Below are 72,089 nucleotides of genomic sequence, written 5' to 3'. Positions count from 1 at the left end.
TATTAAATTTAATTATTTTACATAAGAACATTTATATAATAAATAAATAATAATATATTATTAATTAGTAATGAAGAAAAACTTATTTATTCTATCGCTAATACAAAATCGTGCTTACTGCATCCGAGAAATATCTATAATGTCGGTAAGTAAGAGTAACAAGGAATTATCAAATTCTAACCTTTTTTCATGTGAATAAATTTTTTGAACAAAATTATTCTTTTTTTCTTAAAACTTCATTTCCCTTATGAATTTAGCTTTGTTTTAGATGAGATAATTCATTTCTATTATCTACATTTACTTTAAAATAGTGTTACATTAATAAAAATGCTTTAAAAGTCACCTCGTATACAAGCATCTATACACTTCTCATTACGGAAAAGGCTCGTATGAGAGATTTCTCATATTTCTCATACGAGCTACCGAGCTCGTATACGAACTCCGCGGTCCGTGTATCGAATTTTTTTTACTGGGTAAAACATAGAATTTGAAGTTTGAAAATGATTCAAACATACAGTACGGTCCGAAATTGTTAGTCCACCCATTTTCAAAGGAATGACAAAAATTTTTTAACATAAAATTCATGAAAAGTAAAATTTTTTTTGGTTTATATTTTGAAAGACGATAAAATTTTGAAAAGAATAAGACCTTACAGAAGTCATTTGGCCAAAATTTGTAGAAGATATTCTTAAAAATCGTCATTTTCAATGTTTTACAAAAATTTGAATAACTTCTAAAATAATGAACGCTTTTTAATAATCTTAGGCTTATTTTAAAGACCATTTTCTACAAAATAAGAATTACTTATAGGCATTAACCTGTAATTTTTAACTTGGAATAAGCATGACGTCAAAGTTGGACAAAAAAATTCAAAAAATTTGAAATAATATTATTAAAAGAAAAATAATTTTTGAAACTCAAACATATATTTTTATTAAATTTTCTTGAAAAATCTACACCATATCATGTTTTATGTATGTTCTAGAATAGTTTTTAGTACAAAAAATTGATTTCAAATTTTTCCAATTTTTTTGTCTTATTTTGACGTCATGCTTATTCCAAGTTAAAAATGACAGGTTAATGCCTATAAGTAATTCTTATTCCGTAGAAAAAGACCTTTAAAATAAGCCTAAGATTATTAAAAAGCGTTCATTATTTTAGAAGTTATTTAAATTTTTGTAAAACATTGAAAATGACGATTTTTAGGAATATCTTCTACAAATTTTGGCCAAATGACTTCTGTAAGGTCTTATTCTTTTCAAAATTTTATCGTCTTTCAAAATATAAACCAAAAAAAATTTTAGTTTTCATGAATTTTATGTTAAAAAATTTTTGTCATTCCTTTAAAAATGGGTGGACTGACAATTGCGGACGGTACTGTATATTTTAATAGTATTCATACAATACTATTAAAATACATTTCCAACATTCATTAAGAACACTCGTCAAACACTTTTCTGACATACATAATAGAGGGTTCATACAATGTTTTGAGAACATTAAGTTCACAGACAAATGAAATAAGTGTTTATGAATCACGGAAACGTTCCAATATACACGCATCAAACACATTTATTGTGTTTTAAAATACGCAATTCACATATAATGAACATTTTATAAAACACACTATTTAAACGCCTTTGTTCCAATTTTTTTTTAACCCTTTAACGCCCAGTGGTACATACGCTGTACCACAAATGCATTAAAGTCATCATAACTTTGAAACTAATACATATTACTAAAAATTTTAAATTCTTAGCTCTAGTAAAACTCTTCCAGCAGATAATTAAAAAAAACAAAAGTAAAAAAATAATAATAAATAAATAAAATAATAATAAATAAAAAAAGTGTCCAGATACATTTTCTCCTATGACGGACGAAAAAATTAAAAAAAAATTAATCAGATTCGCTTAAAACTTGTTACTCGGGGGTTTTTGGGGTCGCTGATTACGAATATGAAGTCAAAATTGCAAAATTCAAAATGGCGGATCCAATATGGCGGACGAAAAAATAAAAAATAATTGGATTTATATGAAACTAGTCACTCGGGGGTTCTTGGGGTCGCTGATTACGAATATGAAGTTTAAATTGCAAAATTCAAAATGGCGGATCCAATATGGCGGACGAAAAAATAAAAAATAATGGGATTTATATGAAACTTGTCACTCAGGGGTTCTTGGGGTCGCTGATTACGAATATGAAGTCAAAATTGCAAAATTCAAAATGGCGGATCCAATATGGCGGACGAAAAAATAAAAAATAATTGGATTTATATGAAACTAGTCACTCGGGGGTTCTTGGGGTCGCTGATTACGAATATGAAGTCAAAATTGCAAAATTTAAAATGGCGGATAAAATATGGCGGACGAAAAAATAAAAAAAAATGGTATTTATATGAAACTTGTCACTCAGGGGTTCTTGGGGTCGCTGATTACGAATATGAAGTTTAAATTGCAAAATTCAAAATGGCGAATCCAATATGGCGGACGAAAAAATAAAAAATAATGGGATTTATATGAAACATGTCACTCGGGGGTTTTTGGGGTCGCTGATTACGAATATGAAGTTAAAATTGCAAAATTCAAAATGGCGAATCCAATATGGCGGACGAAAAAATAAAAATTAATGGGATTTATATGAAACTTGTCACTCGGGGGTTCTTGGGGTCGCTGATTACGAATATGAAGTTAAAATTGTAAAATTCAAAATGGCGGATCCAATATGGCGGACGAAAAAATAAAAATTGATGGGATTTATAGAAACTTGTCACTCGGGGGTTCTTGGGGTCGCTGATTACGAATATGAAGTTAAAATTGCAAAATTCAAAATAGCGGATCCAATCTGGCGGACGAAAAAATAAAAAATAATGGGATTTATATGAAACTTGTCACTCGGTGGTTTTTGGGGTCGCTGATTACGATTATGAAGTCAAAATTGCAAAATTTAAAATGGCGGATCCAATATGGAGGACAAAAAAATAAAAAATAATGGAATTTATATGAAACTTGTGACTTAGGTGTTTTTGGGGTCGCTGATTACGAATATGAAGTCAAAATTGCAAAATTCAAAATGGCGGATCCAATATGGAGAACAAAAAAATAAAAAATAATGGGAGATATATGAAACTTGTCACTCGGGGGTTTTTGGGGTCGCTGATTACGAATGTGAAGTCAAAATTGCAAAATTCAAAATGGCGGATACAATATGAAAGACAAAAAAATAACAAATTAATGGGATTGACATTAAATTTTATGCTTTGGGTTTTTGGGGTTTCTGAGGTTAAAATGTTAAGAATCATAATGGTGGATCTAATAGGGCGAATTATGTTTAATAAAAGTAAGAAATTTAATCCATTTGTGAAAGGAAACCTGTAACGCTTGACTCGAACGAAAAAGAACAAATGAAAATCAGCTGGCCAATCAATAAAAACAATTGACAACCCTGGAGCGCATGACTTGAATAAAAAAGAACAAATGATAGTCAGCTGGTAACAATATTCAAGTAAATCCTATTTAATTTTTAATTCTCGTCCGCCATATTGGATCCGTCATTTTGAATTTTGCAATTTTGACTTCATATTCGCAATCAGAGACCCCAAAAACCCTCGAGTAACAAGTTTCATATAAATCCCATTATTTTTTGTTTTTTTTATCCGCCGTATTGGATCCGCCATTTTAAATTTTGCAATTTTGACTTCATATTCGTAATCAGTGACCCCAAAAACCCCCGAGTGACAAGTTTCATATAAATCCCATTATTTTTTATTTTTTCGTCCGCCATATTGGATCCGCCATTTTGAATTTTGCAATTTTGACTTCAGATTCGTAATCAGCGACCCCAAAAACCATTATATACTAAGTGTGGCTGAAATCGAATCGGTGGAAATAATTCGGGCTTTAAAGGGTTAAAAGGGGTCAAATAATGAATTTTCTCGTAAATGTGCCAAAATGTTACTATTATTAGTAAAAGTGTAAATACGAATTATTATTGAATTTGATCAAATATTTTGTTTCAAAATTTTGACTTTTTTGAAAAAAATCTTTTTTTAGATTTAATATAAAATTAATTAACTCGACAACAGAAAATTCGACTCGGGGATAATTCGATTTGAACTAGTCAATTCGAAAATCGGCGTTTCGAATTTCGAATTGCACAACACGACTCGATTTTCGAATCAAGTCGGTAAATTCGAAAATCGAAGTTAGACTTTCAAACTGCTATGTAATGTGCTATGTTGTGTATGCAGTAAGTTTTGTGCAATTCGAAAGTCGGAACTTCGAATTGGCCGATTCGAATTGAAAGTTAACCGAGTCGAGTTGTGCAATTCGCAATTCGAATCGAAAGTAGACCGAGTCGAGTTGTGCAATTCGAAAATCGAAACGCCGATTTTCGAATTGGCCGATTCGAATCGAAAGTAGATCGAATCGAGTTGTACAATTCGAAACTTCGGTTTTCGAATTGGCAAGTTGGAATCGAATTTTCTCTCGATTCGAATTTTGCACACCTCTAATATATTGATAAGTAAAATTAATCAAATTAAACATGTGAATAGTGAATAGTGATGAAAAAATTGGTTTCTTTATCAATTTGACCTTGAAATTGTAGGTCAAATTCCTAATTTCAATGTATCTCAAAATCGGTTTTTTATTTTAGGTTAGAAAAAAAATAAAAAACCGATTTTGAGATATATTGAAATTAAGAAGTTGACCTTGAATTTCAAAGTCAAATTGAAAGAAAACAATTTTTTTTCATCACCAGCTTGTAGGTCCTAAAAAACCCTTAAAAAATCAATATTCACATGTTTAATTTGATTAATTTTACTTATCAATATATTAAATCTAAAAAAAGATTTAAAAAAAAAAAATTTGAAACTCCATAACTTATAAAATATTTGATCAAATTCAATAATAATTCGTATTTACACTTCTACTAATAATAGTAACATTTTGGCAAAGTTTCGAAAAAATTCATTTTTTGACCTGAACAGTCGAGGAATTTTGCCCCATATATCTTATGAGAACCGTTATAAATAAATATAACTTTATTTATTTACCAAAATTTAATCCTTTAAATATTATTAACTATTTTTTTATGCCCAATGTCAATTTTTAAATGAATATAGAATAGCATAATTTGATTAATTTGTTTATCGTTAAACACACACCCACGAGACTGAGCTACAAATTTATGACGCCACAACTCTTCTGCTACGCATGTGCACCCGTACGCGTTACAAGTCAGTCATGTAAAATTTGATGGCCCCACCTTGACTTAATACAGGTATAAGAATTTGGAGGTCAAGTGCGGAACAGCGTATATGACAAGTTACAGGACGTACTATGATTAAAGCATACCTATTTACGAATATATCAAAAATGCTCTGATAGCTCATTGCAAAAATGGCCATTTCGTCTTAGAAGTACAGGAGATTTTTGGTATAATCCCAGTTATAATTTTCTCCGTGCAGATGTAGGTGAAAATTGAAAAGAAGAGAATCCAGAATATTGTACACGGAAAAACTTTTTTCAAGAATTATTCCGAAACTTATTAAAGAACTCAAGATATGGAAAAAAACAAGAAATATTATTGAATGCTGTTTGAAATATTATTTTAAGTTGTTCAGGGAGAACTGTAGTTCATTTCTGGACAGCTTATTGAATTTTCTTGAAAAAGTCCTGAACTGGTTTAAGAATAGAAAAATTTGAAATTAAGAAAAAAATTTGCCTGCGTGAGTAGTCGAACTCAAGTTTCAGAAATTATTCTCTCCGCCTTATGCCACTCGGCTGCAGGACGCGTTACGGTATTAGGGCATTGAATCATATTTAAAGCCAACAGGCGCTGTATTTCTATAGGTTGCGCTACGTCTTCCTTCTTAAATAGTTCAAGACTTTTTCAAGCGCAGTGACTGAAATATTCAGTCGCAGCGTCAAGAACAATTACATAGCTCAACAAAAAAACGAAAAATTTTTGCGTCTGGGTTTATATAATGATTTTTCTATTTATTATTCACTAAAATAAAGGAAAAACATACATATTCTTTTTAAAGTTTGCTTTTGTAGTAGCTTTTGTTGCAGACATGTTAAGGGGGGACATCACGAAAATTAGGCATATTTTAGGAATTTTTTTTGGCTCAATGAAATGGTCAATTAAAAATCTGTAAAGTACGTTTTATTCCATGTGTATTGATATGCAAAATATATTTTTTTCAAAAAAATGTCATTACAAAATGGCTGCTGTGCACCATTTTATTGGAAGGCGTCTGTTTTTTAGGGTTCCATCGAGGGTTCCAGCCATGCTGGACAACTAACGTCCTCAATTTTTGATTTGGAAAAAAACCAAAATGTTGTCATTTTCTATACATCAACAGCTATCGGCACACGTAGAATTTTTTCCATATTTTGATTTTTTGCGAAATAGTGCGTGATTGAACAAAAAAGTGACAATTTTCAAAAAAAAAAAATTCACAAAATTGTTGATAAAAATAAAAGTAGGGGAGAGTTGTTAGAGTTGGGCATAGTTTTGACTTTTCTTCATAACTTCCCCTGTAAAATGAATGATGCCATTTCGCGCATATTTTTGGAAAGATCAACTCAAATGCAATGTTTTTGCTGAACATTGTAAAAAAATTTGACCAAAAGATTCAAAGTTATAAGGAATTTAAAAAAAAATTTTGCCAGAGTTGATCATGGTCGCCAGAGTTGGACCAGTGTAGAAAATCAATGAAATATTTAGGTAAATGATTAAAAATGACCTTTAAATGATAGAATGACACTTGGAAATAAGGAAAGGAACCATGAAATTAAAAGAAAATCCCATATTATGCATTTTCATATAACTTTAGATAATTTATTCCTCATGAACGAAATCCAAAATTGAAAAAATTTAAAAACGTTATCAAAAAATTTTTTTTCTCTCTCTTTCCAATGGAAATGAAGTTTTTAACACCTCTTTCTGTTGCAAGTGCGCTTTGTAATTGCAAAATTTCCCTCATGGCCGAACTCTGACTCACGTGTCGTTTTGCGTCATAAGCGCACAGAACACAAATGCGTGACACAAACACCAAATTACTTTACACATTTTCACATATCATTTTAATGAACAATTTCTGTAAACTTATTTTGGCTTTGGCACATTTCTTCTACATTTAGTTCTCTTTTTTTGACACCACAAAAAAGTTTTTGCTGAGCCTATATCACAAAGTGGTACGCTGGTCAAGTATAGGTTCGTATACTTATCTGCGACTTATTTGAAAAGATGACTAAAACTTAGTAGCAAGAATTTACGTACAAATATAGATGGCAAATATATAGATACAAATATAGATGTGATAAAATGAAATAAACGCGGTGGCCCATCCCTAAACCCTGTCCAACTCTGACAACTCTCCCCTAAGTAATATAAAAAATCCTACGTGTGTCAATAGCTGTTGATGTATAGAAAATAACAACATTTTCGTTTTTTCTTGATCAAAAATTAAGAACGTTAGTTGTCTGGCCATGGAATCCTGAAACGAGACGCTTTTCAATGAAATGCTGCTCAGCCACCATTTTTTAATAAAATTTAAAAAATATATTTATTTTGCACATCCATATGCAATACTCATGAAATGGTCAATTAAAAATCTGTAAAGTATGTTTTATTACGTACTTTACAGATTTTTGATTGACCATTTCATTCAGAAAATCATAAATTTTCAAAAATATGGTAAAAACGTTCTTCTATCTACAAAAGCAAACTTTTTGATAAAATATAATTATTTCCTCATATCTGTCGATAAATCTATCATAAAAAATATCTTAAATGTCAGGCGCAAATTTCATGTTGACTAGTGTTATTTTCAAGCCATTAGAAAAACACCTAAAAATTCTTTAATGAATATTGAACTTTTCTAAAAAAAAGTTCCAAATTTTTTCTATATCCTGAGTTCTTAAATAAGTTTCGTAATGATTTTTCAACAAAGTTTTTCCGTGTAGTGTTATTCTTCTATTTAGCAAAAAGGATTGGAGTAAATGCAAAAGTTTATCTGGTAAACCAAGAGTTACCAATTTTGAGATTTGCATGATCAATACAATCAAACGTTTTAGAAATCCTATCTGTAAATATAACATCCAGCTAATTATGAGTTAAAAGTGATGATTCAATAAATTGAACAAATGATGCCAAGTTTGTAATTGCAGACCTTTGTGGTATAAAACCGTGTTGCGAAGATGTCAAAACTGGTTGTAAATAAGGCCAGATAATTTTACAAATATTTTTTTCAAAAACTTTAGAGAAATTACATAGTATGGAAATAGGTTAATAATTAACAACAAATGATTTGTATCATTTTTTTAAATACTGGGCTTATTTTTGATTGTTTCTATAAATCTGGAAATGTACCCGAAAAAAAAGAGATGTTTAAAATAATAGTTAATAATTCAACAAGTTTATTATAACAATTTTTGACAAAAGCACTGGGAATCTTGTCGTAACCAGCAGTAAAGTTACCATTTAAATTACGCTTTTTAGAGGAAACATTGGATCTATCAATTGATAAACCATCCCCAAGTAACGCATGCAATTTGGAATAAGAAGCTTTGTATACTGAAAAAAAAAAAGTATTGAACCAAGAAAATTTTTCTTGGTTGAAGCAAATCGTGGGATTGAATACGGCCAAGACTATTAAAGTATTGATTCAAGAAAACGATTTTCTTGACATAGGATATTTGGGAGAAGAACATATATTCTTGATCTAAGAAAATATGGAATTCGACCAAGAAGTTAGTCTTCTTATACGAAGTATGAAATGTATTAAATGAATAAAATATTTTCTTGTTCTAAGAATATATATAGATAATTGAATTATTTTATTTGATTCATTCAATTTTTTGTAACATTCGTTCAAGTAATTCAAGATTTAAATGAAGAAAACATTTATTTTGTGAGAAGAACAGATATTCTTGATCCAAGAAAATATGGAATTCGACCAAGAAGTTAATCGACTTGTACGAAATATAAAATGTATTAAATGAATAAAATATTTTCTTGTTCTAAGAATATATATAGATAATTGAATTATTTTATTTGATTCATTCAATTTTTTGTAACATTCGTTCAAGTAATTCAAGATTTAAATGAAGAAAACATTTATTTTGTGAGAGAATGCAGATATTCTTGATCCAAGAAAATATGGAATTCGATCAAGAAATTAAGTAGCATGTAAGAAATGCAGAATATATTAATTCAAAATCATTTATGTATCAAATCAAGAAAGTATGTTCTCTGTCCAAGAAAATATTTTCTTGATTTGAGAAAATTTATAGATTTCAATCAAAAAAATACTTTCTCAATACAAGTAAATTATTTACTTAAATTACCCCCCCCCTTACCCCCATCCCATCTTTTCTAATACTTAGGTCAAACATTTTTATTATTTAATTAATTAACATTTATATTTTTTATTTAAATAATTAAATAATTGTTATTTTACATATATATTTACATTTAATTATTACTTAACACAAATACAACAAATATACCTTGAAAGAAAATTTTCCACGGTCGGAGGAATTGAACTCGGGTTGCACGCACCAGAAGCCGTCACGCTACCACTATGCCATCCTAGCCTCAATGGACAGTTTTCAAAAACTGATATTTAAGTTGCATATACATTTGAAGAAAAATATTTTCTTGGATCAAGAACACCGGCATTGTGTTAAGTAAAAAAAAGTTTCAAAGCAAATAAATAAAATGATTCGATTCAAGAAACATGAATTCTCCACACAATACTTTATTATTTCGCTTAAGAACATGATATTCTAGATTCAATACTTTTTGGTACTTCGGAAAAGTAAAATATTTGGTTGAAATAATTACATATTGAGTTCTGACAAATACTAAATTGTTAATTCAAGAATTCTGTTCAATGCTAATAATTACTTGACACAAGAAAATGAATTTCTTTCTTCAAATAAATATGGGATTAATTGAATATAATTTTTAATCAACTTGAAACAAATATTTACTTATATTAACCTTCGCATTTTCTTGAATCAGGATTATATGAGCGTTGAATTAAGTAAAAACTTTTTTAAAGGAAACAAAAGAATGATTTAATTCAAGATCTTACACTTAATTGAATTGAATAAATAAAATATTTCATTCCAGAAAATATAATATTCTCGCAAGAAATTAATGATTTTGAAACATGAGAATATAGAAATGCTTCAAGTAAAAGAAATGCTTAGATTAATTAATATTTCTTTGAAACAAAATAATTTTTAATTGAGTTGAAACAATTATTAACTTGTATTAATCTTCCCATTTTCTTGGCTCAAGACTATGGGTGTTGGATGAAATAAATAGTTGCTTTAAGGTTATGTTATTCAGGGGTCACGTGACTCATAGTAAAGTATATGGGGCACGTGACCACTGAATAACATGCCCTTAAAGGAAATAAAAAAATTATTTGACTCAAGATACCAAATGACTCAAGGTAAATTACTTGACGTGAGAACATGATATTCTTGATTCAATACTTTTTCGAGACTTGGCGCATGTAAAACAGTTCGTTTGAAACAGTAAGATATTTACTTATGTCAAACCCATATTTTCTTATTTCAATAACTTTGATCAATGCTCAAAATTACTTGACACAAGAAAATAAATTTCTTCCAATAAGAAAATATGGGTTTGTTTCAAATAAATCAGGTCAAGAAAATGCATTTACTTGATTCAATGAACTTTTTTTTTCAGTGTACAATATGCGTATATGAATCGCATTAATTTAAGGAATGGATTCCAAATAGCTTCACGAAAAATTACCTTTGTTTTTTACACACTTATTATGTATTCACTAATTTATTATTACACATTATTGCTTGTATAATTAAATAAAATTTCATCTTATCTTTTTCCAAATAATCATTTTTCTGTTAAAAAAAGAAATTGCGGCGAAAAGAAATTATTAGGAATGCGGGAGGATTATCTTTGATAAATAAATTAGGCTTGTTATAGAGATTTATATCAAGCACACGAAAAATGGTTAAAAGAAAGGCCAAGCCCAGTTGTCATTTGTATAAGTGCATGTGCTTGTGTTCACACATACACATATGTACATTTATATCTGTATGTATATCCGTTTAAAGTTGGGCAATGTAATTTTTTAACATGCTCGAAATCAGAGGGCAGCATCTGAGAATCTTTTGAGATTGCAGTGCGACAGGTGCGTATATACGCGCAAAAGACCGCACTGCCCTTCAATTATAAATATTACCTTTCTATATACCTCCCTGCTTTTTTTCTCTTCTTCTTCCTCCTTCTCTTATTTTTCTTCTTCCCTTGCATTCGATGTCCTGAGAATTTATGCAATTAATGCAATTAACATGCAGATGTCACGTTCTTAAACGTGCGCTTCCGTACCAAATACGAAATGACGAAACATGCATCATTGCCGCTTGCAAGCTGTAAAAAACCTCTCTTGCGCGCGATGAAATATGAATAAATGCTCGCAGTGCATAAATCTTTTTTATACACGCATCACTCTGTAATAATGTCCTCTGAACGAAAAAGATCGAGAGGAATTTCTTTTTTGAAAAAAATTATTAATTTATTCAAATTTAATAATTGATTCAAAAAATTTGTAATATAACAAATTACAAGAAAACATATTACTTTGGCCTGCGACTAACCGACATCAATAAATTTATGTCTCTCAAGCTATCGAACAACACTTAGAGTCGATACTATATCTTGGAAATTGATATTTCACTGTTTACAAAACTATTAAAGATTAGGACTCTTTGTTCAACTAAGTTCCGTAGCATAGTGGTTAGGGCGTAAGTCTGGTAGTCCGTAGGTCATAGGTTCAATTCCCGCGTGCGTTAGGTTATTTTATTTATTTATTCCGATTTTTCTGCATTGTATAGGTGTAAGTGTACAATTTAATGATTATATACACCGTTAAATAATTTAATCAACAAATATTTAATTTTTTTATTTATGTGGGTGATTTTTCTAAAAGTGCTACTTATGAACTTAAATTTTTCAATTTTTTTTTTTTTGAAATTATATGTGGACGTCAACATAAAAATGGCCCACTTTATGGCACTATTGGAATTATCTATAAGTAGGCGTATTCCTGGGAAAATTTGGAGTGGTCTTCGAACTTTTTTGGTTAAAAATTCGCTGAGTTACGGAATTTCAAAGTACAGAACTACTGCATATTTTTAAAGTACAGCTATCAGGAATGGGACCATTCAAGTATTACGTAAGCATTTAAGGGGGAGGGGGGGTCTAGCTATTGCTTATTTCTATTAGAAAAAATGGCGCTAATGCATATAAAAAATCTTACATGGGGGAGGGGGGGTCTAAAAACCTGAAAAATATGCTTACGTAATACTTGAATGGCCCCAATACGGTTTTTATACCTTAGACGATATGTAGATACCGATATAACAATGAAAATTGCAATAAAAAAAAATTTTATCCAAAAATCTTGCATTTTTTGGAAAATTTCATTAAAAGAGGGGGTTAATTTCATTTTTTTGAAATTTTGACAACGCTATTCAAAAGAGCGACCCCAAAAATAGTAGGAAATGGTACTTTTAAAATTTTTTTAGCTTAAAAAAATTTTTTTTCAATTTTTTCAATTTTTTAGTTAAAATTCAAGTCAAAACAGCACATTTGGGCGTCAATGGGTTAAAAATTAATTTTTAAATAAAAGTAGGGGGTTGGCGCGCAAAGCGCGCAGGGGGGCGGAGACCCCCTAGTATATATATATTATGTATTATGTATTATAAGGTGTATCAGTGAAATAGTGGTAAAGTTAATGTAAAATGTTAAGGTAATGCAGAAATTTGTGTTATAAATGCACAGAAAAAAACCCGAATCACTTTTGTTGCAACGCATTTAAAAGTCGGTCTCGAAATGAGTAATCGGCAACTTCAAGTGACTCAAAATGAAAAAAATGTCAGGTTCTAGTTTTTGTGTGTGTGTTATGTTGGCAACAACTATAGAAAATGTCTGCTGCGCGTTCCGCCGTTACTTTTTTGTGTTTCGTATGTTTCGTGTTACATGGTTGCCATCCCTGTCAGTCAATTCACAAATGTCTAACCTAAAAATTCGTTTTTCATTTCTCATAAATGCGATAAATCGACTTCAAGTATTAATGTTTTGACAAGTGCAAAGTGTTTTTTCATTATTAACAATTATTTTAATTCATATTTTTATGAATTATTCCCAGTTATTCCAATGTTATTGTAATTTTATCATAAAACCAAAATTATACCGCTTTTTACTCATTTTGAGTCTTTTCCCCAGAAACTCAGAATGAGTCGAAGTGGTATTATTTTTGTTGCACTTCAAAATGAGTATCATATGATACTCATTTTGAGTATAGTTTTTTTCTGTGTGAAAATCAACCATGAATAAATAATTTATTTTCCTTTATAAAATGTACATAATACAGGAATTAATCCTAGAATTAACCGTCGGTCGATAAGTAAGAATGATAATTTTTCATATTTTACCAATAGCTTGTTCACATTTTCCTCAACTCTTGTCTAAAATTTAAGCTTTGCTTATTGAAATTCTATGAAGTTTATTTTAAATTTCTAGAAAACTAAAAGTTTTAAGGGGAAATTCCAGTTCAAAACAGGCAAAAAGAAGCCTTTTTTAGTATATATTATTAAAATAACTATGACATTTATTTAAAATATTTCTTTTACATGTAATAAATAATTTATTTTAGAATTTGTAAAAAAAAAATTTTTCATTTTTATTTCAAAATGGCAGCGATATACGCCATTTTCGAAAATCCCCATTTTCGGTGGTAAGATCGATTCCAAACTTTCTAAAACAGATAAAACCAAAACCCAGGTGCGAAAAGTTGGTCGGGCCATGGTCGCGCCGACCAAGTGGATAGTCGTGCCGACCTTGGCAACCAAAGGTCGGCCGAACGAGCGAATTGTAACACCCGCCGTCCAGTGGCTGACATGGTCGGGCCGACTATGGCTGCCAAAGTCGGACCGACCAGGGGTGCCAAAGTTTTGCCAACCATGTGAAAGAATGTCGGCTTGACTTTGGCAACCATGGTCGTGCCGACCTTGGCAGCCAAAGGTCGGCCGAACTAGCGAATTGTAACACCCGCCGTCCAGTGGCTGACATGGTCGTGCCGACTATGGTTGCCAAAGTCGGGCCGACCAGGGGTGCCAAAGCTTTGCCGACCATGAGAAAGAAGGTCGGATTCACTTTGGCAACCTTGGTCGTGCCGACCTTGGCAGCCAAAAGTCGGCCGACCGATTGCAAAAAATTATTAATTATTTATTATTATTATTAATTATTATTATTCATTATTTATTTGTTTATTGTATACATCTTAACACTAAACGCAATCTTACACATAAATACAAATTAAAATTTCTAACGCTCGCAGGAATCGAACTCGCAACCTAACGCACCGAAGTCTAACACGCTAACCATTACGCTACGCTTACATGAAAGCCTAAGAACAAAAATGATTTTATAAGCTGCAACTTCAAACTGACCATCGGCCCGACTCTGGCCAAAGTCGGCCCGACCAAGTGAAATTAGGTTTTTTGCACTCTGGCTGCCATAGTTTTACCGACCGTCGGCCCGACTCAGGCCAGAGTCGGCCCGACCAAGTGAAATTAGGTTTTTTGCACTCTGGCTGCCATAGTTTTACCGACCGTCGGCCCGACTCAGGCCAGAGTCGGCCCGACCAATTGAAATTAGGTTTTTTAAACTCTGGCTGCCATAGTTTAACCCACCATCGGCCCGACTCAGGCCAGAGTCGGCCCGACCAACTAAAATTAGGTTCTCTAAACTCTGGCTGCCATAGTTTTACCGACCGTCGGCCCGACTCAGGCCAGAGTCGGCCCGACCAAGTGAAATTAGGTTTTTTGCACTCTGGCTGCCATAGTTTTACCGACCGTCGGCCCGACTCAGGCCAGAGTCGGCCCGACCAAGTGAAATTAGGTTTTTTGCACTCTGGCTGCCATAGTTTTACCGACCGTCGGCCCGACTCAGGCCAGAGTCGGCCCGACCAATTGAAATTAGGTTTTTTAAACTCTGGCTGCCATAGTTTAACCCACCATCGGCCCGACTCAGGCCAAAGTCGGCCCGACCAACAGAAATTAACCTTTTTAAACTCTGGCTGCCATAGTTTTACCGACCGTCGGCCCGACTCAGGCCAGAGTCGGCCCGACCAATTGAAATTAGGTTTTTTAAACTCTGGCTGCCATAGTTTAACCCACCATCGGCCCGACTCAGGCCAGAGTCGGCCCGACCAACAGAAATTAGGTTTTTTACACTCTGGCTGCCATAGTTTTGCCGACCATCGGCCCGACTCAGGCCAAAGTCGGCCCGACCAACAGAAATTAACCTTTTTAAACTCTGGCTGCCATACTTTAGCCGACCATCGGCCCGACTCAGGCCAGAGTCGGCCCGACCAACTAAAATTAGGTTCTCTAAACTCTGGCTGCCATAGTTTTACCGACCATCGGCCCGACTCAGGCCAGAGTCGGCCCGACCAACTAAAATTAGGTTCTCTAAACTCTGGTTGCCATAGTTTTACCGACCATCGGCCCGACTCAGGCCAAAGTCGGCCCGACCAACAGAAATTAACCTTTTTAAACTCTGGCTGCCATACTTTAGCCGACCATCGGCCCGACTCAGGCCAGAGTCGGCCCGACCAACTAAAATTAGGTTCTCTAAACTCTGGCTGCCATAGTTTTACCGACCATCGGCCCGACTGAGGCCAGAGTCGGCCCGACCAACTAAAATTAGGTTCTCTAAACTTTGGCACCCATAGTCGGCCCAAACTTGGGTGGAAACAGTAACCAAAGTCGGCCCGACTTTGGCTGCCGACCTATTGGCAGCCATAGATGGGCCGACCTGCGCCCGACCTTCCAACTCTGGCGGCCGACCAAAATTCGCACCTGGGAAACGAAGTGACATTCTCTTCGTTAGATATTTCTTTAGGCATGGAACCTCAAAAAAGTGGAATTCCCCCCCCCCCCTTTTTAGAGTACTTTTTCCCCAAAATATGCAAAAAAAAGGTGTTTTTATTCAGAATTTCTCTTATAAAAAAAGGGAGTTGGAAATTTTCCAGTTTTTGAGGTTCCACTTATAAGCATGATGACGCTGAATCAAAAGCCGTTTAATTTTTTAAAATCGCTTCAGAAGAACTCGAGATATCACTCTACCCAGATGAAAAAAAGACATTTTGAGAAAAACGCATTTAAAGTTTTTGTTCATAAGTTTCGAAATTTTTTTAAAAAAATCATCGGATTTGCTTGAAAATCATTACTCGGAGGTTTTTGAGGTCGCTAATTACGAATATGGAATCAGATTTTCAAAATTCAAAATGGCGGATCCAATATGGCGGACATTTTTTTCAAAATCATTGGATTTGCTTGAAAATCGTTACGTGGGGGTTTTTGGGGTCGCTGATTACGAACATGACATCATTTTTTCAAAATTAAAAATGGCAGATGCAATATGGTAGACGAAAAAAAAATTAAACAAAAAAATTAAAATAAAAAATTTTCTTTTCCGACATATTGGATCCGCCATTTTGAATTTTTAAAATTTTATATCTAATTTGTGATCAGCAACACCAAATACATTTTTGTTTGTCTTCTTTAAAAAATGCAAATTAGAAATCATTTAAATCATTCGATTGCTTATCCGCATACAAAAACATCTTTGACATGGCGAAGAATGAGGATGTATAACTTTTGTTTTACTTCGAATTTTGCAATAATATTTTAGGAGAGTATTTGTGACACTAAGAAATCAGAAAATAAAAACAAAAAAAATCGATTTTTTTGACATTTTGAACTGGAATAGTGATTTCTGTTTGTTTGACCGTATTAAATATTCATTTGTAAGATAATGAAAAGGCCTATTTTACGGTTTGTTTAGATAACATTTATTTTGAAATCCCAACTAGTTTCGAACCATACATGGTTCCTCATCAGGGGATGAATAATTTTCACAAATACATTATCCAAAATTAAGACAAAGCACAAAAGATTTCAAAAAGGATTAAATTATAAAATGATCTGAAAAAGAAAAATTAAAAAATTGTTTCTTACCCTTTAGAAAAAAATATAAGCATATAATAAAAAAATTTTCAAAAAATTTTTAATAATCCATATTGATTTTTTTAATATATAATTAATAAATTTTAAAAATTTTGTAGAAGCACATTTTTTTAGAAATGTGTTTCTATGATTAAAGAGTTTTGACAGAGCGGTTGGGTTATGTAGTAGGGTCCAGGTATTGTTGGTAAAGAATAAATCTATGTTATTGGACTTTTTAAATTATGTTTTATAAGAAGTAATTAAAAAATTAATTAATTTAATTAATTAATTTAATTTATTTAATTAATTTAATTAATTTAATTAATTTAATTAATTTAATTAATGTAAATTAATTTAATTAATTTAATTTGAACTGGAATGTCCCCTTAAGAGCCAGTTTACTAAATCTATTATAATATTTATGTATCTTTATATTATATTTCTTTCTTTTTGTTTCATTGTACCAACCCCACATAACCTTGGAGTGCGGAATCCAAGGTATCTGTAGGCAGATTTCCCAAAATTTCCTAAGCAAAAAACTAAAATTATTATTTTTACAAAATCTCCAGGTTGTAAAGCATTATACTTATTTGGGTGTTCCTTTTGATAAATAATTTATGCTCGTTTTTCCCGGCGGCAACAGGGGCAATTAGTGCAGCTAACTCCGCTATTGGAAGCATTTTCGGGATTACTAATTCTTTGGGGAATGTACCTTGGAACGTCCACTGCAGACTTTTTCATAGTCTAGCTGTGAGCACATTATTCTATAGTATTCAAGTCTGGGGTTTTAAATATTTAGATTTGATAGAGAGGGTACAATTAAATTTTTTTAAGAGACTACTTTGGTTACCTTTGAACACTTCAAGTTACGCAATTAGATTGGAAACGGGTTCTCTAAGTTTTGAGCATGGTGTCTTGAAGTACATACTTAACTGGATAGTCAGAATTGCCCGTACACGGAAAGAAAAAGTCTAAAGAATATTTTAATATATTATAGAAAAGTTCGACAAGATGGACAATTTATAATATTTATTTGATTTCCTGAAAATTATTTCAAGATGTCTGAGAAACTTTATGTTGCGTATGATAAAACGTTTGAAATGTATTAAAAAAATTATAAATTATAAATATTCTCATATAATAGGAAAAATGTTTTTAACTGTAGTAAAATTATTATTATTATATTTTATGAAACTATCAATATACAGAAGTAAAATTATTTTAATACTTATAAGAAAGATGAGTTCAGATGTGTATTCCAGACAAGTTTAAAAAAATTATTATACTGTATGAAATATTTTGAAGAATCGCGTACACGTCAGTTGCGCAGTACTCTGCTGCGCATATATTTCCACAGTGAGAATGTCCACTATTATCGAAGGACCACCTGCAGCGTGCCTTGCGTAGCTAGTTGGTTGGAGTTGCGTTCTATTAATATTAGGGTTGTGCGTTCGATTCCGGTCGTTAGTAGATTTTCTGTTAGGTAGGCTATCATTAAGTATAAATAAATGTTTAGAGTTTATAGTGTATGAATTCTGGGTGCAACATCAAGATACGTGGTGCTTTAAGAAAGTTTAAAAACTAAAAGGTAAACTATATAAATTTTTTAAAAATAAATTTTCTGTATGACAGAAGTCATTATACATTTCATTGTCAGCTTTAATATTTATATACAGTATAGTAACTTACTTTATATTGATTCAACATATTTACTATATTGTATTAAGAATCTTTCAATGAAAATATAAAGATTAAATATTTCATAGAAAGGCTTTGTATTTTAAGACAGTATTGTAATTTATTTCACATTGATCCAAATTTTATTCATATTTGTCTTTATTTTCTTTAAACTTTATTGTAATTGTTATGAATATTAATTTGAGATACAGTATTGAAACATTTTTAAAAAGTGACTCTTGTCCAACTTTTTAATACAAACATTAAAATATTCTTTAGACTTTTTCTTTCCGTGTATGGAAAATTCTAGATACCCCAGACTGTGCTTCGAAAGGCAAAAGTCTCTGGCGGAGAAGAGCTCTGAGTACAAACTAAACTGGTATGCCCAATAGAGAAATTTTCTTATCTCAAGGGGGGGATTGAATAAAGAGGATGACTTATCTTTGGATACTATTACGCGAAATAAGGATCAGATCCTGAAGCTTCATAAGATTTTCATCGAAATAAGTGATAAAGATCATTATGTGGCTTTAAAAAGTCTTTTAATTTATCCTCATTTGAGTCTGCTTCCAGGTACACAATCGTATCTTTCTTCAAGGTTGCCTTTATTTTTTAAGAGTTTTTGTTCAGATAAGGTTATTAAACAGATGGGTGATTTTCCGCGTAGCGCACAATTTAATGTCCCTCATGTTTTTTAAGAAATCAGTTTCATATATTCATATATTCATATATTCTAATAATACATATAGAATCAAATCGAAAAATTACTTAACATTAATAAAAAGCATTAATAAACTCTCCTAAGTAAATTACTAAAAAATAAATTAATTAAAATTTTTTTTTCTGTTTTATATGTGTTATAAGCATGAAAGTTGCATAGGGAATCACAGAATCGTCATGGTCTAATCATTACATATTTGCAATAAAGAGAATAATTATTTATATTTTACCTCAAAACAAGTTTAGTAGTAAACTACTAAACTACTAGTAAACTTACTTTAGTAAGTGAAAACAAAAGACGTGGAAAAAAAGAATTTTGGAAATCAATAATAACGAAGATTTTAAGTTCAGGTAAATAATGAGTAATCAAATTAATTTCTATAAATTACAGCATAAATTTCTATAAATTACCGCAGAAATGTCTATAAATTACCGCAGAAAGTTCCATATATTTCCACATATTTCCGATATTTTTTTTCTTAATTACTAATTTGGCAACAATTTACTGTTTATTGCCGCACAACTTTCTATAAATTACCATAAATTGCCAAATTCAAAATTTTTAATAATAATTTAAACTTTACATATTTTTATGAATTATCGCGAAAATTTCCATAAATTTCTATAAATTACCATAAATTTCTATAAATTACCAAAATAATAATTTTTAAATGAGATTTACGCTATAATATTGTTTAAATTACCGCAAAATTTTTTTTGACAGAACCTGTCCAAACAGTGAATTTGTTAATTACTATACTTGTTAACAACAAAAATTATAAACAATTTTTCCGGCCCGCTATGGATTATTCTTTCTGGAGCCTTTATCTTCAAAAAAATATATTAATAATAATCATAACGATAAATTTTTTTTTTTAATTTCATAAACCAAATCGCCGTGAGGAAGAGAGTTTTTTCCATATTTTGTTAGAATGTCCTTCTTGTGAACACCTGTGGAATGAATTTTATACTCAGGTCTCCAATACTTTCGATCAGTATGATGTTTGTCTAGCCATTCTGGCTTCCTCTGAATGCTCACGTATTAAAGCTTTTGTTAATCTTTTAATGAAAATTATGAATGATCGTCTAATTTATAAAAATTCAAATATTTATATCAACTAATTTATGTAATGCGGACCTCCGCTTGTACTAGCCGAACTTGGCAAAACAAATAAGCGTAAATAAATACAAATATTCCGTTAAACTTACTTGTATATTCAATTATTTAATACAGTAGAATCTTTCAATAGTGCAGTCGTCGGGAATATTGTGCACTGTTCAAAGCAAGCAAAAAGTAAAACATTCAGGTCCGTGTCAAGAAAATTAAGGGTCCCCCACTACTAAATATCGGGCTCCACTAAATTATACTAAATAATTAAATGAGCGACGCCACTGTATTTGACGTCACAGATTCCCTTTCCCTTTGCCCCCGAAACCTCTTGTCTACTCAACTCACTAATGACTGCACTGTTTAGAACTGCACTATTGAAAGATCCTACTGTAAAAAGCAAGGCTTCGAAGATGAAATTGAATGTTTACTCGGGCCAATATGTAAAATTTGATTATTTATAGAAGCAATATTTTTTCCTCTTTTTTATAAATAATATAAAGGAAAATTAAACATCAGATTCTCAGCTTTATTTTAATGTGCATTAAAATTTTTTTTAGGATATTTTTAACCCCTTGACTGCCGATAGCAAAGATCTTTGCCATTTCGGACTTTGCTCTGACTGCTGGAAGACTGAAAATCTTTGCATGATAAAAATTAAAGTCAAAAAGTCAAAAATGGATGAAAATTAAAAACATAATGGTTTCTAAAAAGTCAAAGCTATGCTGAATGCGACGCACGTTTCCGTTTTTAAATTAAATAGATAATAAAAAAGCTAAAAATTCTTAAAAACAACACTTTTAGCAAATTTTTTAAAAAGTTTGCCTTGGACAATACAATGCATTTTTATTTTTTTAAATGTCTAAAATCGCTTGACATTTGTTACTCGGGGGTTTTTGGGGTCGTTGATTACGAATCAAGGCGTGGAATGCCCTATATATGGTATGACCGGGGGAAATGGCCATATGGGAGAGATGGCCAGTTCAAATATTTTACAGAATTTGTAAGAAATATCACTTATTATGGGTTATTCTTCAACCTTTTGTGACAATTAATAAATGTAAACAACAAATTGTTTGAAAATAATGAAAATGTAAGCGTAATCCTTCTATATTTTTTTCGCATGGGTCCAAAATAATTTCAGAATTTCAGATTTGCTATTGCTATATTTTTATTTTTAAACGAATTTTATAATTTAAAGTTATATTGAGTAGTGCATAACCCACGCTTTGATATACACAAAATATAAATGGAAAAATTATTTTATTTATTTAATATTTTAATGTTTACTTTTGTCATGTATTATTGGGTAAGATGGCCATTAATGACTTTATTTAAAATTTTTTATGTTAATGTTAATTACTTAAGAAATATTAAAAAAACAAATTAAAAATGTCTGAGAACAAAATAATTGTTCTAATTGACACCATAGATGGAGATATATTTGTAGGTTGAGTCGAAAGTTTTAATCAAACGACATTGATTGAAGAATGGATTTGAAATTTTTGGCTACATGAAAACTGCACTGAATCCAATAATAAATGTTCCAAATGTGACCAGAATAAGAGAAAAGTAATTTGAACGATTAAAGATTAAGTTTAAGCTAAAAGTAAAAAGTTATAAGTAATGGCCATCTCTCCCGCATACATGTATGGCCATCTTTTCCGGAGATTCCGGGAGAGATGGGCAAATGCACTTTTTACAAAATGTAAATTTTGAGATTGTTTCTATGAAAATATTTTATTTTTCCTTACTTTAAACTTAAAGTTAAGTGTTCAATGTTTAATTATCAATAAAATTGTAGACATAAATCGCTTTTTTATAATTTTTACAGTACTTTAAAAAAACTATGGCCATCTCCCGCGGACATACCCTATATACACTGAGCAAAAAAATCTTTTGGTCCAATAGCGCCAATGCTACTGAATTAAATTTTGTTGAAAGAATAATTTCTGCATTCAATTAAGAAAATATATGTTAAAATATAATAATTTCTAATTTAGAACTAGAAGTATAATGTTGTCTAATGAAAAATGTAAAATGGTTGAGATGTAGGGTTGATACAATTTTATTTAAAAAATATTAATTAGTTTGAAATAATTGTTGCCATTATTTTAAATAAAATTTTGATAAATTAATAAATAGTATTTACAGTTTGTATAGATGTATATTTTAGACGATGCAATATGCCTTTGAATCAATAGCACGTGCTTTTGTTATTATAAACAATGTATTCAAGTAGGTTCAAAAGCAGATAATTGACAGTGCTATCACAGAAATAAACCCGACTCACTTTTGTTGCAACGCATTTGGAAGTCGGTCTCGAAATGAGTAATCGACAACTTTAAGTAACTCGAAATGAGTAATCGTCAACTTCAAGTGACTCAAAATGAAAAAAATGTCAGATTCTAGTTTTTTGTGTGTTATGTTGGCAACAACTGTATAAAATGTCTACTGCGCGTTGCGCCATTACTTTTTTTGTGTTTCGCATGTTTCGTGTTACATGGTTGCCATCCCTGTCAATCAATTCACAAGTGCCTAACCTAAAAATTTGTTTTTCATTTCTCATAAATGCGGTAAATCGAGTTCAAGTATTAAGGGGACATTCCAATTCAAAATGTCAAAAAAAATCAATTTTTTTTGTTTTTATTTTCGGATTTCTTATAGTGTCAAGAATACTCTCCTAAAATATTATTGCAAAATTCGAAGTAAAACAAAAGTTATACACTCGAATCTCGCTATAACAAGAAGTTCTGGAGTCAAGTCTCCCTCTATTACGAGCGCAAGAGGAGAAATGAAAAATCCCCACTTTTAAGATTCTTCATTCATTTTTTTGTGTTTACAATTTACGTAATGTCAAAATTACAAACGTAACCTAGTTTAATTTGAACTTCAACATACAGAAAATTTATATAAGGGTCATTCTCACAATCGGGACACATGACACGTACATTAGATTTTTAAAAATAAATAATAATAATTTTTCAAAATCTTTACGTCCTAATAATAGCATTCATCATGATTTAATCGGATATATATATAATATATATATATATGGGACGTTCCACGTCAAACGAAACAGAGCTGTAGCCAAAAATTGGCGCAATGAAAAAAATCGGTTAAGGGCTTAAAAAATTCGTACACTCGTCTACTTTCGAAAGCATGTGGGCGATCTTGAAAATCCAATATGAGGCATTATTCCTGAACTGCCCCAAAAATAAAAAAAAGTTCTTGGATTTCCTTTATACTTTGGAAATATGTTACCCTAGTAGGTACAAGTTACTACACCAATTTACAGTTCCAACCCCCCACCCCAATCAAAAGGGTGGGGGGTTGAAATTTCAGCTTCAACTCGAACATGCATTCTTTAAACATTTGTAGTTTCTACTTAAATTATTCAATTAAAAAAAGTAAGTAGTGTTTTAGAAAGGTTTTTTTGTGTACTTTTAAAATATTTTATTTATATAATAAAAAAAAAATTTTTTTTGCAAAAATTTTTTAAAATAAATAGTTTTTTGCAATTTTGTGCAAGTTCGGTAGTTTTTATTTTCTTTTTAATAATCTCAAATGAAAGCTTGGGAATTCCCCTAAAAGAAGATATAAGTCTGAAAATGGGCCGAAACAATTTGCCAAAGATATAGTGTAATAAGTAAAATTTGTCCGTCCGCTCGCGCACTCCAGCGCGATGAACAGTGGGATTTTTTTTCAACTTACTATTGAAAATTGTCTAAAAACTACAAATTTTATCGGATGTTGATGTTCTTGATTTAAAATTACTAAGAGATCCATCAAAGTCGATTTTTGAATTTTTAATTGTTTATTTTTTTCTTGTTACTCAAAAATTTGACAAATTACAATATTTTTAGAAAAAATCATGTTAGTTTTTTTATTTTTCCATTACACATGATCGAAATCAATTTAAATTAGTCTAGTATGACCACCGGACAATTAATAAAGCATAATACAGTTTATTTAAATTGTTGCAAACAATGTTAATTAACAAATAGATTACTTCGGACCTTCTTCATAAAAAAAATTGGTTTTTTTGCAGACAAGTTAAAATTTATGTCTAATTTAGTAAAAAACTATTTTACAGTTAAAAATTATCATTAATATTAACAATTATATAAACAATAATAAACTTCCTTTTGTATTTGTAAACATTTTCGTCATTTTTTAAACTTTAAATATTTATATCATATGTACATTCTTTCAAAAACATAAAAAATTTATTTGCTTAAACAATTACATTTGTTATAAACAAATTTTTCATTTTTTAACAAATAATTAGCTTTTTTCATCAAACAAATTTTTTTCCTTTTTTATATTTACTATCATAAAAAAGAACTCCTTAATGAAATGGGAATACTATAAATTATTCATTTAATTTTAATAAACATTATAAGTTAACAAATATTTAACATTGTTCTTTTTTCACAGAAAAAATATATTTATTTATATGCATTTAAATGTAAACTGTTTTAACTGAATAATGGTTTACTTCATTAAAAATATAAATATTTCTTAACTTATAATGTTCGTTAGAATTAAATGAATAATTTATAGTATTCCCATTTCATTAAGGAGTTCTTTTTTATGATGGTAAATATAAAAAAAAGGAAAAAATTTTGTTTGATGAAAAAAGCTACTTATTTGTTTAAAAATGAAAAGTTTGTTTATAACAAATGTAATTGTTTAAGCAAATAAATTTTTTATGTTTTTGAAAGAATGTACATATGATATAAATATTTAAAGTTTAAAAAATGACGAAAATGTTTACAAATACAAAAGGAAGTTTATTATTGTTTATATAATTGTTAATATTAATAATAATTTTTAACTGTAAAATAGTTTTTTACTAAATTAGACATAAATTTTAACTTGTCTGCAAAAAAACCAATTTTTTTATGAAGAAGGTCCGAAGTAATCTATTTGTTAATTAACATTGTTTGCAACAATTTAAATAAACTGTATTATGCTTTATTAATTGTCCGGTGGTCATACTAGACTAATTTAAATTGATTTCGATCATGTGTAATGGAAAAATAAAAAAACTAACATGATTTTTTCTAAAAATATTGTAATTTGTGAAATTTTTGAGTAACAAGAAAAAAATAAACAATTAAAAATTCAAAAATCGACTTTGATGGATCTCTTAGTAATTTTAAATCAAGAACATCAACATCCGATAAAATTTGTAGTTTCTAGACAATTTTCAATAGTAAGTTGAAAAAAAATCCCACTGTTCATCGCGCTGGAGTGCGCGAGCGGACGGACAAATTTTACTTATTACACTATATCTTTGGCAAATTGTTTCGGCCCATTTTCAGACTTATATCTTCTTTTAGGGGAATTCCCAAGCTTTCATTTGAGATTATTAAAAAGAAAATAAAAACTACCGAACTTGCACAAAATTGCAAAAAACTATTTATTTTAAAAAATTTTTGCAAAAAAAATTTTTTTTTTATTATATAAATAAAATATTTTAAAAGTACACAAAAAAACCTTTCTAAAACACTACTTACTTTTTTTAATTGAATAATTTAAGTAGAAACTACAAATGTTTAAAGAATGCATGTTCGAGTTGAAGCTGAAATTTCAACCCCCCACCCTTTTGATTGGGGTGGGGGGTTGGACCTGTAAATTGGTGTAGTAACTTGTACCTACTAGGGTAACATATTTCCAAAGTATAAAGGAAATCCAAGAACTTTTTTTTATTTTTGGGGCAGTTCAGGAATAATGCCTCATATAGCGGTTTAATTATAAGCGAGCAAAGTCAACAAAATCATGAACCCACAAATAATATCATAAATAAAAATGACAAAATCCATGGAAAAAAATTGACCGAAATTTTTTTTAACTTTTTTGGGGTCGCTTAATACAAATCTTCAAGCAGATTTTGATTAGAGTCTGAAAATTCAAAATGGCGGAACCAAAATGGTGGCCAATTTTTAAAACTCTTTAAAATAGCTCAAAACTTGTTACTCTGGGGTTTTCGGGGTCGCTGATTACGAATATGACATCAGATTTCGAAAATTCAAAATGGCGGATCCAACATGGCCGACATTTTTTTTTAATTTACAGTATTCGCTCAAAACTTGTTACTCGGGGGTTTTCCGGGTCGCTGATTACGAATATGACCTCAGATTTCGAAAATTCAAAATGGCGGATCCAACATGGCCGACATTTTTTTTAATTCATCGTATTCGCTCAAAACGTGTTACTCGGGGGTTTTTGGGGTCGCTGATTACGAATATGATATCATATTTCGAAAATTCAAAATGGCGGATCCAATATGGCCGACATTTTTTTGAAAAATTCATCGTATTCGATCAAAACTTGCTACTCGAGAATTTTCGGGGTCGCTGATTACGAATATGACATCATATTTCGAAAGTTCAAAAAGTCGGATCTAATATGGCCGACATTTTTTTTGAAAAATTCATCGCATTCGATCAAAACTTGCTACTCGAGAGTTTTTGGGGTCGCTGAATACAAAAATGAAGTTTCTTTTATGTAATTAACGTCAATTTCTGAAATAATTGTACCGTCGGTATTGGCGTTACCGCGGGGAGGTTGCACGATCGGGTTTTGTATCAAGCAATGCACTCTGCCGGGATCAGAGGAAAAAAACACTATAGTCAATATCGAAAACAATTTTTGACATAACCAGAACAAAAAACTATCTCATATTACAATTAGTTATATACTGATGTATTTTTGCTCTAGTTCTGTCAAATATTTTTGTTTGTTATATATGATAGTATTTTTTCGATTTTCTTTAGCAAGGATTTATAATTGAACCAAATAAAACGATTAAAATATTACGATACTTAAACGCTACTAGAATTTGCTTCAGCTACTAGAAAGGACAGAACTTTAACTCTCTACAAACAGCATTTTTTTTCTTCTAAAAAAATATTAAATTAGAATACCGATTATATTGGTTCCGCAAATTTGAATTCTCGAAATCTGATGTCATATTCGTAATCAGCGACCCCGAAAACCCCCGAGTAACAAGTTTTGAGCGAAGACGGTGAATTAAAAAAAATGTCGGCCATGTTGGATCCGCCATTTTGAATTTTCGAAATCTGATGTCATATGCGTAATCAGCGACCCCGAAAACCCCCGAGTAACAAGTTTTGAGCTATTTTAAAGAGTTTTAAAAATTGGCCACCATTTTGGTTCCGCCATTTTTAATTTTCAGACTCTAATCAAAATCTGCTTGAAGATTTGTATTAAGCGACCCCAAAAACGTTAAAAAAAATTTCGGTCAATTTTTTTTCATGGATTTTGTCATTTTTATTTATGATATTATTTGTGGGTTCATGATTTTGTTGACTTTGCTCGCTTATAATTAAGCCGCCAAATTGGATTTTCAAGATCGCCCACATGCTTTCGAAAGTAGACGAGTGTACGAATTTTTTAAGCCCTTAACCGATTTTTTTTATTGCGCCAATTTTTGGCTACAGCTCTGTTTCGTTTGACGTGGAACGTCCCATATATATATAAGCTAAAATTTTGAAGATATTCGACTCATGGATATAATTTAAAAAAAGAAGTGACTTTTTATGCTCATTGTGATATAAATAAAATTGATTTTAACCAAATTTAAATCAACAGAATGTGCATTTGTTTATAAATAGTGGGGTAATAGGAAGGAAAATTTTCTCGCTATACCGAGAGACGGAGCCCTCGTTATAGAGAGCGCTCGTTATAGAGAAGGTCGTTATAGCGAGATTTGAGTGTACATCCTTATTCTTCGCCATGTCAAAGATGTTTTTGTATGCGGATAAGCAATCGAATGATTCAAATATTTTCTCATTTGCATTTTTTAAAAAAGACAAACAAAAATGTATTTGGTATTGCTGATCACAAATTAGTGATCAAATTTTTAAAATTCAAAATGGCGGATCCAATATGGCGGAAAAGAAAATTTTTTTATTTTAATTTTTTTTTCGTTTAATTTTTTTTTTCGTCCACCATATTGCATCCGACATTTTTAATTTTGAAAAAATGATGTCATATTCGTAATCAGCGACCCCAAAAACCCCTTCGTAACGATTTTCAAGAAAATCCAATGATTTTGAAAAAAATGTCCGCCATATTGGATCCGCCATTTTGAATTTTGAAAATCTGATTCCATATTCGTAATTAGCGACCTCAAAAACCTCCGAATAATGATTTTCAAGCAAATCCGATGATTTTTTAAAAAAAATTTCGAAACTTATGAACAAAAACTTTAAATGCGTTTTTCTCAAAATGTCTTTTTATGATCTGGTAAGAGTGATATCTCGAGTTTTTCTGAAGCGATTTAAAAAAATCAAACGGCTTTTAATTCAGCGTCATCATGCCTATAAGTGGAACCTCAAAAACTGGAAAATTTCCAACTCCCTTTTTTATAAGAGAAATTTTGAATAAAGACACCTTTTTTTGCATATTTTGGGGAAAAAGTACTCTAAAAAAAGGGGGAAAGAAAATTCTACTTTTTTGAGGTGCCACACCTAAAGAAATATCTAACGAAGAGAATGTCATCTCGTTTTTGGTTTTATCTGTTGTTTAAAGTTTGGAATCGATCTTACCACCGAAAATGGGCATTTTCAAAAATGTCGTATATCGCCGCCATTTTGAAATAAAAATGAAAATTTTTTTTTTTACAAATTCTTTAATAAATTATTTATTACATGTAAAAGGAATTTTTTAAATAAATGTCATAGTTATTTTAATAATATATACTAAAAAAGCCTTCTTTTTTCATCTTTTGAACTGGAATGTCCCCTTAACCCATTAACGCTTGAATGCACTGAATTTTTAGTCTGATTTCAAACTTAAGTATTTTTTAATAAACATACTATTTTCTTTTCAGAAAAATTTTTTTATGTATTGGAGTGTCCTCTATTTGAATATCATGTTATAAAATTATTACAAAATTGTTTAACAATATTTTTTTGCATATAATTAAAAAATAACACAATTTTTTAATGATTTTTTTTAAATCTTAAATTTAAATGTCAAAAAAAACTTTTTAACGGTTCACATTTCCATAAATCGTGCACTCGATTGGTACACTTTCCAAATATACATAGCCTTTTTGTAAATAAACTTTTGAATTTTTAAAATAGAGCCTAAAAATTAAAAAATTTATAAAAATTTAAAATTTATTGTTCGATGTAAATTTTTTTTTTAAAAATTTGGCTTGAAAATGCTTACTCGCGGGTTTTTGGGGTCGCTGATTACGAATCTGAAATTACTTTTTGAAAATTTAAAATTGCGGATCCAATATGGCGGACAAAATTTTCAAAAATCAGTCGGATTCTTTTCAAAATCCTTACTTGAGGGTTTTTGAGGTCGCTGATTACGAATCTGAAATTACTTTTTGAAAATTCAAAATGGCGGATCCAATATGGCAAACAAAATTTTCAAAACTCAGTCGGATTCTCTTTAAAATCCTTACTCGGGGGTTTTTGGGGTCGCTGCCCTGCCAGATTTGGATTTACTATATGTCCACTTTTAAAGTGGACAAATGGTAGACATATAGTAGACATACGGTAAAAGTGGAAATAAACTATTTAGAAGGTGTTTGATAGCAAAAGGAAGTGTTAAATATGTAAAATGGATGTTTAGAGAATAGATTTTAGCAAATATTGCAATAAATAAATCTCTAAATAATTAATAATTACTTGAAATTCCTGACAGATTCGATGAACATAAATGTATAGGTGGTTAGACTTTAAATATATTAATAAATTAGCTATTCTGCAGTCGATTTATCCATTATTTAAGTTGAATTAACCCATTAACGCCCACCAGGACGCAAAATGTACCATGATTTCACGACTCTTATTTTGTATGAAATAATTAGTTCAAAATTTTAGGAAATACCATTTCCGACGTAAAATTTATCGCTCTTTCTGAATATAAAGCTAAAATTTGTTTATAATTATCTCAAAAAAATTTATAACAATTTTATTGCAAAAAACACACTTTTTTATAAAAAAATTTTTTTTTAATTATTATTTTGACATGGAAAAGTAAAGAATATGGTCTCCAAGGCACAAAATATCGCGTCCTCGAACTCTCAGCTATAAAAATCCATAATTACTTTTTATTAAATTCAAGATGGCGGATATGAAAATGGCCATTTTTCCAAAATGCAAAAGGCCGAAAAAAAATTCGGGTAATGTTTTTTAAAATTTATTAGATTTGATTGAAAATAGTTGCTTAGGGGTTTTTGGGGTCGGGGACTACGGAGCTGATGTTGCTTTTTTAAAATTCAAAATGGCGGATCCAATATGGCGGACATATTTTTTAAAAAGTGATTGGATTTGCTTAAAAATAGTTACTCGGGAGTTTTTGGGGTCGCTGATTACGAATCTGATGTTACTTTTTAAAAATTTAAAATGGCGGATCCAATATGCCGTTAATTTTTTTAAAAACTGATTGGATTGGCTTTAAATTGACCATTCGGGGGTTTTTGGGGATGCTGATTACGAATCTATTGTCACTTCTTTAAAATTCAAAATACCGGATCCAATATGGCGGACAATTTTTTAGAAAGTGATTAGATTCGCTTGAAAATAGTTACTCTAGGGTTTTTGGGATGCAGATTACGAATTTGATGTCACTTTTTCAAAACTAAAATGGTGGATCCAATATGGCAGACAATTTTTTAAAAAGTAATTTTTTTTTGCTTCAAAATGGTCACTTGCAGTGCTAACTTTCATAACTAGCTTGGGAAGCTTGCGTATTAACGGGAAATTGTATTAACAAAAAAAATTTGAACTCTTAAGTACTTACTTTCATTCAAATATTGTGATGAGCTTCTTTCCAAATTATTATTAGAATGTAAAATTTTTCGTTCACGAAAGGTATTTTAATAACATAATTTTACTAATTTCTGCAAATACCAGAAGTTTTTAATCTTTGAAACAAGCGATTTTCTGGAAAAAAGAGTAATTTGTAGAGTAATCTGTTAAAATTTGTTAAAATTTGTTCTTCATAAAAAATAATAAGACAAGTATTTTTTTATTCTTCATAAAACAATTTTTAACAAAATTAAACACATTTAAAATTTTTTCCTCTGTGTGTGTGTAAAAAATCACATTTTTATAAAATAAATCATAAAGACAATTAAAACTAAAAATCAAACAAGTAAATTTTTTTCACAATATTGTTTTATTTTTGTTTCAAATTGTCCTTAAAATTAATCTGCATTACGAAAATATTACTGCAAAAAGAAGTATCTTATTTTAAAATGATATGGTAGCGTATTCAAAATGTTTTAGAAGCCACTTTTAAAACACTTAAAGTATATCGTTTTAATATGTCATAATGAAAACAAAGTATTTTAATACTATTTTTAACATTTTATTCTATGATATAAAATTATGGAAGACATTTTTTCATCTGATATATCTTTTTAAGATACTTAGCAAGATACTTATTTTGCAGTGTACGGATATGACGATTAAATAAAATCAGTGATTTTTTTTAAAGTACTTACTCTTATTGTTTCTTCAATCACTTTCACTTTAAGATGATAACTGTTTGTTAAAACAAAAAAGTTTAATTTTTAAAGAAAAAACGCGCAAGCAAAGTGTCTCTGAACTCAACGAAAGTTGACGTGCTACTGAAGAAAATTGACAGATTTTACATTGAAAAATGACAATATAAATAATAATAATATATAATATATTAATTATATTATATTATTATAATAATTATTATAATATTATTATAATTATAATAATAATATATAATATTATATAATATATATATAATAATAATATATATAATATATATTATATTATTATATAATATTATTATTATAATTATTATATTATTATAATTATTATTATATTATATTATTATTATTATATTATTTTATTATTATTATTATTATTATATTATTTTTATTTATCTATAATATATTACGTTTTAGTATTTTTACCTGCGATTTTTTATAGAGATGGAACATGTGTAAAATTATATTATTTTACAAGTTTATATTTCGGTGCAATGTAATTGCAGCCTGTAAACCTCACAACTGTAAACTAACAGCTAAAACTTATATATTATAAGCTTCATAGGTATAACTTGGGACTATGAACATAAAAATAAGATAAAATTTTCGGAAGATAGTCAAAAATTTCTAAAAATTTATATTGGTTTCTTAGAAAAAATTAAAAAAAAAACATAAATGCAAGTCTCTAACGATTTTAAAACGGAGAATAATATAATTAGAGATGGAAAAGGAAAGAAACTTTCGATTTATTATAAAATGTCTTATACATTTACTAATAACAGAGGAGACCGGGGCAAAGCCGTTATTATAATTACTTTCTATACTTTACAGCTCTGTTTAACAATTTTATACTGCTCAAATCCGACTGTACAACGCGTTACAAATATCCCTGGCATGCGCCGAGAAAAAGGAATTGTTATGCATAATAAACGGATTGTTAATATAAAACTAACAAATCTGATTTGTTAGTGCAACAAAAATTTTGTTTTCTCAACAATTTTTCTGTTGGAAAAATTTGTTGAGGAAACGAAGAATTTGTTGCAACAACAAAATCAGATTTGTTAGTTTTATATTAACAATCTATTTTTCTCCGTGTGATTCACCAAAAAAAGAAATTTTGTTAAAATAAACAATCCCTTCGAATTTTATTGAATGAATTAATATGCCTGTAATAAATAAAGCAAATTTGCATACAAATAAATAAACAAAGAAATAAAATAATTGTTTGTGTAATTTTACTATTCTTTCTTATTTTAAAAATAATAATATATAAAATTAATTATTTTTTTATTATTGATTTTTAATTATTTAAATTAACTTAATTAAAGGAAATGTTTATTAAATAATAATAATTATTATTTTTATTACATATTATTATATGTATATAAATTAATATTAATTTATAAATGAATTTTTAAACATTAATTAAATAAACTGAAAACTAATATAATTAATAAAAATATAAAAAATAAATGGAGAATGAATAAAAATTAAAAAAAGCGAATAATTAACTTTAGTGAAAGTTTAGTGAATGACATAATTTCAGCTACAATATCAAAACAAGAGATTTGTGAAACATCAATCTCACCCACGAAAAGCAAGAAAAAGTGGACGAGAAAAGAACGATGGTGGGGAGCAACTCTGTGAGTTGGAAGGGATTTCTCCTTTGAGTCGCGCTGCATCTTAACCCTATGCAAAAAGGGTCGCGTAGGTATAGAGAATGCGTGTGAAGATAAGAAATACTTTCTATTTTCGCCTTTACGGCAAATGCGACTTACTATCTTTTTAGTTTGTACAGCAGTATTGTAATCATTAACAGAAACTTTTTCTCCGTGTAACCACCTATACATTTATGTTTATCGAAACTGTCAGGAATTTCAAGTAATTATTAATTATTTAGAGATTTATTTATTGCAATATTTGCTAAAATCTATTCTCTAAACATCCATTTTACATATTTAACACTTCCTTTTGCTATCAAACACCTTCTAAATAGTTTATTTCCACTTTTACCGTATGTCTACTATATGTCTACCATTTGTCCACTTTAAAAGTGGACATATAGTAAATCCAAATCTGGCAGGGTGATTACGAATCTGAAATTACTTTTTTAAAATTCAAAATGGCGGATCCAATATGTCGGAAAAAATTTTCAAAAATTAATCGGATTCTCTGAAAAATCTTTACTCAGGGGTTTTCGGGGTCGCTGATTACGAATCTGATATTACTTTTTCAAAATTCAAAATAGCAGATCCCATATACCGGGTAAAGAAGGTTAAATTTTATTTAACCTTTTTGAAAATGCTTACTCAAAAGTTTTTAAGAACGCTTAATTTGAATCTTTTTAATTATTTTAAACATCTTTAGCCGCCAGTTGCTAAACTGATGTTTCCAATTCTCACCGCGTGGAGGTAGATAAACAACAAAAATCTTATTTTTTTTATTTAAAAATTTTTTTTTTGCTTCTTTAATTTTTAATTTTTTTTGGATTTTTAATTTATTTTTATTTTATAAATTAATAAATTAGATTCAAATTTTATTTGTCCAACTTTTTTATTCTCATTGCTTCTCTATTCTTCGTGTGCCTGTTTGAAACATTTTTCACAGAAATATTAAAGACAGGTGCGGCAAAATTTTCGTGTTCTTATAGAACATTTATTTGTTGAGCAATATTTTTGTGATTCGCTTCTTTCCACAACAGGATTTTTGCACTTTTTGTTAATCAGATAACTTTTGCTAATGCTTATAAAAAACTCTTTTATCTCAATTTTTTTCGATTGGCAAAAGTTATCTGATAAACAAAAAGTGCAAAAATCCTGTTGTGGAAAGAAGCGAATCACAAAAATATTGCTCAACAAATAAATGTTCTATAAGAACACGAAAATTTTGCCGCACTTGTCTTTAATATTTCTGTGAAAAATGTTTCAAACAGGCACACGGAGAATTGAGAAGCAATGAGAATAAAAAAGTTGGACAAATATAATTTGAATCTAATTTATTAATTTATAAAATAAAAATAAATTTAAAATCCAAAAAAATTGTCGTTGTTCATCTACCTCCACGCGGTGAGAATTGGAAACATCAGTTTAGCAACTGGCGGCTAAAGATGTTTAAAATAATTAAAAAGATTCAAATTAAGCGTCCTTAAAAACTTTTGAGTAAGCATTTTCAAAAGGATTAAATAAAATTTAACCTTCTTTACCCGGTATATTGGATCCGCTATTTTGAATTTTGTAAAAGTAATTTCAGATTCATAATCAGCGACCCCGAAAACCCCCGAGTAAAGATTTTGAAGAGAATCCGACTGATTTTTGAAAATTTTGTCCGCCATATTGTATCCGCCATTTTGAATTTTCAAAAAGTAATTTCATATTCGTAATTAGCGACCCCAAAAACCCGCCATTAAGCATTTTTAAGCTAAATTTAAAAAAAAAATTTACATCTGTTACGTCAAAACGAGAAACCTTTTTAAATATACCTAACGTTCCTCGTTTTAAATTGGTTTCATAAATGAATCCAATTTGGGATGAGGATAAGTCAATGAGCCTACTAAATGTGAGAGAATAATTTATTTAAAAACCAACAAGAAAGAAAAGAGTTGACAAAATTACAATGAGTACAAAAATTATTAATCTTACTTAAAGAATAACGATTACTGGTGGTGTGATGATAATCTGTTGTCCGATCTCAATGGTGATGAGCGGTAGACGAAAAGGGGGCCTTTTGTTAGTTGTCCTTAGTGGTTGGGTATTAGACCTCTTGTTTACACTAATGAGATAGTGTATTGTATTGTTAAAATATCTGCTTCCTTCCAGACGGTTGTCGCCTCTTGAGCAAATTTCGATAGTTCAAAATTTGGAATGTGTTGTTTCAATATTAGGTGTTTGTTGATAGTTGAGATTATTTCCAATTTAATATTTTTTGGAAATTGTTTAAAATTTATACTTTGCAAATGTATTATAAGAGGTTGTTTAAAGTTCACTTCTTATTTAATACTTGGGGAAATAGTTCACTTTTAATAATGTACGTTCAAAATAATACTTGGGGTTATACGTTTCACTTTCAAAGATGTACTTTTAATTCACTTGTAAACTATGCGATGTTTACTTGTAGACAATTTGATATTGACTGAGCGATGTGTACAGGTTGATTCCCAAAAAATTACTCTCTAGTCTCTTGTTCTGAACGATGTGTTCAGGTTGATTTCTAAATAGTTACTCTCTGATACTAAGCGATCTGTTCAAGTTGATTTCTAAAAAACTACTCTCTGATATCTGCAGAATTTGTATCCCTTTTATATAAAACTGTCTTCATTAATGTAATGCTTTGAAATCATTCAAGTGTGAATTTTAAGTAGGGTCTCGGCGACGGCAATGCTGCTGCAATTCGGGGCGACTGTTGACTCTTCTACACGTGTCGATTTTGGGTAGATTTTAAGTGGGGGTCTCGGCGACGGCAAAGCTTGTTTGTTTTCCTGCCTGTGGCGAAGATTTTTTGAAGGTCGTTTAACTGATGCACTATCGTTATTCTTTTTACATGATTTAAAATATTACTCATCTTTCTTGAATTCATTATACTTGCAAATTGTTTAGATACATATAAGATATATAAAATATGCTAATTATAATGCAATAATATGAAATACATAGAATAATAATACAACGTATAAGTAAAATACAATATCAAAAAAAAATAGGAAATACATTCTTAAGTATCGAAGTTAAATTAGGTATATTAACAAGAAGTTACGGACGTAACACCTACCCCCTTAGATTGAGCATGGGAGAGAAACGAAACATGCTCAAACTATTATTACATTGATATTGTAGAGTAGATGTTATTACTTGTTTATGTATGTATTCTATGCATTCAAAAAAAAATTTTCATTCAAACTTTATTTTTATCTGAATTATAATAATTATTCTTGTTATTAATTTATGTTCCTTGAATTATTGTACTCCATCCATTCTTGCGTTCTTAAAAAAAATTCATTTAAACCTTATTGTAGAGCACTAGATTTTTATTACAATAATTATTTTTGTTATTAGTGTATGTTCTTTGAATTAAGATGCACGCATTCTATCCATTCTTTATATATGATTTTTATTTGAATTATAATAATTATTTTTGCTATTAATGTATGTTCTTTAAATCATTCTTTTAAATTCACAGTATACAATGAATTTTATGTAAATATTTTATGTATTAATTTTATATAATGAATTTTATGTTTGATACAATTTGATGCTTACAATTTTTATCTACAAAAAAAAAATAATTTGTTCTATACAAAGGATTGCTTTTTTGTAAAATGTTGTATCGAAATTAACAAATTATAATTTTTTATAGTCTGCTTTGAAATTGCATTAAAAAAAATATATTTTTACAATTTGGTTTTGAAACTTGAGTCTTGTATGACTTAAAACTATGACAAAATTTTTGCTCTAAAATTAAAAATTGTTTATGATTGAAATTCATTGCAGATTTAAAGATTTTTTAAATATTTTATTATTTATTATATATTTTTTAAATCATTTAACCTTTATAAGCAAAAATTTTCTACTTTCAATTTTTACAAACAGAAAAATATTTAATGACACATTTTTTTTGACATGACAATTTTTAAATGTTTATTTCTTAATTTCCGTCGCTTTTAGTTATTTCATTTATGCAATTTTCTTTCGTTCTTAAGTTACATTTAGACATAAATCATTAAGTGTTTGAGAAGGAAGGAAATTTTGTTTTTTCGAGTTTCAGATAAACCTTGTTTTTAAAAATGTTCTTAAACTCTGTGGTTGTAATACTTTTTTCTATTTAAATAGCTTTTTTCTTGATAATACTCTTCAGTCAATAATAAGGTAAAATTTCGAAGTAACCTTGTTTTGTTATTATAAATTTGAAAAATACCATTTTAAATTCTTCTTTAGTAAAATTATATTAAATAAGGTATAGAGTTTATTTTAATGTGTTAAAAAAGAAGAGTTTTGATTTCTTTTAGTGCAAAACAAGTATGCAGAACAGTGTTTAAGATTTAAGATCAAATCATTACAAAATCAAAAATTGATAAAATGTTATAAAAATTTAATTTAAACTTGCGAATATTAGATTATTGTTATAGTGAAAAAAAAAATGATTAAACATTTGCTTATCATTTATAAAAGTTTAGTTTAATAAAAACAAATTAATTTCTTTTTCTTTTGAATTCGCTTCCGAAAACATAAAACTATATATTATAAAAATATTTTATTACTCTTGTTTAATTCGCGATTGTTTCAGTCTGTTCGTATGTACTATTTTTTGTTTATTTTTAACTTGTATTTTAACGTTTCCTTTGTTTAAAATTTCTAGTATTTTGTGTGGACCTGTATATTGATTAGCAAATTTATGAATTTTCCCCCGTGTAATAAAAATACTTCATCTCCGAGTTTAAGATTTTGTGGATTGCAATTTTTATCATAATAGATTTTTGACTTTTTTTTGCTAAAATCAAATTTTCTCTAGCGATGTTTCTTGTTTTATGAAGTCTTGTTATTAAATCTGTTAAATAATGGTCGTAAGTTTCTAATTTTTCGTGTTCAAGTGGCGGATCGCTTGACGGTAATCGTGCTAATTTCCCAAAAATTAATTCGTATTGAGTACACTTTGTCCCTTCATGAATACTTGTATTATATGAGAACATAGCTAATTCTAACCAATCATCCCATTCTTCATTTTTATTTATAAATTGTTTTAAATATTCTCCTAAAACGTGGTGAGATCTTTCAATTGATCCATTAGACTGAAGGTGAAAAGCGGTTGTTTTAAATTGTCGAATTCTAAATCTCTTTGCTAATCTTCTCATTAAATTACTTAAAAAATCTGTTCCCTGATCTGTTAACACTCCTTTGGGTGATCCAAAAATACAAATAAATCTTTTAATAAATGCATCAGCTATTGTACTTGCTTGATGATTTGGAAGTGCGATTGCTAATGAATATTTGGTTAAGTTGTCCTGTATTGTTAATATATATTCACTACCGTTTTTGGTTTTTAGTAATGGGCCAACAATGTCCATTGCAATTTTTTCAAATGCTGTACCTGGTGTATCTGTTATAATCATTGGGTCTTATGTTTTAACTCTAACTAATTTCTTTAATTGGCATTGGAGACAACTTTGAATATATTTTTGAATATTATTTTTCATGTTTTCCCAATAATAATTTTGACGTTTTCTGCCATATGTTTTTGTTACACCTTTATGTCCTCCAACTGAGCTTGAATGAGCTTCTTCGATTAACTGCATATATTCTTCTTTTGTAGGATATTTTGTATATCCATTACATACAACAACTTTTGCAAATGAATTTTCAAAAATTAATTTTATTATTGATAGGATTTCGTCCCAAGTTACATTGTTTATTTGGGCTGTTTTTGCAATACTGATACTTTTAAATTTTAATTCTTCACATAAGTTTTTCATTGAAATAATTGTAGATTTAATTCTGTTTATTGTATCAGATAAATATTCTTTCATTTCAATTTCTATAGGGAGAGCGATATGGTAATATATACCTCTCTTTATTTTTTCTGTTACACCTAATTGAAGTTTACCAAAATTTGGCAATTTTTCGCGTTTGGCTAATGATCTAGAGCCATTATCTCAAGGATCTCCCTCAACTAAAAGAAAACAGGTTAGATTGTCTCTTCGCATTGGTAATTGGTATCTACAGTCAATAATATATTTTCTTGGTTATTATTTAAATTTTCACAGTTTTTATTTTCCACTAAGTTATCTTCTTCATCAGATGATTCTTCAGAATTCGAATTTTCATAGCCTTGGTCAATTTCTTCGTGTTTCTTCAATTTTGATTTTTCATTAATATACTCAGGATCTGACTCAATTTCGTCAGGAATAATTTCATTGTAAAATTTTTCTTTTCTATTATTATTTGTATTACATACCTTTTTCGGTCTTCCCCTTCTCTTCTTGGAAAAGGAGGTATTCAAACGTGTGCTATATTTCTTCGGTCTACCTTATTTCTTTGTTTTGTGTGCTTTTATTTCCTCATTTTTCTTTTCTTGTATTTTCTTTTCTTGATTATCATTTTCTTGTATTTTCCTTTGATTTCTTGTTATGACATTACAAGTTTCTTTACTTGTATAATAATTTCCTTTAATAGATGGGAGACTTTTTCTTATCTCCAATTTCATGTAGGATTCATTGTCCTTAAATATTTTTTCAATAGTTGGGAGACTTTTCTTATCTCCAAATTCATGTAGCATTCATTAATTATTTTTTCAATATATGGGAGACTTTTTCTTATCTCCAAATTCATGTAGGATTCATTGTCCTTAAATATTTTTTCAATAGTTGGGAGACTTTTCTTATCTCCAAATTCAAATAGTATTTAGTTTCATTTGCTACACAATGTATATATTTTTCAATTTTTTCTTGCACACATATCATTATATTTTCTTGATTTTCCTGAGTTTCTTCTATTTCTTCTTCTTTTATTCCTTGTACTTTTGTAAAAGTTTTGACTTTGAAATTTATTAAACATTGGTATTTGATTGTTGAATCGATTCTGATTTTGATTTGAAAAAATTTGTCGTGGCCCTGGATAAAAAGAGTTTTCTCGTCTTGGTGCTATCAATTTATTAAGTTGAAAACAGTTTACTGCAAAATGACCCTTTTTCCACAAACTAAACAAGTTATTACATTGTTATTTTTAGGATGAGAATTACACTCAGTATTATGTTCACTTTTTCTAAGTTCATGGTGTGATAACAATTTTCTTTCTATTTCTACTGCTTTATTAACTATATCTTGAAATATCTCGACTGTTCCAATTCTTAATTCAATTTCTGGTCTAAGTCCTCGCGAAAAACAATCAACACTTTTTCCTATCTAAATTAGTTTAAATACCTCATCTACTCTATTTTGATTATTAATCCTACGCGCGTCTAAAATTCTTTCTGCTGCTTCTGCGATTCTTGCACCGTAAGAAATTACATTTTTTTGTTCCCACATATATACTGCTCCTAGTTCTTTTTGTAACTGATATACAGATTTTGCTGGTGCGTAAATTTGTTTTAACCTTTCTGTTAACTGTTCTACTGTATTAAAATTATTTCCTATTATAATTCTTCTTGCTTCACCTGAAATTCGACTTCTAATTAATTTTACTAAATTTGTTTGTACTAGTGCTTTCTTAGGAAGCATAGATTTTGCTTCTAAACAAATTTCAATAAATGTTGATAGTGGTATGTTTTTTTTGTCAAACATTGGTATTGCTTCTAAAGCGTCACGTAAAGATACTTGCTGATTATTTGGAAGAGCAATTTTTTATTCAAAATTAATAATGTTTGTAGTGTTATCAACCGAATTTTTTTTAGAGTTATCGTTAGTTTCAATTTCGTCAGTTAAAGATTTATTTAAGCTTTTATTTTGTTCAACTGAGTCTTTTTCTGTAATAGTATTTTCGCTATCGTTGCTGTCACTGTCGAAAGAATTATCGTAAGTATCAAAAAGTTGAGAATTAATATAGCCTGAGTCAAATTGTTTCTGTATTTCTAAGGGATTAGGGTTTTCTTTAGAATATCTGGGTGTGCTTGTTAATGGTTTTGTTTTATAATTAGGAATTCCTGAATTCAATGCTAATTCTGGATTATTTTTTATTTGAAAACGAGTTAAGTGTGAGGAATCGGTAGTATTTTTATTCGAAAAAGACATAGTATCGGAATTTATGTTCGTGTTAATTGTAAAATTGTCAATCTTGTCTCTTGAATATAAAATACACTTTTCTTTTATAGTAAATATTTTGATCTTGCTTCAGTATAATAAAATACTTTAAACATGTAATAATAATAACAAATCACAATTAAATGAACAAAACAAATTTTGTTTTAGCATAAATTAATATGTCAAAAATGATTCATATACAAGACAAAAAATTCCATAAGTCTAGAGGACTTGAACCCCTATTCAGTAATATAACAAAGGATTTAATTTGATGAATGCACCTTGCAACTTTAAAAATTATAAGTTGAGAGGACTCGAACCTCTATTTATTAATACAGAATTGAATTAATAAATGCACCATGCACATTTAAGAAAAATTTATAAGTTAAGAGGACTCGAACCTCTATTCATCAATACCAATATAAGATGTATATTTATGAATGCACCTTGCGACTTAAATCTTGTATAATGTTATCAATTAGCATAAAATGTGTTAAATTAATAAAAATTTTTTTTAAAAATTTTTTTTATGATACTGATTATTTTCAATTATTGTATGTTGATATTATTTGTTATTATCATTTGTTACAAAAAAAATTTCCCCTTTTTTTAAACAATTGGTATACTCATTGATTTATTTATTTTTATTGAATTATTTCATTAATTTAAAAATTATATTCATTAAAATTTTCGAATGTTATTAAAAATTTGACAAAATTATATGGCTGATCGACTTTTTAATTTTCCCGGGCCGATGCACCAAAATTTAAAAGGGCTTCTGTTACGTCAAAACGAGAAACCTTTTTAAATATACCTAACGTTCCTCGTTTTAAATTGGTTTCATAAATGAATCCAATTTGGGATGAGGATAAGTCAATGAGCCTACTAAATGTGAGAGAATAATTTATTTAAAAACCAACAAGAAAGAAAAGAGTTGACAAAATTACAATGAGTACAAAAATTATTAATCTTACTTAAAGAATAACGATTACTGGTGGTGTGATGATAATCTGTTGTCCGATCTCAATGGTGATGAGCGGTAGACGAAAAGGGGGCCTTTTGTTAGTTGTCCTTAGTGGTTGGGTATTAGACCTCTTGTTTACACTAATGAGATAGTGTATTGTATTGTTAAAATATCTGCTTCCTTCCAGACGGTTGTCGCCTCTTGAGCAAATTTCGATAGTTCGAAATTTGGAATGTGTTGTTTCAATATTAGGTGTTTGTTGATAGTTGAGATTATTTCCAATTTAATATTTTTTGGAAATTGTTTAAAATTTATACTTTGCAAATGTATTATAAGAGGTTGTTTAAAGTTCACTTCTTATTTAATACTTAGGGAAATAGTTCACTTTTAATAATGTACGTTCAAAATAATACTTGGGGTTATACGTTTCACTTTCAAAGATGTACTTTTAATTCACTTGTAAACTATGCGATGTTTACTTGTAGACAATTTGATATTGACTGAGCGATGTGTACAGGTTGATTCCCAAAAAATTACTCTCTAGTCTCTTGTTCTGAACGATGTGTTCAGGTTGATTTCTAAATAGTTACTCTCTGATACTAAGCGATGTGTTCAAGTTGATTTCTAAAAAACTACTCTCTGATATCTGCAGAATTTGTATCCCTTTTATATAAAACTGTCTTCATTAATGTAATGCTTTGAAATCATTCAAGTGTGAATTTTAAGTAGGGTCTCGGCGACGGCAATGCTGCTGCAATTCGGGGCGACTGTTGACTCTTCTACACGTGTCGATTTTGGGTAGATTTTAAGTGGGGGTCTCGGCGACGGCAATGCTGCTGCAATTCGGGGCGACTGTTGACTCTTCTACACGTGTCGATTTTGGGTAGATTTTAAGTGGGGGTCTCGGCGACGGCAAAGCTTGTTTGTTTTCCTGCCTGTGGCGAAGATTTTTTGAAGGTCGTTTAACTGATGCACTATCGTTATTCTTTTTACATGATTTAAAATATTACTCATCTTTCTTGAATTCATTATACTTGCAAATTGTTTAGATACATATAAGATATATAAAATATGCTAATTATAATGCAATAATATGAAATACATAGAATAATAATACAACGTATAAGTAAAATACAATATCAAAAAAAAATAGGAAATACATTCTTAAGTATCGAAGTTAAATTAGGTATATTAACAAGAAGTTACGGACGTAACACATCGAACAATAAATTTTAAATTTTTAAAAAATTTTAAATTTTTAGGGGCCATTTTGAAAAATCAAAAGTTTATTTACAAAAGGGCGATGTATATTTGGAAAGTGTAACAATCGAGTGCACAATTTATGGAAATGTAAACCGTTAAAAAATGCAAAAGTATATTCCCATGTATTTTTTCACGCTGAATCCGAATTCGAAGTCAAAATTGACAGATTTGCTCAAAATTTTGAGATAAACTCAAAAAACGACTCAAAAAACCGAATTAAGATGAAAAAAAAATTTTATGACACTACACTACTATATTCCCAAGTACTTTTTATCGCTGAATCTGAATTCGCAGTCAGAATTGACAAATTTGCTCAAAATTTTGAGATAAGCTCAAAAAATTGATAAAAAAAACTATTTAAAATAAAGAAATGAAAATTTTTTGCTATGACACAACAGTACAGTATTTCCATTTATTTTTACATTTGGATCTCGCATTTAAAGTCAGAATTGACAGATTTCTGACTGATTTGCTCAAAATTTTCGAGATAAACACAAAAAATTGATAAAAATGCTATTTAAAAAGGAGGAGCTAATAGCTAGATGCTAGATGCTAATTAAAAGGAAAGGAAGAGGATCGATAAGGCATGATTTCGGCCCCCTTTAAATTTTTATTTAAATGTTTGAAATAAATTTTCCATTAAAGAAAAATTATAATTATGATGATTGAAGGTTAAATGAGGATGTTTGGAGAATATTAACCCCTAAATAATAAGGGTTTTCGAATAAAAAATGGGTAAAAAATAAGGGTAAAAAAATTTTCAATTATGAATTAATTGGATTGAAACTCGTTACTCAGGGGTTTTTGGGGTCGCTGATTACGAATCTGGTGTTAGTTTTCCAAAATTCAAAATGGCGGATCCAATATGGCGGACGACTTTTTTAAATATGATTTAATTCGCTTAAAAATCATTATTCGGGGGTTTTTGTGGTCACTGATTACAAATCTAGTGATAGTTTTTCAAAATTCAAAATAGTGTACGACTTTTTTGAAAAATGAATTAATTGTCATGAAAATCGTTACTCAGGGGTTGTTGGGGACATTGATTACGAATCTGATGTAAGTTTTTCAAAACTAACACCATATTCGTAATCAGCGACCCTAAAAACCCCCGAGTAACGAGTTTCAAGCCAATTAATTCATAATTGAAAATTTTTTTACCCTTATTTTTTACCCATTTTTCATTCGAAAACCCTTGTTATTTAGGGGTTAATATTCTCCAAACACCCTCATTTGACCTTCAATCATCATAATTATCATTTTTCTTTAGTGGAAATTTTTTTCAAGCATTTAATTAAAAATTTGAAGCGGGCCGAAAACAGGCCTTATCGACACTCCTCCTTTTTTGCTATGACACTACATTAGTGTATTCCCATGTTCTTTTTCACTCTGATTCCGAAGTCAGAATTTTCAAAGTGGCTCAAAATTTTGGGTTTTATTAAAAGTGCTCAAAAACATGCATGTAAAACAGAATTTTTGTCGAAACCTTATGTTATAATAATGGAGTGTTATGGTATTCAGTACGAATCTAGATTTAACTCACTCAAAAGCAAGAAAAGTAGAGTTTCTTGACTTTAATTTTTTTAACTTAACAGATTTTCTTGTGTGTCTCAAAATTTTGAGCCATTTGAATAATTTTGACTTTAAATGCGAGATCCAAGTGTGAAAATATATGGAAATACTGTAGTGTCATAGCAAAAAATTTCCACTTCTTAATTTTAAATCGCTTTTTTTTATCAATTTTTTGAGCTTATCTCAAAACTTTGAGCAAATCTGTCAATTCTGACTGCGAATTCGGATTCAGCGGAAAAAAGTACATGAGAATATAGTAGTGTAGTGTCATAAAAAATTTTTTTCATCTTAATTCGGTTTTTTGAGTCGTTTTTTGAGTTTATCTTAAAATTTTGAGCAAATCTGTCAATTTTGACTTTGAATTCGGATTCAGCGTGAAAAATACATGGGAATATACTTTTGCAGTGTCACAGAAGAAAGAAATTTGAGCATTCGGACTTCGGATTCGGATTCAGCGGCCAAAAATACATGGGAATATACTAGTGTAGTGTCTCGGCCACGACACTTTTTTTTGTGTGCCTGTGTATTTTTCAAATAACTAATAGAACTTTATACTTGACAAAATAAATTTTTTATTATCAATTCTATGAGGATTTAGCTTTATAAAACTACCTTAGTTGTCCACATTTAGTGTTTATTTTTTTAATAAAGTGATTTATTGTAAAAAAATGTACCTGTTGTGCAGTTGTTACAAGTGATGATGAGAACGGATATTTTTTTTTAAAAGCGAAACAATATTAGTGCTGCCATCTTTATGACACTGTCACGCACTATTACGCTGAGTGACATTATGCTGAGCTGCATTTTGGACATTTCAGAAATAGCGGTCCTAAGTTGGCCACCACTTTTTTTCGCTTGTGTATAAGGAAGAAATGTATATTTTTTTCAATTACGCTGAAATTTTACAAATTTGATACATTTAGGAGAATAAAAACGCATTATTTAACTATTTTTGTTTAGAAAGTAGAGCATTGTTTTATTTCATTTATTTGCAGTGCTGGATGGCTGTGGAGACAAACGTTTTTGTACTATGTCTTTTCTAATGTTTTTTAAACCATTTTTTGTTTTTTGTCTTTGTTTAATTTCTACGTTACACTTTTACGGTCTTTCAGGTGATAAAAAACACATAAAAGAAGTAAAACGTAAATAAAAACAAAAAAAACAATAGGTGGACAACTTAGGACCACTGTGGATTTTTATACATGTTTCAAATTATTACGCTAATAAAAAAAATTTAATTAAAAAATCAACAGAACCTTTTATTACAACATTAAATAAAGGAACTAGCGCACACACTCATTTAGAAATTTTTAATAATTTATCTCTTGTAGCTGCTCTCGAAAAAACAAGAAAAATTAAATTTTTTTGGTCGTAAGCAATATTATTTTCCTCACAATGCGTAGAAGAATCATAAATTAAAATTAGGTCCATAAATTATATCATGGTTTATCAATATATCATGTCACAAAATTATAGATTCGTCCAGTATACCATCTCTGAGAAATGCAGGGTGGCAAACTTAGGCCCACGGCCAACTTAGGACCATGCTCCCCTATCGATTTCAAAATTTTTTTATTTGCAACACTTACCTGTAAAACTGAATTTTACACACAGAAAACTGTGTGTAAAGTACTTTATTTTATAGTGGTGTTTAAAGTAAATTCCAGTGTGTAAAATGATTATTACTTTACGCATTCTTGTGACTGTTTGATAAGAAACTATGAGATAAAGCTTTTAAACAACAATGTACAATCACATTTTTCTATTTTAGTTTCTAGAAAACTTCATTTAAGAGTTCCCCCATTACACCTAAACTTTCAGCAATATTGGCAATATTGCTGCAAGTTTAGTTGGTTTAGTGTTGCAAAAAATTTTATATGACACTCGTGCGTAAATCAGATTAAACTTCTGCGACTTGGAGCACTCGACTTTGGCTCCAGCTGCAAACTTTACACTCGTATAACACTGGTCGACAAAAAATAACTTTTTTTCTGATTCAAAGATAGGACAAGGATATTCTTATAGGATTTTCATCGCTGAACACGAATCTGACCTCCAAAAGTGCCCATCACGTCGAGATTTTGAGAAAAATGGACTCAAAGTCTCAAAAAACCCTGTTTTTGGCCTTTTTTTATCACGTGTAGAGAATGATGCCGAGGTGCTAGAAATCTTTAATTAGTCTTAAATTAAAGCTTGAAATGTCAACTATAAGAATCAAATCAAAAAAGCTCTGAATCAATCAAAAATTTTCATATAGCACAACTTTTTCATATGCGCGCGCACTCTACTTGCACTCATAGAGCGGTACACAATGGCACACTTACTTATTCATTTTATTTGCGCTATTTATAGTTATTTATCATTTTTGGGGTCGCTGAACGTTGCTGATTGAATGTGAGGTCGTTATTAAAAAATTCAAAATGGCGGTTTCAAAATGGTGGACATAAAAATTTTTAAAATTGGTGGATTCGACTGAAACGACCTTACATTTAATCAGCAACTTTCAGCGACCTCAAAAATGATAAGTAACAAAAAATAGCGCAAATAAAATGAATAAGTAAGTGTGCCATTGTGTACCGCTCTATGAGTGCAAGTAGAGTGCGCGCGCATATGAAAAAGTTGTGCTATATGAAAATTTTTGATTGATTCAGAGCTTTTTTGATTTGATTCTTATAGTTGACAGTTCAAGCTTTAATTTAAGACTAATTAGAGATTTCTAGCACCTCGGCATCATTCTCTAGACGTGATAAAAAAAGGCCAAAAACAGGGTTTTTTGAGACTTTGAGTCCATTTTTCTCAAAATCTCGACGTGATGGGCACTTTTGGAGGTCAGATTCGTGTTCAGCGATGAAAATCCTATAAGAATATCCTTGTCCGATCTTTGAATCATTTTTAGTGTCGACCAGTGTAATCAACGATTTTACGCACTTGTATCATAAATAACTATTTTGCAACACTGTATCGTTCGATTAGAGATATGTACATCTTATGTAGGGGAAGAAAGGAATGCGCAGAGGAAGTTGTTCCAGATAAAAGAAAAATAGTAACTTTAACTTTAAAAAAAAGGAATTTATTAACTGAATTTAAAGTTAATGAAATGAATTTTACAGAAAATGAAAAAGGGTACTCATCGAGTCGATCCAAACATGTGGGAAGTTGAGTCCAAAAGGTCCAATGCTGAGGTTGAAAAGGAGATCCAGTTTAATTCAAGCACGTGTTGAATTTGAGGCCAAAGGATCCAATGCTGAGGTTAAACCATAGAGGTGCGTCTTCTCTTGCTGCCGGAACAGGACTGCCATCGCCAGCCTTCTCCCCTCTCCACTAAGGAAACACTGTACCCGTCGGCAAACGAAAAAAGCCAAAGATTGGATTCGGAGCAAATCGTAGCATTGCGACTGTAACTTTAATTCAAAATGAACAAGAAAGAGAAAATAAAACGTATAACTCCGAAAATTCCGCCCGCCTTCGTCAAGCAGACGAACGATTGAACATCTATTGATTAGTCGTTTCTGTCGTGGGAGAATGGGGTTTTGAACTCGGTAGAAATAGGGGACTTAGTCGAGCTTTGTGTCTTCGAAGGGTCGTTGTTGAAGTCTTCACAGTCACCACGCGTACTAAGCCATCCTTCCCTGGATGGACCTCTAGCACTCGTCCTAGTGCCCATTTAGAAGGAGGATATCTATCGTCTTTAATGACGACTAGCTGGTCGGGAGAAAAATTTACTGATACTCCACGCCATTTACCACGCTCTTGAAGATGTTGAAGATACTCTGATGACCACCGATTCCAAAAGTTATCCCGCATACGTTGAAGCAATTGGAATCGATTTAATCGATTCTCAGGGATGTTGAGAATTCCTTCTTTAGGTAGAACACCAAGAGTGTAGCCGATCAGGAAATGAGCAGGCGTTAAAGCGGAAAGATCGTCACTGTCGTTAGTGAGGGGACACAGTGGGCGTAAATTTAGACATGCTTCTATTTCCACTAAAAGAGTAGAGAGTTCTTCAAAGGTAACTACGTGTTCTCTGATTACTCTTTTCAAGTGATGTTTGGTAGCCTTTACTCCAGCCTCCCAAAGGCCACCACAATGAGGTGAGTTGGGTGGTATAAAATGCCATAGTTCCGTCATTAGCAAGAGTAGTCGCAACTTCACTGTAAAATTGGGAAGAAGCATTAAACATCTTGCAGAATTTCCTAGGTGCTCCCTGAAAGGTGGTACCGTTGTCACGGTATAGATGAGAACATATTCCTCGTCTGCCCACGAAACGTCTATAGGCAGACAGAAATTTTGCCGTGGTTAAGTCGCTTACAACTTTAAGATGGATGGCACGAGTGGTAAAGCAAATAAATAGGGCAATGTACCCTTTATTGGAACGATATCCACGACCTTGGGACATACGAATCTGAATAGGACCGGCGTTGTCGACGCCTGATGTGTGAAATAGACGTCCCGGTGTAACACGGGCTTTCGGAAGATTTCCCATTAATTGAGACACTAGTCGTGGCTTCAAACGTTGGCAAATTATACAATGGTGTATTTCAGTTTTGACTAGACGTGTTTTTCACGTGATCCAAACGTTTTGAAGTAAAAAGGATGTCGTCAAAATGAGTCCACCATGAAGAGACGAAAGGTGAGCTTGGTGCATAAACAGACGACTAAGAGCTGAACGATATGGTAAAATGGGAGGGTGTTTCATTTCATGTGCCAGCGAAGAATGATGCAAACGACCTCCTACTCGTAAAATACCATCATCTCCTACAAAAGGGTTCATTTTCCGAAGGAGGTTGCGTTTAGGTAAAGACTCTTTAGTCTTCAAATGTTCGATTTCAGCGCTAAAAGCAGCTGTTTGAGCTAAACGGATGATAGCATGACGAGCTTGCATGAGTTCAGTTGCCATAAGAAACGAAGTATTTGTTTCCTTTCCAAGCACACGGTCACGCAACGTTACAAAGAAACGTCGGCAGTACGCTACTACACGGATCAGCCGTGATAAATTGGAGAATCGTGAAAGAATTTCTGGTTCGTTGTATTGATTCACTACGTGCAATGATCTAGATGTTTCGGGCTGCTGGGGCCAGTTTTCATCAGTTAACGAAAGCCATTTTGGCCCATTCCACCAAATTTCTTTACTACTGAGCTCAGTAGGTTTAACACCACGGGTTGCCAGGTCAGCTGGATTATCTTTCGTCGTCACGTGTCTCCATTCAGCTGAGGGCAGCTCAGTTTGAATAAAGGCTACTCTGTTAGCAACAAAAGTTTTCCAGTGACAAGGATGTTTTCGCAACCAAGAGAGGACGACTTGACTGTCAGACCAAGAAAAAACCGGAAAATCATTAAAACCTGGCAGTTTTCTAACATAACAAATTAATTTGACAAGAAGAGCTGCTGCATTCAATTCAAGATTTGGGATGCTTATTGTTTTTACTGGACTGACCTTAGTTTTAGCAGTTAATACAGAAATGTGAGTTTCTTTATCCCCTAACGAGACTTTGAGATAAACAGCGGCTGCATTAGCACGAGATGAAGCGTCAGCAAACCCATGAAGATGACATCCCGAACTTGGTAAGGTACCTAACCAACGGTTGATTGTAATATTAGAAACCGCGAACATTGCACTGCTATATTCGTGCCAACGTCTGAGAACATCAGGAGGTAAAGGCGAATCCCGATCACATTTCAAAATCCATAAGTCTTGCATCAAAATTTTAGCCGTAATGATTATAGGAGCCAGCCAACCTAAAGGATCAAATAACTGAGAGATAATTGATAATACTGAACGTTTGGTAAGGACATAGGACTGGGAATGTATTTTTGTGAAACTGAATTCGAATGCATCTTTCTTTGGATTCCAATGCAATCCTAAGGTTTTGACGGATTCGGTTCGCGCGATCTGCCTGTCGTTTTCAAGACTCGCAGACTTTGTTTGTGGGGGAAGAAGTTCAGTACAGTTTGCCGACCATTTATCTAACTCTATTCCAGCAGAAAGTAAGATATTGCACAATTTATCACGTTTCCGTACGGCTAACTCTAGTTCATGAGCTCCACAAAAACATTCGTCAACATAGGCGTGATTCTCAAGACTGTAAGCACCAAGGGGTAATCTATGTTTTTCATCTTGCGTCAACTGCATGAGTGTACGGATAGCTAAGTACGGTGCACATGCTGTACCATAAGTGACCGTAGTTAGACGATATTCGACAGGTGGTTCATTGTGACTGGGAGACCACAGAATTCTCTAAAGGTCTTGGTCTTCTGGATGTACCTGTATTTGACGAAACATTTTGACAATATCCGCCGTGAATACAAAACGATACAATAGCCATTGTAAGAGAATCAGGATGATATCGCCCTGGAGGGCTGGACCTGGCATAAGAAACTCATTCAAACTTACGTTTACTTTTGTACGTTGGGAGGCATTAAATACAACCCGAAATTTCCAAGGGTCCCACTGAACCACTGCGTGATGAGGTATATACCATGCACGTGGGTTGTTTATTTGAAGCTTTGGAACCTTTTCCATATGACCTAACTCTTCGTAAACCCTTATGAATTCACGATATGCGTCCGCAAGTTTAGGATCACGATTGAAACGACGATGAATAGTAGACAGCGTACTTTATGCTATTTATCGAGTTTCTGAAGAAGCATTAGGAGGATCAGAATTTAAAGCAAGGCGCACCGTTTAGCGACCATCCGGTGAACGAGATGAATTATGAACATAAAATTTCTCGCAAACATTATCCTCCGGTTTTTCCTTAACCCCTTGGCAGTCGATGACGTGTATACACGTCATGGTGCAGGTGGGCTCAAACTGTCGATGACGTGTATAGACGCAAGCAGATTTTTGGCTAAAAAAACACACAGATTTGTCTACAAATTGATACTCGGGGGTTTTCGGGGTCGCTGATTACGAATCCGTTTTCAGATTTTGAAAATTCAAAATGGCGGATCCAATATGGCGAACATTTTTAAAAATTCATCCGATTCACTTGAAACTTGTTACTCAGGGGTTTTCGGGGTCGCTGATTACAAATCTTATATTAGATTTTGAAAATTCGAAATGGCGGATCCAATATGGCGGATATTTTTTAAAATTTATCGGATTCACTTGAAACTTGTTACTCAGGGGTTTTCGGGGTCGCTGATTGCGAATCCGATTTCAGATTTTAAAAATTCAAAATGGCGGATCCTATATAGCGGACGACATTTTTAAATCTTGCCCGATTCATTTAAAACTCGTTACTTAAATTTACTTAAAAGTTGTTACTTGGGATTTATTGATGTCGTAGATTAAAAATGTAATATCGGTATTGAAAATGGCGGATCCAATATAAGAACAAACAAAAAAAATATTAAAAAACAAAATAAATAAAAAAGTGTAAAATCCGGCCGCATACCCTCACGTGGGGCCGTAAGTAACCACTATTTTGAATTTTAAAAATCTGAAATCTGATTCGTAATCAGCGACTCCGAAAACCCTCGAGTAAAAAGTTTTAAGTGAATCCGATAAATTTTAGAAAATTTCGCCCGCTATATTGGATCCGATATTTTGAATTTTTAAAATCTGAAATCGGTTTTGTAATCAGCGACCCTGAAAACCCCTGAGTAAAAAATTTCAAGTGAATCCGATGAATTTTAGAAAATAGTGTCCGCCATATTGGATCCGCCAATTTGAATTTTCAAAATCTGATATCGGATTCGTAATCAGCGATCCCGAAAACCCCTGAGTAACAAGTTTCAAGTGAATTCAGTTGGTTTTTGTAATTTCTATGTCCGCCATATTGGATCCGCCATTTAGAATTTTTAAAATCTGATATCGGGTTCGTAATCAGCGACTTCAAATACAATAGTATGCTCGTTTGCGCAAATTTTAGTTTTCTAAAAAGTTGTCGACATTTTGAGCCCACTTATGATATTTTGGTCTTGACTGCGAAGGGGTTAAGGGAGGTCTCGGGAATTTCCTCTAACCTCCAAAAATTCTCAAGTGAATTTTGTAGATCGTCATTCTTAACAAAATGCACAGACGCCTATCAATTTGGGAAGCTGATATCCGCCCGTCGTGCCATATTACAGTCTATGGAACCAGAAACAACCCAGCCTAACACACTGTATTGGGCTATCAATAAAGTAGTTGGGAAACGTTTAAGTCCGGGACGTAAAATTTGACAATAAATGTCAGATCCTAAGATCAAATCAACTGAATCGGGTTTGAAAAAGTGAGGATCAGCCAAAGATAGACCATCAAATTGATGAATGTCTAACTCTAAGAGTTGTCTTGATGGTAGTTGCGAAGTAAGACGAGGGAGAACTAGCGCACAAGTCTCCAAGTGAAATGAAGAATTATGAATTGAACACAAGGAGATTTGAGCACTAGAGTTTGCAGTTCCGGCGACTGATGCACCCAAACCTGTCAGTGAAATCTGAGTACGGCTCCGAGGTAATCCAAGAAGATGAACTATAGATTCAGTGATAAATGAGGCCTCAGAACCCTGGTCGAGTAAAGCACGAACCCGAACTTCAGTTCCCTTGGGGCCCTTCAGAATGACTTGGGCGGTAGCAAGGACAACAGAATGTTTTGGAGCTGACACATTGGCGGTCAGCGCCGAGACATTGTTGAGTGTAGATTGCGAGAGATTAGAAACAGGCTCTTTAGGTGTCTCTCCGCTTGTTGAAGGATTGCAAAGACTCGAGTGGTGTTTTTCCTTACACGTTAAACACCTACGCTTTGACATGCACTTTTTCGCGTTGTGAGCACCTGAACAGTTAAAGCACAGGCGTAAGCGACGTGCTTCATTCCGACGCTCGGAAATGGATTTTTCAAGGAATTTTAGATATGCTCCGATATAGTGATCTTCAGAACATAGAGAGCATTTCTGAGTGTGTCCCTTCGAATCCTGTGATTTGGAACTCGTGCTAGTATGAAGTGAATGTTTGCTGTTACTGGTAGATTTAGACTGAAGGGAAGGGAAATTCTTACTAAGTTTAGCTTCTGCAGCTATCATACAAAGTGCATTAGAGCGTTGATCTACGAATTCAATGAAATCATCAAAACTAGCAAAGCGTTCCATACGACTGAGATCTGTACCGGATTCGGAAGCTTTTGACACGGCTTGGCGATCCTTTGCGCTCAGCTCTGATTTTCAGATTTTACAAGATTCAGGATCTAGACGACTCGCAAGGAGATATACAAGCCAAATATCCCAATGCTGCACAGGCATGTCGAGGTTTTTCTGCCATTCTGTGACCGGTTTTGGAATCATTATATTCAACAGAGCGTCTTTTTCGGCTAGAGAGGTTTCAAATTCACTTAAAGTTTTAAGTAGGGAATCTTGCAGGGATTCATAACTAATTTCCATAAGCACGAAAACCTAGTTCGTAACATAGGAATCATTTGCAACGTCATCCCTAGCAACAATTTCCGCGTGAGTTCCCCGAGCCTCATCCCAGATTTTATCGACTATCACGATCCGTTTTTTAACAATATTAATATTTAACGCATCCACAGTAGTTGCTTTAAAACGCTCTTGAATACGACCTATTTCAGCGGCTCGCGACTCTTGCTGGGTTATAAGTTTTCTTGTAGAGGGTGGAGCCATATTTTAAAACAATCAAGTAAAATATATAAAACGATTAACGAAACAACGAATAAATGGAAATTGTCTGCAAATTGCAAGTACAGAAGTAAAAAACAAGATACGTGACCCTAACACAGTAGGGAATCAAGTAATGGTACACAGCAGGGGGCAGTTTCGATACACAACAGGGAAGATTACCGTGACGCCATAAAATCAAATGAATGCATACCAATTAATCAATAAAGAGACAAGACACAGATAAAGAGATAAGCAAAAAATAAGAGTTTTGGAGACATTACAAAGCGCGAATTCCTTCCTCACTCGGGGCACCAAAAAATATATCGTTCGATTAGAGATACATCTCATGTAAGGGAAGAAAAGAATGCGCAAAGGAAGTTGTTCCAGATAAAAAAAATAGTAACTTTAACTTAAAAAAAAAGGAATTTATTAACTGAATTTAAACTGCCAGAGCGTAAGCTCTGTTTATCTTACTGGGATTCGTTATTCCTGTTACTTTTAGAATTCAGAATTTAATTAGAGGAGGGGGGGAGTGAGGAAGATAAAAAAATTAATAGAGAGAGAATTAAGAGTAATAATTATAATTGATAATAAAAAGGAAAAGAATTTTATCCGCCTCTCATACAATAAGGGGGGGGGGTGAAATTTGATTAGTCCAGAACGATACAGTACTTACCGTTGCTGGATTTTAAATCTACCGCCAGAACTTTCCGACGGGCGAAGACAATTCACCACACACTCACACGTGCACAATTTATTGTTTTTTCTTAGTTTCCTAAACCACTAAAATAGGGCGGACGCGGCTACACCGTAAAACCGGCCGGTCGTTGACAAAAAAGAAATTTTTAAAATTTATTTAAATAAAATCTCCCCCTTCACTATTTTAACTTTAGGTGGCCCCGCGGATTTTGAGTTAAGAATTTTATTTTCGTCCGGCCAAATTGCTTGTATAAACATACAACCAATTTGGATCCTGTATACCGGACGGGAACGTTACGGGTAATATTATTTTTATTCCGACAGAGATCGAGTCTCTGTGCCGTGGGAAACCGTACTGAACAATTTGGATTGGCATTAATGCTTCTTTTATAGTTTGATTGAATTCTAATTAGGTGGGAAAATATTGCAATAAAAGATGGTGGGGACAGGGCGTTGGACCTGTTGCCATGCCAAAATTGCTGAACTTGCATTTTATGGAATCGGTTCATTCCACTATGTTGAAATAAATTCCTTTTTTCTTTATTCTTAGAAAAGAATATCTTTTAATATTCTTTTAATTATTGAAAGAATTTTTAATTTGTATACTTATTTTTCAAATTAATCTTTTAAAATAGGATTAATGTAAGTTGGAAATAATGGACATTTCAAGAATATAAATTCCATTCTATTTTGTAAACCTTTAAAGGTTGTTACAAATCCAACATTTAATCAGTTGTCCCAATAATTATTTTAATATTGCGTAGAAACCTTCCGCAAGTATGCAGTTTATGGCAGGCAAGGTTCATAGGCTAGGTTGGTACAGGAAAGCAAGAAAGGATAAACTATAATTTCTAAATAATTAAATAAAACCTAAACGTTCCCATCCATGCAGATATTGTATGATAAATATACTTTTAATTTGACCGGGCCAGCATCTACCCTGTATTCAATAATTTGAAAAATTAAAAGATGTATAAAAATGATAAAATTCACTATTAGTGGGAGAGAGAAAGACCTACAGGACAGAAAGAGTACGCAACACTCTGTAAGAACAATATGTATTAGAGAGAACGCTTTAATGCTATACATAATATTCCTTCTCTCTTGCACAATGTCAAAGGGAGCGCGGGGGGCCTTCACTCAACGCGTTGAGTGAATCCTCTTGTCCATTCTTCGTATATATACAGGGTGATTGGGTCCAATTAAGCAGTAAAGTATGAGTAGAAAGATAAAAAAATTTGAGGGAGGACCATTAGTTTAGAATTTGAAAATAAAAAATGTAGATTTAACAAAATAAAATTAGAATTTGAATAAATATTGAGAGGTTTGGTCGCCAATTTTTCCTTGCGTCAAACTTCTCTTTGTACAAAAAAGTAAATCGATGAAAAAGACAATTGCCAAACATCCGTTTGATAGAATTGATTTTATTGGTTGGCTTAGGAGAAAGTAACTAGAAATGACCATGAATATTTAAAAAATAAAATTTTGAAAATAATGAATTAATTAATTAATTTGTTGAAATTATTAATTATTAAATTAGAATAATTACTGAAAATTGAAGCGTTTTAAATAAATGAAAAAATTATTTTCAGTATTCTCTTAAAGTGAAAGGTAAGTTGAAAAATAATGAATTTAAATAATATGAAACGATTTAAATTATTATTATTAATTAAATTAATTATTATTAATTAATTTAAAATAAAAGAAAACTAGCCTAAATAAAATAAGAAAAATAATTTCTGTGACCTGATTAACACAAGGTAAGTGCAAATAAATTTATTAAAATAAATAAACTTTCCAGGTTAAGTAGGGTTAACTTGTTTACATTTTACAGTTTTTATGAAAATAAAAAATAAAAATTTAATTAATCTCATTAACTGTAAATTGTTGTTGGGAATATTAAATAAAAATTTAAAAGCAATTTACTGCTCTTTGATGAAATGGAAATTAATCATAAAAAAGTGCCAAAGAGTTTAAAGTTTACAAAAAAAAATTTTTCTCTAAATTTGAAGTTAGTGAATAATAAATATTTGTACATACAATAAATAATTACAGCTTGTAAAGAAATAATTAATGCTTAAAAATAAAGAGGAAATTTATTAATTTAATTTATTATTATTGTTTATTAATTTAATTTATTATTTCTTATTTAATTATGAAATTTAATTAGTTTTTAACAAATTAAATTCTAAAATGAATTTCAACATTTTACTTTTGATTATTGATTTTTCTATTGATTCATTAGCAGCTGCCATCTCGTGGACCTTTTAATCATTATAAATTTATATTTTCTTTGTCTTTTATGAGTATTTTTTTTAAATTGTTAAACTGAGGAATTAAATAAGTTTAATGTTTTTTTAATTTTAGTTTATTAATAAAATAAAACAGATTCATCCTGAAATTAATATTTTTATTAATTTCAGTAACAATTCTTTTTTCGGCTGTTAAAATAATGAATTAAGTAATAAAATTGTTAATTATTGTTAATTACTTTAATTTATTATTTAAATTATTTATTGTTAATTAATTATCATTATTAATTAAATCAATTATTAATAGGTGATTAATAAATAATTAATAATTAATTAACTTTTAATTTTTTTTTCAAAAATAAATATTCAATACATTTAGTAAATTTTATTATATTCTTAATTAATTACGGTGAAAAATTAATTACAATATCGTACTTGTAAATAAACATTTTTCTAGTGGTCCAATAGCAGCTGCCATCTTGTGGCGCTTTTCATCATTATAAAATCATTTTTTCGTTCTTATGTACGAACATTATTTTCTTCATTTAAAAACTGTTTTACGAAGACTCGCGAGTTGGAAATTTTTTTTTACATAATGTTTCATTTCATTTTTAGTGATTTAAAAACATTCGTCTACTAATTAATAAATATTTAAAATAATTATTGTTAACTAATTTAATAAATTAACATTAATTATTTAAATTGTCTATTATTAATTAATTTAATTATTAATTGTTAATTATTAATTTATTGTCAAATAAACTTTTTTAACCCTTGGGCGGGCAAGCTAAAAAAAGTACGTAAGCGGGCAAGCGGGGTCCATTGGACCCCGCTTCAAAAACGCTTACGGGGTTATACCTATTTGGCATTTTTTTGTTTGTCGATTTTTTCTTTATTGGTTTAAAATATACTGTAACATCTCTAGATTAATAATCTATTAAGTCTTTGCATGAAAACAACTTGGAAATGTCTTTAAAATTATGTTTTCTGGAGAAATTCTAAATTGTAAAAATAGAAAATTTTAATTTCAAATGCATTTTTTTTAAAACAATGTTTTTTTTATTGGCGTAAAACATACTATGATATTCCTAGATTGATAATCAGAAACGTCCTTGCATGAAAACAATTTGAAGTTTTTCATAAATTTAATTTCTTTGGATCAATTCCGGAGTGTCAAAATAGAACATTTGAACTTCAAACGCGTATTAACCATGTTTTGCAAATCGGCGAGCAATAGAACTCGAAAAATTTTCGTCCGATTGGCCTGAAAATTTAACTTTAGCTACTTAGATAGATTATTTAGTGAAGTACACACGATTTTTAAAATTGATAAACAGGATTTTTTTATGAAGAATTAAAGTCGATTTTTTTGGGTGAAAAATGCGATTTTTTTGCAAATCTCACAATTCTTCCAAAAAAATTCTAAAATTTTAATCATGTACACATGATTAAAATTTTCACTAGATAATCTTATGTAGTTTATAAAAAACATTTTTTTTATTTTAAAAGCCGATGTTGCTAACAATAATTTAAAACTATACTCATAAAATTTTTTGAAAAACACTCTTTTTTAAGCCTCCAAACAGGTATAACTCTTTAAAACATAGATATTTGTATATTTTGTTTTCTTTTTATTATATTATGAATTTAAATGCATTAAAATATAAAAATGATGATTAAGATTTTAATTTTAACAAACAGATAGATTTTCAAAATACCCTGGGAAAAACAACACACACCGTTCTTAGTGCAAGGCAGAATTTTTTGGTGTAGGCTCAAATTTCTTAAAATAAAAACACTATTTTGTTATTTGTTAATATCACAATTTGTAAATTTGGTCTATTCCACTAAGTGGTACTGTAGTCCACATAGTATATTTTTTACCGTGTACGTTTTTGCAATTTTTTTATGCTCATGACAATGCGGGGTCCACGGACCCCGCTTGCCCGTTCGTGCCAGTAAAAAGTTTAAACATCCATGTAGCATCATGTACAATTGGAATATGAAAACTATAAAAGTATTTGGATGTATTTTTAGTATGTTTAACAGAATTTCTAGGATAAACTCATTCTTTCATACGGATTCGGAGAAATTTGAAAAATACATATTCGCGGGGTCCAGTGGACCCCGCTTGCCCGCCCAAGGGTTAAAAGCTTATAACATTTTTTTTAATTTTCTGATAATAGCTGCCATCTCGCTGCGCTTTTCATCATTACAAATTTATTTTTTCATTTATTTTATCTTTTTTAATTAACAATTAATAATTTACTTAATAATTTTTAATATTTTATTGTGTGCTTGTTTCTAGGTTAGAATGGTAAGAAATTGGAAGAAAAAAAATGTGCCCCATCCGCACATTTTTTTAAAAAACACTTGTAAAATTTTTTAACAATAGAATATCAAAAATCCATTATGATATTCGTGTTCAGCACTAAATTTGACTTTAGAAATAATTTTTCCGATAATTTTTCCGACCGTTTATCACTATTTATAATGGCAGACGAAATAAGTGGAAACAAGTAAGCGAGTATATCAAAATCACATTTGGGTACCTAACTCCTATAATAGATGGCACCAGAAGCTCATATGTGGCGTACAATGTTCATTTCACATGACAAGTGTAAAAAGAACTTTAATCGGATGAATAGTTTTCTCTTCAGGACAAAGAATATAGTTACGCCCCGCGAATAGTAATGCCCCACCCTACCCTAATCATTAATTTTTTAAATTACCTATTATTTTTTTAGGTTTGAATTTTAGCTAAAATAACAGAGAGGAGGACGGCTGTTACTTTCGGGTAAATTACCTGTATAAAAATCGGATATAGTAGATCCAATACCCAGAAAAAAGTTTTTTTAAAAGAATTTCTGACCTTACTGTTAACTTAAAAGTATCAAATTGCAACGAATTATGGAAAAAAATATAATATTAATAACAGCTACACTTTATTAAAAAAGAAACAATCAATTTTTAAAATCTCTTCTTGTGTATCAACCAATGCACAAATCGTCTTTCTGCTGCGAAATCGATGCGGGAAATACTTACTTTCGTCCGAGTGTGAATAAAAAATATTTCTTTTCTCGACAATCCTTTAAAAATTCCGAACAATGGACAAGACGTGGTCAATAATAGGCAGTAAAATTTATTATTTTCTAAAAAAATATGTTTTTCTAATCAATCTTTTAAAATGGCGAAGAATGGGCAAAACAATAGTTGTTAACAATAGACATTCTATTTTATGATTATTTATAGTTTTATTATTTACTTTCTGTAGGCGACAAAGTATTTTTCAGTTGAGAAATTTAAAAAATTTTAACAATAACTTTTCATATGTTTAACCTTTATGGGACTGACGAGGTACCCGGGTACCTTTTGCATTTTAAAATTGATTTTTTTCATATTTTTTAAAATCGTAGCGACCCAGGGTTTTTTGACATCTCAAATTTATCCATATAAAGTGTTTTTACATTATTTATAATGTACTTTGTTTATTTATTTATTCTGAAATATTAAACAAAGTTTCTTCACCCATAAAAGGCGGACGAGGTACCCGGGTACCTTCTGTACTTTCATATTGGTTTTATTCATAATTTCGAAAATCGTATCAACCTAAGGTTTTTTGGCATCTAACATCTATCCATACAAAGTGTTTTGATATTGTTTATAATGTAACTTATTTATTTATTTATTTGGAAAAAATAAACAAAATTTCTTCACCCATAAAAGGCGGACAAGGTACCCGGGTACCTCTATACATTTCAGGCTAATAGATGTTGAAATTTCTATTAAAAAATTATGAAAAATTTCAAAAAACAATTTTTTATAGTACTACACATAATTTGTTTATAAAATATGTAATTCAGTTGCTATAATTAATAATAATATCCATAAGAAATCGTCAAATTAAACATAGGTACCCGGGTACCTCGTCCGTCCATAGAAGGTGTTTTTTTCCTCAGTCCCATAAAGGTTAAAAACACATCGCTTTATTAAAAACGTAGTTTTAATTATAATTAAAATTTATTTAAACTTACATAACCCGTGCAGAAAAATGGTGAGGGCCCTCGTGGATTGCCCTCTTGCCATGGGAATCCGTAATGGCAATCCACGCGGAGCCCTCGAAGGCGTGACATGCTTTCCCTCATGGGTGCCCTCGAGGAAAATCCTCATGGATTCCATATAGATTTTCCACGCGGTGCCCTCGTGGATTTCATAAAATGCCCTCAACCTTATTTTCAATTAAATTAATAAATTAATTATTTATTAATAACAAACTAGTCCAGTTATTGATAAATAACATTCTTATTTAACAATTTTTACTTTTTTTAATTAAATCGTGACAAAAAAAAATCTGACGCACGTGGGAATTGAGCCTACGACCTACTGACTACCAGACAACACTCTTAACACTATGCTACGGGACCTACTTGAAAATTATTGCTTTAATGTAGGTGACTTGCTGACTTGCTTTTGATGATTCAATAAATTATTTATTAACACTAATACACCATGACAAATAATTAAATAGTTTAATAATAATAATAACAATATTAATAATATAATAATAGACCATAAATATTCATAAATTAATATTTTTATAATTTCAAAAAAAAAAAAATGTCAAAACATTTGTGTTAAAAACGCGGTTTTCATAGTTTAAAATCATTATAAACATTAATTTGTTGATGAAAAAAAAATTTTTTTTTTGGACTTAGAAATTTTTTCTAGTTAATGATGTGGGCAATCCATGAGGGCCCTCGCGTGGGCCCTCATGGATTTGCCCTTAGGTAAGTTCAATATTTTCAAAAAAAGTAACATTAAATATTTGTTAAAAACGTGTTTTTCATTGTTTAAGGTTCTCTAATTTTTGATGCCGTAGAGTTTGAATTTCTCCTTCTTAAATGTTTTATTTGCTTTTTTCATATAACCTTTTGAATAAATATTTTTGAATTATTTTTATAAAAACGTTTTAATTTAGAAATGAGTTAAATATTATTTTTTGTCTCCTTGTTGCTTAATATTCTATTTATTTGAAAATTCGAGTTCTTATTTCTTTTCATTAATTTAAGAATTATTTATCCTTCTTGAAAATTGTTTCTCGGACCATTTGAGGCCATCAACATATTATATGTCACACTATTTTTGGCCATTTTTGATCCCCCCTCCCCCATGTCATACTGTATTACATACATAAGCGCCATTTTCACTGCAGGGTGTTACAAATCGTTTGACCCCCCCCTTAAAGTGCGACGTAATATATGGATGGCCCCTTTATAGAACTGCTTTATTTCCTTTTCTTTCCTAATGCTGACATGTCTTTTAAATCGCTTTTAGGTTATAAATTCTTTCAGTAATTTTCTCATCAATTCCCGTGGGTTATTTAATAAATTATTATAAACTATCAACTTCAATTTCCTTAAGTATGAAGTATATTTTATAGTAAGTTGTGTCATTTCCTTTATAAAAGAAGTAAAAATTTATATATTTCTATTGTTTGTTAATAATAAATTTATTCTTAGGAAAAGATTAACAGAACTATACATTTTTAAAAAAATGAAATAAACATTTGATCAATTTTTACAGGGGAGTTTTAAGTTAGACATTCAGTAGGAGACTGGGGCTAAACCAGACAAGTCAAGTATTTCCGAAACCATAAAGAATTTTAAATAATGTAAATAACTTGTGAACCCACTATTTGTACATGTAGATTACAGGAAAAATATGAAGAATGTGATTGAAGGTGATGGTCATAGCGATGCCAAGGAAAAAACAAGATTTTTGTCAAAAATTCATAAAAAGTGACCATTCTTCCCCTTAACTTTTAAACTATTCAACATGAAGAGCTAAAATTTGGCATACTGGTATATTTTAACGGGAATATTACATGAAAAATATAGAGAACTTGCTATGTAATAATGTCAATAGCGTTGTCACTGAGAAACTAAAAAATTCTTTAAAAAAAATTTTTTTTAAACTTTTAAATTATTTGATATCATTAGATGAAAATTCGTATACTAATTAATAATTCGTATTTTTACAGTCTGATTACAAAAAACTTATTTAAAATTTTTTTAAAAAAATCACCTTTGCGTCCATGTTGCGAACACAATTTGTTGTCCTACCTGCATGAAAAGTATGGCATTGAGGGCACGATGAAAGTGGGCACAAAAGTACAGAAAGTAGGCAAAATAGTATATTTCGTAACGAGTGCGAGCAGTTGTCAATTTTTGAATAAGCGCTTTTTTTGGAACAAACTGCCCAGGTGCGAATTTGGATTGCCCGCCAGAGTTTGAAGGTTGGCCTAACTTTGGCAAGCGAAGTTTTGGTTGCCAGAGTTTGCCCAACTTTGGCAAGTACTAGTGCCCACAGTTGGCAAAACTTGAAAAACGCAGTTTCATTGACTTAAACTTTCTTGTTCGGCCAAACTCTGGACCACGGTTAGCCCGACGGTTGGCAAAACTCTGTGAAACGCAGTTTAATTGATTTGCATTATTTTGGTCGGCCGAACTCTGGGCTACGGTTGGCCCCACGGTTGTCAAAAATTTTTGTCAAATGCAGTTTAAATGACTTGAACTTTCTTGGTTTGCCGAACTCTGGGCCTCGGTTGGCCCGACGGTTGGCAAAGCTCTGTAAAACGCAATTTAATTGACTGGATTTTTCTTGGTTGGCCGAACTCTGGGCCACGGTTGGCCTGACTGTTTCAGCTTTATAAGTCTTCGGTGCGTTAGGTTAGGGGTTCGATCCCAGTGAGCGTTAGATATTTTCGAAAATGTACATATGCATGAGATTGTGTTTAATAATAGTAGGTAAAGGTTATATCTGATGTTCCTAATAATAATAACGTGTTAATTGTTTAAATAATTTAGTTTTTTAATAATTTTAACTTTTGGCTGTTGAAGTTGACCAAACTTTGAAAATTGTGGTAGGACCAACTTACGCATCTAAAGTTGTACCAACTTTGGCGTCAGTCTTTGGACCAACCATTGAAGTGTATAGTTGGCACAACATATGCATTTTAAGTTCGGTCAACTTTCTTATGAGTTGTCGGGCCAACCATCGTCGCCATTAGACGGCGAACCGTTATCACCTGTATGGTTGGCCCAACCTCTGGCACGAGAAGTTGGACCGACTTTGTAAAGGTTGGTCCAACTATGGGCCGACCAAAAAAGTGCTCGTTAGCTAATATTTTAATGTTAATTTAAAACTCTACCAATCAGTGTGTTGTTTTGCACCACCCTAGCAACAGTTAAATAGTTAATATTCTTCTATTTTTAATTTGTAACTGCATTAAAATCAATTTAAATAATAGAGAAAACGTAAGAAATTTTGATGTTTTGTGACTACTTTAACGTTTCCTGAAGCTTTTGGTTAATTCTGACTAAAGGGGTTTTTATGCTCCTGTTAAATCCTGATGTTTATGGATTGTCATTATTGAGTATTGAAATCTTTTTTTTTTTATTTATAGCCCCTCACCGAAATATAGTCGGTAAATGTAAAGTATCGTTAAAACTTGAAATTTGTGCGTAGCTCTTTTTTACAATAGAATCGCGCGTCTATTGTTACGAGGTTTAGGTTTCTAATCTAATTTTTATTGCTCAAAAGTTTTGCATTTTTAAAATTTCAAGTAAAATTAATATAAATTCAAAATCTAGAAATCTCCACAATTAGGGGAGAGTCTCCAGTTGTGAGACACCTCCAGTTGTGAGACAGTCAATTTTTTTAACATGCAATATTAAAAAGACGATTGGTTTATATAAAAGCATTTCTTTTTATATGAGCCAACTTTTTCGTGTACCACGAAGCGGATATATAAACTGTTTTTGTTAAATACCAACACTGTGTGTGATAATCGACTAAAAAGCGTTTTTTTCAATAAATGCAAAGTACTTTTTTTCCAAGTTAATTAATTGGTAAAGGTAAATGTAATACATTTTCATTTAGTGTTTTCCTTATATTTTGTGATGCAATATTGTATTGTTCAAATCTACGGTTGAAAATAATTTAATTTTCCTTTTTCAAAATAGCGCCAATTTTCTGGGTGTGAGACACACCCAGTGAGAAATTTCTCACCGGTCCAATATCGGTCCAATATTGGGAGCCAAGAGACCGATCATCGGTCCAATAAAGGCTCCCAATATTGGACCAATATGGGCTGATGCTTGGGATGTAACGGCATCGCCAATCATCGGTTGTTAATATTGGTCCAATATTGGCCGAATATTGGCAACCAAGAGAAAAAATTTTTTTAAATAAATTTTTTTAAATTAAATAATAATAATAAAAAATTAATGTTTATAATTTTTTTGTTTAATATATTTATTTGTTTAATTATTTATTTTTAATAATTCATGTAAATAATAAATAATTTATTATTTATAAATTATAATTATTTAAAAATGCAGCAGCTATTAGAAAATAGCATTCTGCAAAAAAAATTCTATCATTGAAAAATCAATGATAGGCGAGAGAAATCTGCGTCTTTAAATAGATTCGCAGATGATAGACAAGAGATATCCGCGTCATTAACGGATTCGCAGATATACTCTGGTCTCGCGACGAATCTCTCGATACTTATATACACTGGAGTCGCCGTGTCAGTTGCGAGAACGGTTACAGCGTCCCTCTTGCGGCAGAGATAAGAATTGTCACGTAAACTGCTAAATCGCTTTACCGACCGCCTTATTATACCCGCAGTTTACGTGACAATTCTTATCTCCGCCGCAAGAGGGACGCTGTAACCGTTCTCGCAACTGACACGGCGACTCCAGTGTATATAAGTATCGAGAGATTCGTCGCGAGACCAGAGTATATCTGCGAATCTGTTTAATGACGCGGATATCTCTTGTCTATCATCTGCGAATCTATTTAAAGACGCGGATTTCTCTCGCCTATCATTGATTTTTCAATGATAAAATTTTTTTTGCAGAATGCTATTTTCTAATAGCTGCTGCATTTTTAAATAATTATAATTTATAAATAATAAATTATTTATATAAATTATTAAAAATAAATAATTAAATAATTAATTAAATAAATATAATAAACAAAATTATAAACATTAATTTATTATTATTATTATTATTTAATTAAAAAAATTTATTTAAAATTTTTTTTCTCTTGGTTGCCAATATTCGGCCAATATTGGACCAATATTAACAACCGATGATTGGCGATGCCGTTACATCCCAAGCATCAGCCCATATTGGTCCAATATTGGGAGTCAATCGGCACCCAGCACGGCAACCAATATTGGACCGATATTGGACCGTTTAAAGTCTATTGGCAATTTCTCACTGGGCAGCATATCACCAGTAGTGAGACGGTGTCAACACCCATCTGGACAGCATAAAAAATACAACTTTGCAGGCATACTATTTAAATGTTGTTTTGATTTTTTTTCTAGTATTTTTGGGCATGTCAAGTGGATAAAAGTCAATTGATTTAGAAGAAATCATTTTTAATTCTTTTTTTGAAGCTATTTAATTGTGATTATTTGATAGTCATATTTTGGCGAATAAATATTATTATTTAGTATATAATAATATATATCTATCCCTATAATATAAAATCATTTCGCCGCCGCCGCCGCTGATTCAGTCATTTCTAAGGGCCCCTTAGAAAGGGCACATAGTCAAGGTTGGCCCATCGTCAGAAATAAGTTACATATGACCCATATTCAGGTCAATTTTAAGGGCAGTTTTAACCTACAGGTCAAAAATTGATAAACTAATCCCTCTGCCCTCAAAATTTAGATCAGTTTTAAGGGCAGATTTAACCTACAGGTAAAAAATGACAAACTAACCACTAAGCCCTCAAAATTTAAGTCAATTTTAAGAGTAGTTTTTGATTAAAGTCAAAAATTGACACACTTATCCCTCTGCCCTCAAAATTTAGGTCAATTATAAGGGCAGTTTAATCTACAGGTCAAAAATTGACAAACAATTCCCTCTACCCTCAAAATTTAGGTCAATTTTAAGAGCAGTTTTAATCTACAGGTAAAAAATTGACAAACTCTGCTCTCAAAATTTAGGTCAATTTTAAAGGTAGATTTAACCTACAGGTAAAAAATTGACAATCTTATCCCTCTGCCCTCAAAATTTATGTCAATTTAAAGGGCAGTTTTAATCTACAGGTAACAAAATTGACAAACTCTGCTCTCAAAATTTAGATCAATTTTAAAGGTAGATTTAACCTACAGGTAAAAAATGGACAAACTAATCCCTCTGCCCTCAAAATTTATGTCAATTTAAAGGGCAGTTTTAACCTACAGGTAAAAAATTGACAAGCAATTCTTTCTGCCCTCAAAATGTAGGTCAATTTTAAGGTCAGTTTTGACCTAAATGTCAAAAATTCACATACAATTCTCTCTGACCTCAAATTGTAGGTCAATTTTAAGGGCAGTTTTAATCTACAGGTCAAAAATTGACAAACAATTCCCTCTGCTTAAAAAATTTAGATTAATTTTAAAGGCAGTTTTAATCTACAGGTCAATAATTGACAAACAATTCCTTCTGCTCAAAAAATTTATGTTAATTTTAAAGGTTGATTCAACCTACAGGTCAAAAAAATGACAAACTAATCCCTCTGCCCTTAAAATTTATGTCAATTTGAAGAGCAGTTTTAACCTACAGGTAAATTGACAAGCAATTCCCTCTGTCCTCAAATGTAGGTCAATTTTAAGGGCAGTTTTGCCCTAAACGTTAAAAATTCATAAACAATTCTCTCTGACCTCAAAATGTAGGTCAATTTTAAGGGCAGTTTTAATCTACGGGTCAAAAATTGACAAATAATTCTGTCTGCTCGAAAAATTTAGTCAATTTTAATGGCAGATTCAACATGCAGGTCAAAAATGACAAACTAATCGCTCTGTCCTTAATATTCATGTCAATTTTAAGGTTAGTTTTAACCTACAGGTAAAAAATTGACAAACAATTCCCTGTGCAATCAGAATGTAGGTCAATTTTTAAAGATTTGGACCTAACTGGAGAAAATTGATTAAACAATTTCCGCTGGTCCTTAAAATTTAGGTCAATTTAAGAGCAGTTTTATCTACACCCGTAAATATTGTCGAGAAAACTCCTTTGCCTGACCTTCCCTCAAAATATAGGTCAAATTTGACATATTTTTTAACCTACTTATCAAAAAGGCAAATTAATTAGGATACTTCAAGAGGTCGTTACACTATATTAAATTTGACAAAATTCTTTACCTATAGGTTAAAAAAAGCTTGACTTAAAATTTAATAGTAAGTTTAAATCAATAAAGATGTTATAAACTGCACATCTATTTTTAAAAATTTATTAAAATTTATTTTCCTTTAGAGGGAAACATAACCTCAAACTTAGTTTAAAAGTTATAGGTGAGGGAGTAAAAAAAACGCCAAAAATTAGGTCAAAATAATAGGTGGGAAAGCAAAACATAACTTTAAAAATAAATAGAGCAAAATATAAGTCAAAATATAATCTAATTTTTCACATATAGGTTAAAAAAAGGTCAATAACAATTGTTTCAGTACTTCAAAATCCATGTGTACTTTGTCATATACTTATTTGAAATTTATAAAAAGTAAAATAAATATAAAAATACAGATAGGGGGGTTAGTATGTTATGATGCATTCATAGGCACGGAAAATTTTTGTTTTCAGAATTTTTTTTCTATGGATTGTGCACTAAAGAAATGGATGTGATAACTTTAAAATGGATATCCTTATTTGTCAATATGATATAGTTGTCCGCCAACCATGGCAGTTTCTTTCCGTGTAAGAAAATCATTCTTTTTAAAGTTATAAAAATTTTAATTAAAATAAATATAAAAAATAGAGATAGGGGGTGGAACGCGCGTGAAGCGCGCAGGGGGGCCGAAGCCCCCCTAGTGTTATTAATATCTTTTAATTATTTCTACTAAACATAACGTGTTTATGTCAAACTTATTAAATTTTAGCAATTTTTAATGAGTGTCTTCCACAACTGGAGACATTTTTTTGTTGAAAAAAGCGATGTGCTCGGAAAATGTATCGTAAATTTTTTGAGTTCATCGAAACACTATACTTTCTTTTAATAAAGTTGCGTATCTCTGTTACCTTTTGAACGGTGTATTTTATTTACAATTTCGTTTACCCATTTACAATTACGGGTCAAAAATGAACCGTCTCACAACTGGAGACTCTCTTCTAAAAATATCTAAAAATTTATTATACAAAAACATTTTTTAAGAAAACTGTAACGTATCTCGAAAAACCGTAATTGATAAATAAAAAAGGATATCAATTAATAAAATTGTTTAAGAACCGTTTATACGAATATTGAATAATAATACCGTAAAAGGCCCTCTAAATATTATTATCAAAAAGGATATCATTTTTGAATTTAAGTTCTTAAGGATATTAGTGCATACATAATACGAGCATATGGTTAGATCAATTCTAAGTCGATGAAAAACAAGTATAATGTTTCAATAAATATGAATAGAAACAAGGTTAAAAGGATTTCCCTTCATTTATGACGGTCAGTTGACCTTTTTCCAGGTATGAAAGGGTGTAGACTTTATAATAAAAACCTGACTACTTTTGAAGCTTTCTGATAAACATGACTCAAGCTGACGTTTGTGGCTGCAATCGTAACAAATGCAGCACCTCAATCATCAGAGATCAAGACTAAATTTCTGTGTTTTGTGATTTTATTTGTAGTAGGGGCTTTGTTTCCAGAGAACGAGAAGAATTGTATTAATAATTATTTGTCATTTGGATTTTATTGCTATGGTATTATATCTAATATATAAAAAATGAATAAAAAAAATGTTTTAAATTTTAAAGTCATATTTTTTAATTGAATTAAACAGTTAAATTAATTAATAATTTGAACAATTTATTAAAATATTATTTAATATATGTATATTATATAAAATTAAACTATGTGTACACCAGAAACTCTATTTAGTATTTTCGGTTTATTGAATGAACTTAGAAATCCCACATTTTTCAGTTACCGCCGGCTCACCGAATGTAGGCTGGGTACCCTGCCACTGAAAACCATTTCTGGCACCCGTATACCAGGAAATGGAATAGTTTGCCTGGTTCGCGGGCATCCACTAGGGAAACTAGTCAAGACTAAGGTCACACTAGTCGAAAGTGGAAGTAAAATCTAGTTAATGTGGCTAAGAAAACAGTCAAATGACTAGATTCTCCTCGCGAATTATTTTTATCCGATAACAACCAAAAAGTAAAGATTAAATAAAAAAATAATTATTGGCAGAAATAGCATACATTCACATAAATTAACACCTTATAATCTTACATCTTAGGAATTAACCACACACATAGAATAAATAGTTAACACGGGGGACGGAACACCTAACTCTAACGCATACGCACATTGAAAACCCGGAACGCTAAGGAACGCTCAAGAAACTATTCATTTATATTTATGAAATTTATACGTCATTAATAATTAATAAAAAATCAAACAAACAATAAATTATAACATTTAAATGCAAGCATTATTAAACGGTACAACATTTAAGCACAGTGATTGAAATAATAAAAAATTTCGATTCCGCTTGTGTGAAATTTCAGACTTTTTAGGTTAGTTATACAGTTGAACGATTAACGAATATAAAATAATAAAATAAAGAGGAATCACAAAAGACAGAGCTGAAAAACAGTCAAAAAATAAATGGATCATGCGCAGTTCAGAAAATTTCCAAAATAACTAATTACCCTAGTTGATCTGACCAGGGAATGCAGAGTTGGTTGTTTACAGCTTTGGAATTTGTGAAATGTGGCACGGGGAAATGGTTTGAATTTTATGCAGAATTCCTCTTAACTGTACTAGGTCAACGATTAACCGGGTTAATCAGTAAATACCCATAAAGCTATTTCTTTCGAGCGTCTTTGTGAAAAGAATTGTGGAG

General features: G+C 30.8%; 3 protein-coding genes across 3 annotated transcripts; all 3 read right to left on the bottom strand.

Moving 5' to 3' along the window:
* Window positions 1-49,128: 49,128 nt before the first annotated feature.
* Window positions 49,129-50,119, bottom strand: LOC122498316. The gene is made up of 2 exons (XM_043605998.1): window positions 50,035-50,119; window positions 49,129-49,904 (listed from the first exon to the last, which is right to left on the bottom strand). Exons 1-2 carry the CDS (start codon window positions 50,117-50,119, stop codon window positions 49,129-49,131), a joined length of 861 nt encoding a protein of 286 aa, XP_043461933.1.
* Window positions 50,120-50,197: 78 nt separating this feature from the next.
* Window positions 50,198-51,766, bottom strand: LOC122498315. The gene has a single exon (XM_043605996.1). The coding sequence runs from the start codon at window positions 51,764-51,766 to the stop codon at window positions 50,198-50,200; it is 1,569 nt and encodes a 522-aa protein (XP_043461931.1).
* Window positions 51,767-53,666: 1,900 nt separating this feature from the next.
* Window positions 53,667-54,769, bottom strand: LOC122498309 (the record flags this gene model as incomplete). Its single annotated transcript, XM_043605990.1, has 1 exon — window positions 53,667-54,769. A coding segment is annotated over one exon (1,103 nt), but the record flags the coding sequence as incomplete, so codon positions are not given.
* Window positions 54,770-72,089: the final 17,320 nt, after the last annotated feature.

The sequence above is a fragment of the Leptopilina heterotoma genome, unplaced genomic scaffold (genome assembly GCF_015476425.1).
Source record: "Leptopilina heterotoma isolate Lh14 unplaced genomic scaffold, ASM1547642v1 Lhet_146, whole genome shotgun sequence".
Classification (NCBI taxonomy): Eukaryota; Metazoa; Arthropoda; class Insecta; order Hymenoptera; family Figitidae; genus Leptopilina; species Leptopilina heterotoma.
The sequence above is the reverse complement of the archived record's forward strand: the minus strand, read 5'-3'. Positions and strand labels throughout refer to the sequence as shown.

What these genes read in the sequence shown, in the direction of transcription:
- LOC122498316 (XM_043605998.1), bottom strand. Translation starts at nt 50,119, where the DNA reads ATGGGAAATCTTCCGAAAGCCCGTGTTACACCGGGACGTCTATTTCAC. An exon ending in CGCCGGTCCTATTCAGATTC is followed by an intron (nt 49,905 to 50,034) that starts GTATGTCCCAAG and finishes GTCTGCCTATAG; the next exon opens with ACGTTTCGTGGGCAGACGAG.
- LOC122498315 (XM_043605996.1), bottom strand. Translation starts at nt 51,766, where the DNA reads ATGCAGTTGACGCAAGATGAAAAACATAGATTACCCCTTGGTGCTTAC.